Source organism: Camellia sinensis, chromosome 8 (assembly GCF_055761805.1).
Source record: "Camellia sinensis isolate YWXY chromosome 8, ASM5576180v1, whole genome shotgun sequence".
NCBI classification, from domain to species: Eukaryota; Viridiplantae; Streptophyta; class Magnoliopsida; order Ericales; family Theaceae; genus Camellia; species Camellia sinensis.
This window is the reverse complement of record NC_138968.1, coordinates 143691840-143763928: the sequence shown is the minus strand read 5'-3', so window position 1 is coordinate 143763928 and position 72089 is coordinate 143691840. Positions and strand designations below refer to the sequence as shown.

General features: G+C 41.8%; 3 protein-coding genes across 3 annotated transcripts; 2 read left to right on the top strand and 1 right to left on the bottom strand.

Annotated features, from left to right (window-relative positions):
* Positions 1 to 34747: 34747 nt before the first annotated feature.
* On the top strand, positions 34748 to 56403 carry LOC145798149 (uncharacterized). Its single transcript, XM_082885636.1, has 7 exons — positions 34748 to 35110; positions 35238 to 35399; positions 35493 to 36086; positions 36169 to 36267; positions 36476 to 36588; positions 55613 to 55752; positions 56267 to 56403. Exons 1-7 carry the CDS (start codon positions 34748 to 34750, stop codon positions 56401 to 56403), a joined length of 1608 nt encoding a protein of 535 aa, XP_082741762.1.
* A 4066-nt stretch (positions 56404 to 60469) lies between these two features.
* LOC114271415 (PLASMODESMATA CALLOSE-BINDING PROTEIN 5) lies at positions 60470 to 63789 on the top strand. Its single transcript, XM_028213047.2, has 3 exons — positions 60470 to 61498; positions 61650 to 61677; positions 63445 to 63789. The coding sequence occupies exons 1-3, from the start codon at positions 61081 to 61083 to the stop codon at positions 63599 to 63601; spliced, it is 603 nt and encodes a 200-aa protein (XP_028068848.2). The 5' UTR covers positions 60470 to 61080; the 3' UTR covers positions 63602 to 63789.
* A 2469-nt stretch (positions 63790 to 66258) lies between these two features.
* Positions 66259 to 67541, bottom strand: LOC114271457 (RING-H2 finger protein ATL40). The gene has a single exon (XM_028213077.2). The coding sequence runs from the start codon at positions 67299 to 67301 to the stop codon at positions 66501 to 66503; it is 801 nt and encodes a 266-aa protein (XP_028068878.2). The 5' UTR covers positions 67302 to 67541; the 3' UTR covers positions 66259 to 66500.
* Positions 67542 to 72089: the final 4548 nt, after the last annotated feature.

Here is a 72089-nt window from a genome sequence, read left to right as displayed (position 1 = left end):
ATGAGGTAATCCGAAACACAGTTATTTTTGCTTTGAAACTGTTCTGATTCATACATTTAGCAACTGAAAGCGACTAATGATCTTGTACAATTTCCATTTGTAGATCATGTGGCAGCCATGGGCCACGATGCTAGTCAGGGTTCGAGACCAGTTCACCGGAGCTTAGGCCATTTCTCGCTACTACATTCTACTCGAGGGCCCAGTCTGCCGGGCCTGGGCGAGCGCTTCGTGCACCAGATTATGGGCCTGTCTGACCTGATCATCCTTACGGCTCCGCCAGAGTCCATGCGATCTGCAGATGGCCTATCTGTTGAAGGGGTCATCCAGTTTATGGTAGGCCTGGACGTTGACTACTTCCGAGCGGAGGGGGACTATGCAGCCTTCATCCAGACACATCTGATGCCGCCTTTGATCGGCGTTCGTGGAGGTGAGAAGGCGAGAGCGCCTGCCGCGAGAGAGAGGCCTAGAGTGACCCGGGCGAGTAGGGCCCGTGGCAGAAGGGCTTCTCGGGCGAGGCATAGGACTGATTGGCCAGAGCTTCCTACCACGCTAACTTGTTGGCGACACAGCGGAGAGTCTTACTAGATTCCGATTAAGCCTGCAATGACTGGTTATGAGTTTGTCGGGGCTCAAGGCCCGACTCAAGTATGGACTACTCTCTACCACTTGTACTCCGCACTTCATTTCAGATATGTTCATTTACAGATACTGATCATTCAAACTGCATTTACAGGTATCCATCGTGTATACAGGAGGCGCTCTCGAGCTGATAGCTTCTCTGATAGGGATAGTATAGAGGAGAAAGGCGCTGCTCGGCCTCTACGGTATTCAGGTAACTTCTTCAGTTTTTCATTCCAGGCCTCAAATTTCCACTGACACACTGACATTGACATCTCAATTGAAAACTTCCCAAACTGCATTGATATGCTGCATCGATACACCACATCCGACACACTGCACTTATACACTGTATCTGACTTCTGCATACACTCATTCTGCATACTATGCTTGCATTTGATACGCATACTGTGGCTGACATGTGACAACTATCTTTTCAGATTCCATCCATACTGATGGCACCAGCGACAGCTGCAGCACCTGCACTAGCAGTACCTCCTCCAGCAGCAGGAAAGAGAGAAAGACAGGCTCTGGCACGCGACCGAGGCAGAGCTAGGGGCACCCAAGCCGAGAGCAGTCCTTCAGAGCCTATTTTAAATGATGATGATGCTGAGACGAGCGGCTCTGAGGAGGCAGGGAGTCAGCATTCAGAGTCATCTAAGAGTGGAGATGATGACGCCGGCTCGAGTTCTAAGAGTAAAGGCGATGCCGAGGCGAGCTCTGAGGCAGGGAGCGGAGATGACGCCGGCTCGGGTTTTGGTCCAGGTTCAGATAGTGGCGCCAAAGGAGACAGTGCCTAGAGTCCTCTCCTCCGAGGAAGAGGACGAAGAAGGCTTCTCAAGCCTGAGGCGACTAGCGCTGATTTTTGTATTTTTGCTTAGTTTCTTTTTGTTTATGGTTTTAGCATATTGTATAGCTTCAAACAGGTTTTATTTGCTTTAAAAAACTTGTACTCCACTTTTTGTAAAAATAAATATGATCGGAATGAAAACCAGTTTTTATGAAAAAGTGTTGTATTTTACGTCATGAGCACCACAAAGCATGGAATGGACATGGAATGGAAACGGCCAAGAGCACTTTTGATTGAAACAAAGTCTTAATCAGGTAATGAACCGACTAGCAACTTGATAAACAAAACAACACAACAAAGATACAAACTCAACAAACTTGTTAAAAACCAAAAGGACTCAAAACAAGACCTCAAGACACACAAAGAGCAGAACAAAACACATGCTTTCAGCATTGTTCTGCACAAAGGAGGACAACATGTTAGAGTGAGAGATTGCCAGCCACAAGTAGGGGTTGCCGGCACATACCGGCCATGAAAGGTGTCCTGTCGGCCACTAATGTCCCTTGCCAGCCACCAATGTGGCTTGCCGGCTACCTGCTGGCCATCAATGTGCAAGACCTCTAGATTGCTGACACCTGGCTTCCACTCACTACCTTATCTTCTACAAAAGGTTGAGTTTCATAATTTCTTCAATTCAGCTACAAATTCTTCACAAATGGAGCCATTTTTCATCGAAAAACTCTTAGATTGGATTGCGACTTTAGATGGCTTAGAAAAGGTGAATTTCTGGGGTTTCGGCATAAATGCACTTTTCCCACTGAGTCATTCTCCGCTTTGTTTTTCGTTCCTTCATGACGCGACTAGATGTTGGAACCCGATTACACACGTCTTTAGCTTTAGGGGACAAGAGATATGCCCGACAATCGAAGAATTTGAGGCACTAATGGAATCTCTGCGCAACAAGAAAATCATACTTCAGCCCCGTTTCTGCCACATCCAAGCTTTGGGACGGATGTGTGGGCTTACTCTACACGAGGCTCGATCCTTGGTCCACAACGGAGAGCTGGATATTCCCAATCTGATTAATCGATTTTCTGAGGTCGGTGACCGAGGCGACCTTCTTTGGCAGGGTTTTAGGCAACACGCCCTTTGCTTGTGCATGCTGGCTCACTTCCTTCTTGCCCCTAGTTTCAGCGGGTCTAGCATTCGACTAGTCGAAGAGGCCTAAGGTTTGAAAAAGGGCAAGAGTTGCATTGGCTTAGTGCTGGCCGAGACTTTGATAGGCTTAGACGCCTTCCATCGAAAAGAGACGACCAAGTTCCCAGGCAGTCCACTACTTCTTCAGGTAATGTTTCCTACCCTTTCTAATATGTGTTTCTCATATCACTCGGCACTCTTGCTTTGTTTTTCTCTCAAAGCCTTTTTCTTACTTTTCTCTCAACATACATCTTTCTTTTCTTTCATCCCTTCCCAAGTGTGGCTTATGGACAAGCTAAATGTAGTGGACTCTTGCCCTGCATACTCAGCTCGAGTGTACTTCTTCTGCCAACAACTAGTGGATTTCCTGAATGAGGGATGGTGGTGCTATTGGATGTGTAACAAGTCTGTTGCTGACATTGCTTGGCGTTGCCCCTTGCTTAATTTGACCGAAATGAACTACAACATGACTCGGCAACCTGGCATTCAGCTGATCGGCCTAACACACTATGTATTCTACTTTTTGTTCTAGTTCAAATGTTAGTTTGGATATGATCAGATTTGCCTAGAAGAGGGGGTAGAGTACCCGGTTTCGTTCCCTATTCAGGGTTCACATTTGGCCAGATACCTCACTGCTTGGAGTTCGAGAGAGCTTTTGGCTCCTGCCCCTAATTTTAGTTGCGCCCTTTCTGGTGAGTGCCTGACTTCGTTCGAGGATGAGACATGAACCGGGCCCACTTTGGCATCAAAAGCTTCCACGAGCACGAACGGGGGACGCAAGAGCACCTGACTCATCTATGCCCCTAGTTTATTGCTTTGATCTTTATTTTTCAAGTTTTCTGAATGTAATAAAAGCAACTTTTATTTGTATCGAGAGTTGGAGAACTTTGTATTGAAATCAATGAAATTAAAGTTGTGAGCACTGAAAATTTTCCTTTTGGTCCAAAAATGGTCTAAGTTGTAAAAACTAAAATTTGAGCAAAATCAACTTTTATCAAAACTTTTCAAAACCATTTTCAAAAAGCATCACCACTTGACACGCACGGAATCGATCATTGAGATGTACAACCCCGAATCCAAAGATCACAGATTGCCCCTTAACTGAATAACACTGCTCAGTACTGTAACCAGCTTTTCTCTCATAGTGAGGATCACAACCAAACTTTTAGATAAAGAACAGATGAAGATGACCTGATCAGACACATGGACAAGACAGTTGATTTGGAGGTGTTTACGGCTGGACATCAGGATGAAGTTGTCTACATATCCCGTAGACGGAAATCAGGCTTTATGTAGTTCAGTTCAGGTTCACTCGAGTATTAACACTCTCTTTTTGCGCTCTAACCTTTTCCATGACCGCCCTTTAGGGTTTTCAACCTTGCGAGCTCAGTTTTTCTTTATTTCCAATTTTTTATGCTCTAACTTTTGCCTAGGTCGCCCTTCCGAATTTTTGGCCTAGCGAGCCTTTCAGGGATAGTATTTCTTTAACTTGTCCATGTTGATCGGTTGGGAAAATTCTAGGTCATCCAGGTCCATGAGAATAACAGCTCCACCTGGCCAGATAGTTTTGATGATGTAAGGACTAGTCCAATTGGGTCTGAACATGCCTTTAGGGTCATGGATGGGAGCTCGGTTGTCTTTCAGCACCAAATCCCTTTCTTTGAGATTCTGGGACTTAACCTTCTTGTTAAAAGCTCTAGCAATCCTACGTTGATAACCCTGAACATGGCACAATGCTTTCAGCCTTCTCTCATCAAACAACATCAGTTCTTCGAACCTACTCTGCTTCCAGTCCACCTCTGTTATTTGACACTTAGCCATGACTCGCAGCGACGGGATTTCTATTTCGATTGGCAGAACAACTTCCATCCCATTGACAAGAGAATAAGGAGTTGCCCCTGAAGACATCTGGATTGAAGTTCTATAGCCCCAGAGTGCGATTGGCAATTTCTCTAGCCAGTCCTTGTAGGTCTCAACCATTTTTTTGCAAAATATGCTTGATGTTCTTGTTGGCGGCCTCAACAGCTCCGTTAGTTTGCGGCCGGTATATAGATGATTTATAGAAAGCCACGTTGTATTTGTCCAACAAGTCTATCACTTCTTTCTTGAAATGAGAGCCATTATCTGAAATGATCTCGTTTGGGACTCCATATCGGCAAATGATATTGTTTCGGATGAACTTAGCCACATGTGCTGCTTTCAACACTGCGTAAGACTGGGCTTCCACCCACTCTGTGAAGTAATCAATTGCCACCATAATGTATTCATGCTCATTTGACCTTTTCGGTGTGGTTGCGCCAATGGCGTCGATTCCCCAAACTGAGAAAGGCCATGGTGAAGTTATGTTGTACAGCTTTGACAATGGGATATTCATGCGATTAACATGAATTTGGCATTTGTGGTATCACCGAACAAAACCAATACAATCCTCCTCCATGGTAGACCAGTAGTAACCTTGCCTGAGAATCTTCCAGGCTAACATTACTTCATTCATATGCACTCTGCACTCTCTCCCATGGATGGCCTCCATTAGGCACTTTGATTCCTCTGCTTCGATACACAACTTGTGCATCCCCAGATGACCCCTCTTGTACAGTTTACCTCTACAGATGATAAATTGAACGGCCATCCGCCGTATTGCCCTCTTGTCTTTGGCATTTGCCCCTGGTGGATAAACCTCATTTTCCAAGAAGTTTCAGATATCATAGAACCAAGGGTTTCGATCTTGCACTACATCAATTGCGGCGATAGTCTCATAGGCCGGCATATACCTCTGCCCAATGATGATCGGACACATTCGGACTCCCAACGAGATGTCTATCATAGAAGATAGAGTTGACAAGACGTTAGCGAACCTATTGTTCTCTCTTAGTAGATGCATGAAAGTCAACTTCTCAAACCTAGGAATCAGAACATCCAAGGTCTGGTGATAGATCTTCATCTTTTCTTCTTTGACCTTCTAATCTCCTTTTGCTTGAGACACAACTAGGTTCGAGTCCCCAGTTACGTCCAACCTTTTTGCCCCTAGTTCTAGGGCGGCTTCCAAACTAGCGATACACACCTCATATTCTGCTTCGTTATTGGATACCTTGAATCGGAGTTTGAAGGCTAAGGATATATAGGAATTGTCGAGTGCTATCAGCAACACCCCTATCCCATAATCGTATTGATTAGACGCTCCGTCAAAGTACATTATCCAAGTCTCTTCCTCGACTTGCAGAATTGCTTCATCAGGGAACAGGTATTCTACCATTTCATCCCCTTCTACCGAATCATCTGCCAGGAGCTCTGCTACAGCTCTCCTTTTGACCGACTTGCGAGTGACATACTTTAGATCAAATTCAAAAAGGAGAAGCAACCAACGGGCTTCCCTACCTGTAAGCGCTGGTTTCTCAAAGAGATATTTGATGGGATCTAATCTCAAAACTAGAATTACGGAGTGCGCTAACAAGTAATGCCTCAACTTCCTGGTAGTCCATACCAAGGCTAAGAAAACTTTCTCCAGCGGAGCGTAGCGGGTCTCATAATCCAGCATTTTCTTGTTCAAATAGTAGAGGGCTTTCTCCACCCTATCCTCAGATTCCTAAGCAAGCATGCATCCTATTGTTGTGTCCGTTACTAACAGATACAAAATCAAGGGCTTCCCCGACTCTGGTAGCGACAACACAGGCAGATTTTGAAGGTACTTCTTGATTTGCTCAAAAGCGAATTGACATCGATTATCCCATCAGAATTTTTTTCCTTTCTTTAGGAGACCAAATAGTGGTTCACAAGTCAAGGTTAATTTAGAAATAAACTGTCTTTGTCATGACCCAAACCGCCCCCATGGATTAAGGTCATAACCGGCTAGTAATCAAGGGATTACCTACAGCCTCAAACAATTCTCAGACATATCTCAACAGAGTTAAGGGGCTAAAACGGAAGTAAGAATAAAAACTTTGTCCATAGAGCTGTGTTTACATGATATAGCAAAATCATTCCAAAAATATTTTGTAATAAATCACACATACCCATAGAGTTAATCTATATCCAGGAACTTTTAGTCATACAGTCATCCAAACAAAACATATATACAAAGGTGATTCAACGTTTTTGTCCACATAGCAAAGATATAACAAAAGACAAAAGGGCAAAAACAAGTCTCGTGCGTGAAACGTTAGGGCTGACTTCTCAAAACTTTGACTGTTTCTCACATACTTCACCGAGGCTGGGTTTGAACATCTCTTGGCTCACTTACATACACATGAATAAGAGTGAGCGAAAGCCTAATGAATAATATCAAATAACGAAGATACATGAATGGAGTTCGAAATAGATACTCATATATCAGATGGCCTTGGGCCCATTTATGGTTTTATCTAGTACATTAGACGGCTTCAAGCCTGAGCATATCAAACGGCCTCTGGCCCATCTCATTCATGTCCGACGGCCTTTGGCCCAGTCAATTATATCCGACGGCCTTTGGCCCAATCAATTATGTCTGATGGCCTTTCGCCCAATCATTTATGTCTGATGACCTTTGGTCCAATCAATTATGTCCGACAGCCTTTGGCCCAATCATTCATATCCGACAGCCTTTGGCCCAATCATTCATGGTATGACGAATGTTCGTCCACAATTCAAATTAACAAACTTATGAACTCAAATAGGAGTAAGCAATTGGACAATTAACATACTTCCAATATCTTTACTAAGATATTACTCACAGTGTTCTGCCGGTGGATTCGCCCTTGTGCTCGACCCTACATAAATCATAACACACATCGGGTCACAAACAATTCAATCCGTTCTTAATTTATTCACCCCTCTTAGGCCTCTTTCTTATCTTCTTAATCCATTTACAATGCTCAATGCATGCCTAAGAGTGCTTAGAAATGAAAGAGAACAGAAAATGAAACACCAAACAGGGCTCCCCGAGCAGACCCCTTTTGTCTGCAAAAGTATTGGTTGCCTCATTTTTACGCTCAAGCGTGACTTCGGACACTTGAGCTGAGAGTCAAACGTGTGACTGGACGTTCGAGCGTAACTCTCCCTGCTCGAGCAAACATCACGTCTGCAAAACTTCTGGGAACTAACATTTCACGCTCGAGCGGCCCTTCCCCCGCTCGAGTGGACATGCCAAATTCTGGAATTTCTCGAATTATTCTTGAAGTTCAAACTTAGCATTCAAAGGCCCAAAACTCATGTTTTTGGTTCAATAGCGTGGGAACACATTACATATCATGAGGACATAAGTAATATGAGGCCAATTGTTCAAAATCATGGTCCATTCACAAAATCATCTTGAGTTCCCTTCATAAGTTTCAAATCTCATGCATTCAACTTCATACAATTCATATCTCCATGGATCATTCATGCATGTCAATTATTGACTCTAATTCCACTTTAAATGGCACAAATGATGTTCAAAAACATGGAATCTACTAGGAATATGCATGCATGTATGATTTGGTGCTCAATTCATCATATTCAACATGCCTCATGCTTGATTATGCAAAATCTTGGCAATTTTATGCATGCATGTGCATATAGACTTCAATCTCATCATGATCAATTCAATTCATGTCCTTGATTACTATTTAATCTTGTATTCACAAAATCACAAACTCAAACTCATGAATTTACTCACCTAGGAGCTCTAATCTTCACAAAAGTAGTTCAGTCTTGAGTGTAGCTTCCAACTTCACAAATTTTGAGCTGAAATACACAATTCTTGCTTTTCCTCTCTCTAGAACTGGCCCTCTCTCTCTCTGTAGAGTGTGATTGTCAGATTTGAGCTCAAAAGAATGAAGTTAAGTGTAATAGGGCTCCTTATATAAGCTTTCCTAATCAAACTTGATTAGGGCTAAGTAATGGTACTTAATTCAATCAGTTTAAACTAATTAATTCGTTCCGAATCAGTTTTCAATTAAATTTCACCATGGGCTCTAAAAATTATGCCAATTACAATGGCGTAGTCAATTTCTGTTCCTGCTGCCTCTATAACTTTCAATTTAAATTCTAAAGTAGAAAATCAAACAGATTTTCCTAAGGTGAACAAATAGAATACAAAAACACATATAATCATGTAATTATCACACAAAACCATATCAAGTATATAATCACAACCATAATTAAGATTAATTAGCATAACACGGGACAGGGTTATCATAGTCTTCCCTCCTTTATGAAGTTTGGTCCTCCAAACTTATTTTACCTTCGTCTGGAAACAAATATGGATAGTGTAGTCACATTTCATCCTCTTTTTCCCATGTAGCGTCTGTCCCATAGTGTTCTTTCCATTCTACTTTCACCATCAAGATGGACTTGCTTCTCAACTGTTTCACTTGTCAGTCAATGATTCGTTCCGGCCATTCTGCGTATTCCATATTTTCATCAAGAGCTATCCGGTGATAATCAATCACATGAAACGGATCTCGAAAATAACCCTTCAACATTGATACGTGGAATACACTGTGTATTCGTTCGAATCCCGGTGGCAAAGCGACTCGATAAGCAACGGGACCAAGTCTTTTCAGAATTTGAAATGACCCAATGTAATGGGGCGACAATTTACCTTTCTTTCCAAATCTTACTTGGCCCTTCATCGGTGTCACACGAATAAACACATGATCACCAACCTCATATTCAAGAGGTCTTCTTCGAACATCTGCATAATTCTTTTGTCGACTCTGAGCAGTTTTGAGCCTTTGTTGAATAATTTTGATCTTCTCGGAAGTGTCTTGCACAATTTCAAGCCCAAGTAAAGCCCTATCCCCGACTTCCGTCCAACAAATTGGTGATCTACACTTTCTACCATATAAAGCCTCGTATAGTGCCATACCGATGCTGGAGTGGAAGATGTTATTGTTTGCAAATTCTGCTAGTGGCAAATAATCTTCCCAACTCCCTTGAAAATCCAAGGCACACATTCTTAACATATCTTCTAAGGTTTATATTGTCCATTCTGATTGCTCGTCTATCTGTGGATGGAATACGGTACTAAACCTCAATTCTGTCCCTACAGCTTTTTGCAAACTTTTCCACAATCTAGACACAAATTTTGGATCTCTATCCGAGACAATAGATACTGGGACTCCGTGTATAGTAGCCAGTCGATAAGCATCAAATGTAGTTTTAACAGGTAGAAAATGTGCAGACTTAGTCAGTCTATCAACTACAACCCAAATGGAGTCCATGCCTCGAGGAGTTCGAGGTAGACCAACAACAAAGTCCATAGTCACATGCCCCCATTTCCATTCAGGAATAGAGAGAGGTTGAAGTAGACCCCCCGATTTTTGGTGTTCAACTTTAACTTGCTGACATTGAAGGCACTTGGACACATACTCTGCAATTTCTTTCTTCATTTTGGGTCACCAATAGCTTTGCTTCAAATCCCGATACATTTTGTTATTACCCAGATGCATAGCAAACATTGATTTATAGGCTTCATCTAGAATTCTCTTCTTTAGTTCCGGAACATTTGGGACACAAATTTGGTTTCAAAATCTCAATACTTCACTTTCAATGCTGAACTCTGCTTTCAGACTTGCCTCAAATTCATCAATCACTTTCTTGAGGAATTCATCCTCCTTTTGCCTTTGCTTAATTTCAGTAATCATCGCTGGTTCAACTGAAATAACAGCGACCAACCCAGTTTGCTCGTGTAATAAGACTTCAATCCCGGTTCTCTCAAAATCTAGTATAATTTCCTTCTGTTCAGTAAGCAAGCAAGCTAAATTCCCTGTCGATTTCCTGCTCAAGGCATCGGCAACTGTATTGGCTTTCTCGGGGTGGTTCTGAATTTGAAGATCGTAATCCTTTATCAATTCAAGCCATCTTCTTTGTCGCATATTTAGCTCTTTCTATGTAAAGAAGTACTTTAGGCTTTTGTGATCCGTGTAAACTTCACACTTTGCCCCATACAAGTAGTGCCGCCAGATTTTCAAAGCAAACACCACTGCGGCCAATTTTAAATCATGCGTTGGGTAGTTCTTCTCATGTGGCCTCAACTGCCGAGAGGCGTAGGCAATCACCCTTCCATTCTGCATTAATGCACAACCCAAACCCTTATTAGACGCATCACTGAAAATTACAAAGTTTTTCGTACCTGTGGGTAATGTCAATATTGGTACAGTGGTCAGTCTCGTTTTTAGTTCATAAAAGGCAGATTGTCTTTTGTCGTTCCATTCAAACGGTTGTCCTTTGCGTGTCAGTTGGGTAAGAGGCACGACTATTTTTGAAAAGTCCTTCACAAACCTTCTGTAGTACCCAGCTAAGCCCATGAAGCTGTGGACCTCTGTTACATTTGTCGATGTAGGCCAATTCAAAATTGCCTCTATTTTCTGCGAGTCCACTGAAATTCCCTCCTTGTTGATAACATACACTAAGAAGATAACTTCATCTAACCAAAATTCACATTTCTTTAGTTTGACAAATAATTTCTTTTCCCTAAGTGTTTGCAAAAAAGTCCTCAGATGTTGTTCATGTTCAAGTCTATTCTTTGAGTATATCAAAATATCATCAATAAAAACTACAACAAATTCACCAAGGTAGGTTTAAAAAATTTGGTTTATTAGGTCTATAAATGCTGCAGGAGCATTAGTCACCCCAAATGACATAACGAGAGATTCATAATGGCCATACCTTGTTCAAAATGCAGTTTTCTCAATATTTTCTACTTTTACTTTCAATTGGTGATACCCGGACCTCAAATCAATTTTGAAAAACACTTGTGATCCCTACAACTAGTCAAACAAGTCATCCATACGAGGTAAGGGATATTTATTCTTTGTTGTCACCTTATTCAATTCTCGGTAGTCAATACACAAGCGTAAGGTTCCGTCTTTCTTTTTCACAAATAACACCGGTGTACCCCATGGTGAAGTACTGGGTCGTATAAACCCTTTGTCAAGAAGGTCTTGCAACTGTTCTTTCAGTTCTTTCATTTCAGCAGCAGCCATTCTGTAGGGAGTTTTAGAGATAGGCTAGGTGCTTGGCACAACCTCAATGGTGAACTCTATTTCCCTGTCAACTAATTCTCCTGGCAATTCATCTGGGAATACATCTAGAAACTCACTAACAATAGGGATACTATTCAATTCTACATTCACAATTTGTTCAAATAGCACACAACACAAATAACCCTGGCACCCTTTCTTAATCAATTTACATGCTTTCATTGCAGATATCAGGTAAGGTGGAGGCACTACCCCGTTACCCACAAACACAATTTCTTCTTGTTCCAGTGGTTTAAGTACGACTCGTTTCGTTATACAATCAATGGTGGCACAATATTTAGTTAACCAATCCATGCCCAAAATTACATCAAAATGTCTAAAGTCCAAGGGCAACAAATCCATATACAGAATAGCATTCCCAATACGCATGTCACAAAATCAATATACAGATGCACACAACAAAGATTCCCCGGATGGAGCAGATACACATAGCAAATATGGCAATGATTCTAGAGGTCTACTCAGTCTAGATGCAAATGCACAAGTTACGAAAGAGTGTGTTGATCCAGAGTCAATTAATACAAAAGCATCCTGATTACATATAGAGATAGTACCTGAGACAACGACTTCAGCATTCCGTGTATGACCTGGAACAAGCGTAAAAACTCGCCCTTGCCTCACGGTATCTCCAGTGGTAGTAGATCTCGTAGTATTTCCTGATTTTGGGATCGTTGTAGTCGAGCTAGCAGCTAATTTTTCACTATTCTGATTACAATCTCTGGTCATATGCCCTGTTTTTTCACACTTAAAACAAGCTCCTGACACACGATAACAAACCCCGCGATGCCTTTTACTATAAATATTGCACATTGGAGATGTATCTCAAGAAGAATTAGAAGTAGTTGAGAAGCCCGTATTCTGCTTCTTCGAAAATTTCTTCTTCGAAAAGAAGCCTTGCCTTTTACCACCTTTTCAGTCAGTTGTTGATTTGGCATGTCTAACTATGTTAGCTTCTAATATTATGGCCCGATCCAGCACCTCAATATAGGTCTCCAGCTTGAGAACATTCACCCTTTCTAAGATATCGGGGGTGTTTGTTTTAGCTTTTCAGAGCCAACTTATGGCTTTTAGCTTTGAAAAAATTATTTTGGACTGTTTGGTTAAACTTATTTCAAACAGCTTATTTTAACTCAAAAAAGCTAATTCTGAGAAGCTGTTCACCCCTTGCTTCTGATTATCAGCTTCTGCTGTGGACATGTTAATTTATGGTTATACTCTTAAATTTTTTTATTTTTTATTTTTTTAAAAATAGAAAAAGACTCAAATGGACTATAGATTATTATTATTTTTTTTATGAGAAATGTAGACAAACAAAAAATAAAAATTAATTAAAAAAGCTATTTCACAGCTTATTTAACAAACACTACTTAGCAACTTAAATCTATAATCCAACAACTACACCAAACAGATTAACAACTTCTGATTAAAGTCATAATCTATAATCTGTTAAGCTATAATCTATAAGCTGTTTTAACAGCTACACCAAACGGGGCCATCATCTCAAAGCCCTCCTTTAAAATGTCTTGCTTTCTTATAGTCGGCATCGACCACATGTGGTGAAAATCTGGCCAATTTAGTGAACTTGGCCTCATACTCAGCTACTGTCATGATGTTCTGTTTAAGTTCCATGAAGTCCGACACATTTCTGTCAAGAACACAGTATGGAAAATATTTTTCATAGAACATTTCCAGGAATCGGGCCCAATCAATATCCTTATTGTTTTCATGCATTAGCATCCACCACCTTCTTGCCTCATCTTCAAGAGTAAAAGTGGCTAGCATTACTTTATGTGTTTCTAGGCAAGGAAACACTTTAAATAACTTTTCTATTCCAAGGACCCATGCTTCTGCCTTTAACGAATCCAATCTCCCATGAAACTGTGGCGGTTTCATTTTCTTAAATTCCTTGGTGAGAGCTATTATTTGGTCATCATTCTGGAGATCTTGGACAGGTGGTACTGGAGAAAGATACAGAGGGTGTGGTTGCTGCCACTGTTGTTGTTGCCTCAGTGTTTCTGCCATTTCCTGAATCAATCTTTCCATCTTATCCATTTTGGTAGTAGAGAACTCCTCTATCTCATCACCTCTCGTTCTCACCATTTGATTAGACTTGCATTATTCTTTATACAAAAGGTTCACAAGTATGCATATACCAAAAAGCATACATATTCAAATAATTTGCAATGTAAGTAAATCACAAACATATAGCATATAATCATTCATCTTGAAGCATTTAAGCACATTCTTGATGCTTTCAGACTCATACTTATCACATGAATGCATCCTAGATCTTTTCTAGATACTTATTGCTCATTTGGACAAGTGTGTGAGTTATTAACTCATGCTCTGATACCACTCTGTCATGACTCGAACCCACCCCATGGATTAAGGTCATAACTGGCCAGTAATCCAGGGATTACCTACGGCCTCAAACAATTCTCAGACATATCTCAACAGAGTTAAGGGGCCAAAATGGAAGCAAGAATAAAAACTTTGTCCATAGAGCTATGCTTACATGCTATAGCAAAATCATTCCAAAAATATTTCGTAATAACTCACACATACCCATAGAGTTAATCTATATCCAGGAACTTTCAGTCATACAGTCATCCAAACAAAACATATATACAAAGGTGGTTCAACGTTTTCGCCCACATAGCAAAGATATAACAAAAGAACAAAAGGGCAAAAACAAGTCTCGTGCGTGAGACGTTAGGGCTGACTTCTCAAAACTTTGACTGTTTATTACATACTTCACCGAGGTTGGGTTTGAACATCTCTTGGCTCACCTACATACACATAAATGAGAGTGAACGAAAGCCCAGTGAATAATATCAAATAAAGAAGATACATGAATGAAGTTCGCAACAGATATACATATATCAGACGGCCTTGGGCCCATTTATGGTTTTATCTAGTGCATTAGACGGCTTCAAGCCCAAGCATATCAAACGGCCTCTGGCCCATCTCATTCATGTCCGACGGCCTTTCGCCTAGTCAATTATATCCGACGGCCTTTGGCCTAATCATTCATGTCCGACGGCCTTTGGCCCAATCATTCATGGTATGACAAATGTTCGTCCACAATTCAAATTAACAAACTTATGAACTCAAATAGGAGTAAGCAATTGGACAATTAACATACTTCCAATATCTTTATGAAGATATTAGTCACAGTATTCTGCCGGTGGATTCGCCCTTGTGCTCGACCCTACATAAATCACAACACACATCGGGTCACAAACAATTCAATCCGTTCTTAATTTATTCACCCCTCTTAGGCCTCTTTCTTATCTTTTTAATCCATTTACAATGCTCAATGCATGCCTAAGAGTGCTTAGAAATGAAAGAGAATGGAAAATGAAACACCAAACATCCTTTCAAAATTTCAGAAACAGGGCTCCCCACTTGAGCAGACCCCTTTTGTCTGCAAAAGTATTGGTTGCCTCATTTTTAATCTCGAGCGTGACTTTGGACGCTCGAGCTAAGAGTCAAACGTGTGACTGGACACTCGAGCATAACTCTCCCCGCTCGAGCGGACATCACGTCTGCAAAACTTCTGGGAACTAGCATTTCACGCTCGAGCAGCCCTTCCCCCGCTCGAGCGGACATGCCAAATTCTGAAATTTCCAGAATTGTTCTTGAAGTTCAAACTTAGCATTCAAAGGCCCAAAACTCATGTTTTTGGTTCAATAACATGGGAACACATTACATATCATGAGGACATAAGTAACATGAGGCCAATTGTTCAAAATGATGGTCCATTTACAAAATCATCTTGAGTTCCCTTCATAAGTTTCAAATCTCATTCATTCAACTTCATAAAATTCATATCTCCATGGATCATTCATGCATGTCAATTATTGAATCTAATTCCACTTTAAATGGCACAAATGATGTTCAAAAACATGGAATCCATTAGGAATATGCATGCATGTATGATTTGGTGCTCAATTCATCATATTCAACATGCCTCATGCTTGATTATGCAAAATCTTGGCAATTCATGGCAATTCTATGCATACATGTGCATATAGACTTCAATCTCATCATGATCAATTCAATTCATGCCCTTGATTACTATTTAATCTTGAATTCACAAAATCACAAACTCAAACTCATGAATTTACTCACCTAGGAGCTCCAATCTTCACAAATGTAGTTAAGCCCTGAGTGTAGCTTCCAAATTCATAAACTTTGAGCTAAAATACACAATTCTTTCTTTTCCTCTCTCTAGAACCGGCCATCTCTCTCTCTAGAGTGTGATTTTCAGATTTGAGCTCAAAAGAATGAAGTTAAGTGTAATAGGCCTCCTTATATAAGCTTTCCTAATCAAACTTGATTAGGGCTAAGTAATGGTACTTAATTCAATCAGTTTAAACTAATTAATTCGTTCCGAAACAGTTTTCAATTAAATTTCACCATAGGCTCTAAAAATTATGCCAATCACAATGACGTAGCCAATTTCAGTTCCTGATGCCTCTACAACTTTCAATTTAAATTCTAAAGTAGAAAATCAAACAGATTTTCCTACAGTGAACAAATAAAATACAAAAACACATATAATCATGTAATTATCACACAAAACCATATCAAGCATATAATCACAACTATAATTAAGATTAATTAGCACAACACGGGACATGGTTATCATAGTTTTATGAATTGCACTTTACCTAGAAAGCCTCGCACCTCATTTTCAGTTCTTGGTGGTGGCATTTCTAGGATGGCCTTGATTTTGGAAGGATCTACCTCGATGCCTCTTTGTGTGATCAAGAAACCCAGTATTTCCCCTGCTATTACGCTGAAAGTACACTTCTGTGGATTCAATCTTAGTTTGTATTCTTTGATCCATTAGAAGAATTTCTTCAAGGCGGTGTAGTGGCCCTCTTTTTCCTTAGACTTGACAATCATGTCGTCCATATATACCTCGACCTCTTTATGGATCATATCATGTAGAATTGTGGTTGCAGCCCTTTGATAGGTAGCCTCAGCATTCTTCAACCCAAATGGCATCACTCTGTAGCAGTAGGTTCCCCATGGCATAGTGAAGGCGATTTTCTCTCTATCCTCGGGTGCCATCAGAATCTGGTTATACCCAAAAAATTCGTTCATGAAGGAGAGCAATGCATGACCTACGGTGAAGTCCACTAATTCATTGATGTGCGGCAAGGGAAAGTCATCATTCGGACTAGCTTTGTTCAGATCTCTGGAGTCCATACACACCTGAATTTTTCATCTTTCTTCGACACTGGGACAATGTTGGCCAACCAAGTTGGATACTAAGATACTAGCAAAAACCCTACGTCTATCTGCTTGGTGACCTCCTCCTTAATCTTTAAAGCCCAATCCGGGCGTATTCACCGCAACTTCTATTTGATGGGTCGGACCTCGGGGTCGAGAGGGATCCGATGCTGTACAATCTCAGGATCGATTCCAGGCATGTCTACGTAGAACCATGCAAAAACATCTTTGAAATCTTTTAATAAAGCGACTAAGCGCTCGCGCTCCTCAGAAGACAATGTGGACTCGATCTGGACTAGACCCGGATCCTTCTCAGTACTCACATTAAAAGCAATGATTTCATTAGCAAGGGGTTTTGCAAACCTCTCATCCTCTTGATTAATCAAAATTTTCAAAACCAGAGGAATTTCTTCCTTATCGTTTTCATTAAAATTTTGAAAGTCCTGATCAATGCAATAAACAAGTGGCACAGAGAAATACTCAGAATCTGCAGTGACATTCTCATTCAAAAGGTCCAGCTCATCCACCTCCTCGATTACAACCGACTCAAAAGCAAACGAAAAGGACGACCTGGACAAGACCTTGGCATCCGGGTTATCACCCCCAGGAATACCAGACTGAGACTCAGAAGAACCGAAATCTGATTTTGACTCCACAGACTCTGTGGAATCAAATTCTAGTTCATGACCCGACTCAGAACTACTAGACAGGTAGCCCTCCTCCAGCTGCCAAACGAGAGATGGTGTGTCAGATGCATCCAAAATGCTACTAGAAGGGTTCACTCTCAGTTGGTCCCCGATCATGGAAATAGTCAGGTTATCCCCCAAGCTCTCTAAGTCGATTGGAGGATCTGAAAGGAGACATGTCAATGCTGCCCCTACTTCGAGTTCGTTGCTGTCTGGGTCACTTTCTATGCTCCGCTCAGCTTCAACAGTCGGTTTAGCCTTTTCCTTTGTATCACTGTCTTGTAGCTGCAAGTCAAAAAAAATTTCAAAGCCAGGAATCCGCTGCTTCTCAGAGTTAAACCAGGGTTCGGGGAAACAGCAAAATGGGAAGTCTTCACCCTCCCGAACAAAATGACCATTCAGGGGGATTGGTCTATGCACAAGCTCATAGCATTTCCCGGGCTGCTTAGCTCTGGCTCTACTTGCCATCTCTTTTCCTTTCCTAACTCAATCCTCTTTGGTGGGCGTATAACCAAGACCAAAGACATATGGATTATGTGGCACTTCGGTCAATGCTGTAACACCCTTCCGGCCACTTCTTCCCAACCCCATTCCTAGCATATGTTGGAGCTTGTTCATGAAATAGATTAATTGGGCACTGACATACAAGCCCTCATCTGATGCCAAGATGGTTTGCACTGCTCAGGCCTCAGCTAGGGTAAATCCTGAAAAGAAAACATCTTCCTTGCCATGAACAATTTCCAACATAAGTGTAGTTACCTCTGGTGGAGGATGTACGGATGAATTCCTGAACACAATAGCCACCCCCTTTCTATGAGGGTATTTCAGCATTTGGTGGAGCGTAGAGGAGATAACTTTTACTTAGTGTAGCCACGGCCGTCCTAGCAGTAGATTAAAATTAGCCGACACATTTAGGACATGGAACTCAATATCCTGTTGAGTTGGGCCTACTTGAACTCTGATCTGTACTGTGCCCATCACCTCCTTACTGGTGTTGTCATACGCCCGAATCACCTGGGCTGTAGGCATGCTGGTTTCAGGCCGATGGCATGAGCTGTGCGAGATTGACAGACGTTGATTGCTGACCCAGTATCGACCAATACCACTGGTACCCACTTTTCTCTACACTCCACTGATATGTACAGAGGTTTGTTGTGTGCTGAGCCTTCTGGCGATAATTCTTTGTCTAAGAAGGTTAGAGTTGGCATAGTGCCTCCGGGGAAGACCAACCCCACAAGCTGTTCAGGAGTCGTGTCAATAGACAATTCGACTTTATCCATCGCTGATCGCACAACCTGTCGGTGCACGCGAGAAGCCATGGGCAGACCCTAGATTGAAATATCAACCTGGATTTTCTTCAGCTGTTTCAGCACTGCTTCTTCTTCCAACAATTTTTCCCTCTGCTTCTCTACCTCTTTATCTTTCCCGGAGGCTTCAACTTGGTCCAAGTGCGGCAGCTTGAAGTACCGTCCACTTCTTGTCATGTGGTCAACCTCTTTGGAGTACCAGGTGTTGTCTGGCAGGTCTTCACCCCAATCTTCATCGGTGTGAGCCAAAAGTAGATCATCATCCTCCCACCATACACCTCCGGCTCCATTTTGATCATTTCCTCATTAGAAGTATCCCTCACAGGGCGTTGGGCTTTTCCAGCTTCCTGCTCATCTTGATCACTTTCTTGCACAAACCACCTCAATGCGACTTCCTGTTCAGTATCCGCAGTACTTACGATGCTTAGTTCTTGAGCTAAATTCTTGATACCAGTGCTCTCTGGCAGTTTCCCCTTGTCCTTGACCATTTCGGCCATTGCAGCTATTCTTGCTTCCTTTTCTTCAAGTTTTGGTTCAGTTTTCTCCTCCTGGTTAGGTTCATCACTAAGCCACCCGGAGTTGTCTGTCTACCTATTTAGATTAAACCAATCAATCTGCACGTCCCCCCTGATCCTGCTGATTATAGAACTGCAGATTGTCTAAGTCTTCTTCTAACCACGCTAGGTCATCCAGACCTTGACTTGGACCATCCTCTCTAACCACACTGACCTCCACTGCTATCGGCAATACCACTTCAGGCTTGACTTGATCAATTGACACAATGTAACAGCACAGGTCATATGCTCCCTCAAATAAGTCTGCAAAGCTCTCAGGCAATGGACTGACATGTTCCTCTAAGGCCAGCCTCTCTCCTTCTACTGCTATCACCACCACGGGTTCCGGTTAAAGAATAGAAGTGCCCATCATGCACAAGTTCGTGTTTTCAGGGATGAACACGGTCGGTTTGTGTAGGTAGAAAGGGGTAATGTATACGCTGGGGTCATATAGGATGGCCAGTGTATGTATTAGATTTAAGTATCGGGGTGAAGGAACTTAGTTATGGGCTGGAAGAGGATTGGTGGTTACATTTGGCTTTTGGGTTGGTGCTATCGCCTTGTTGTTAATGAGATCTTGAATCTCATGACGCAGCCTGTAGCATTGGTCGGTGTCGTGATCGTGCTACTTAGGGGTGTTCGCGGATCGGTTCTGTGCGGTTTACGGTTCGGTTTTGACCCGCCCGCATCTATGTGGTTTGGGAAAAAGTCAACCCGCAACCGCCCGCAGTGCGGTTTGCGGTTTGTGCGGATAGGGTTTGCAAATGTGCGGGCGGTTGCGGGCGGTTTGCGGTTTACACTTTTTTCTTTAAAAATTAATTTTTGAGTTTTTTTTCCCATCGAATTTAGGCATCAGATTCATTTTATATATTTGTGATAACAATTTTCTGATGAGTTTACAAGTAAAAATTGAATATCAATGCATTAAATAAAAGCACCCAAAACAAAGAGACCCTACACTAGCATTATTGCCATGAAAAAAATGTATATCAATGCATTAAAGGTTATACTCAATTAGAATTGCCAGTTCAGTAATCAATAATCAAACTAGAAGTTCCATTGACCACCAGAAGGAAAATTTTATTAGGAAAAAGGGGATGAATCACCAATGAAAATCATATAAGAAACCAAGTTTAGGACTTGATAAATCTACAACATTAAGAAAGTTGATAAATACTTAAAAATAAGGATCCTAGTGTCATAGAGAATATAATGGTGCTCCTGTAAAAGTTACAAAGTTGGTATATAAAAAATAATAATAATAATAATAATAATTAAAGTGCGAGCGGTTTTTGCGGGTAGCGGGTTTAAATCGCAACCCGCCCACAACCCACAAATTTGTCATATTTCAAACCGCATCCGCCCGCATTATGTTTGCGAAACCGCCCATTTATATGCGGGTTGGGCGGTTTGAGCGGTTCGGAAAAACCGTTGCCCACCCCTAGTGCTATTGGTGAAAAGCATAGTATTTGGCCGGGTTGTGTTTAGGTGGGAGAGGATCGAGTAATGGGTGTTGTTCTAACGGCTTAAGATGCCCTTTTTTTTTTATCAGCACCCCCATGGCTTTGGATAAAGGCATATAGAGCGGGGTAAAGACCCTTTGGTTTTGGGCTTGGTTATTTGAGGTTTGTGGAGTTGTACTGGCGAAAGGATTGGCTGTCTTGGCTGTAGTAGTGACAACATTCACATCAGATAGCCATGCAGTTGTGCTTCCACTCGTGGTTGCATTGGAACTGCGTGTGAAAGGCCTCTTAGGCTACTCATTCTCATCGATTATCAACCCCTGTTTCATTGCATATTCAATCTGAACTCCTATTTCATAGAGCTTAGTGAATGTGAATAATGGCAAGACGATCATCTTCTGCAATAACTTCCCTTGCAGATTGCGAACCATTATCTTGATTTGTTCCTTTTTCTAACGACCTAGTAGTTATCATTGAAGTCTTGGCCCTCAATCTCGTTACAAAGTCCGAGAAGCCTTCCTTTGGCTTTTAACGGGTTGCCTTAAGATCACGGGTTGTGACCTTGATCTGGGTATTGTAGAAGTATTGTGTGATGAAGGCCTCAGCCATTTCCTCCCAGCTTCGTTTCACAAAGTCCTCCAGTTTTGCATACCAGATAGCCGCTATCCCTGACAAGGTCCAGCCAAAAAATGATAGCTTTTGAAGTCTGGTGAGGCCCATTGGCCGTAGAATATCGGAAAATAATCGCAGATGGACCATGGGATCCCCAGGGTAACTGCAGAGTCAGTATATCCATCTTCGGTGTCAGGGATTGAGTTCACACCTTGTGCCCGCTTGAGAAGCTTCTCCAGCTTGTTGACCTTTGGTATAGTTAGGTTAGCCTCGAATTCAAACGGAGGCTCAATTTGGTACATTAGTGCCTTGGAGGCTTGCGGTGGGATGGGGTCTACTAGGTTGACCAGATTCTCTTGGACATTGGCGGTGATTCCGGGTGCTGGAATACCCGCAGGAGGTGTATGAGAAGCAAAAGTCGCTGCGGGTTGTGGTTGCTGTTGCTGCAGCCTATTTATCACTTTGGCTTGATGGGCTGTAACTTCAGCTTGGCGGGCAGCATCTTGTTGCATGGTTTCCACTGTTTGTTGGAGATGACGGATCAAGTCGTCCATACTGGCTACAGGGTATTGAGTCATCTGAACAGGCGAGTGAACTCTTATTGGCCTAGATGTAGAAGATGAAGCCTGACTGGATACAGGTGATTGTTGAATTAGTGAATTATACCTAACCCTCCTCTGTTTGGTAACTGGTGGGAGTGAAGCAAACACAAGCTGTCCCCTGACAAGATCCCCGGATTTGTAAAGTCTCCTTACACGGGTCCGGAGTGCTTGGGGGGTAACCGAACTATCCAAAGCAATTGTGATAAACTATCTTGCAAAAAATAAAAATAAAGAAATAAAGCAAAAAGGAAAGCAAAAATCAGAAATCGCACAGCACCTTAGCTCAAATGTGAACAACACACAGATGTAATCATAAGCTGTAGAACTGCACTTAATACTGAATTTCTGCCCCCCAAAACTGATACCCAAACTTCCAACTGATACGCACGTTCCTGTAGAGTTTCACTCTAAAAGCACATACCAATTAAGTGAGAGCCAAAACACCCCTATGATGGGGTAGGGTTACCCTATCCTAGTTTCGTCAAGAACTAGGGTTCACTATCCAAGCAAAGCGGTTTCAAACAATCCTGCATTCGGGTGAGCATCTTGTCCTAGTTTGGAACAGTCTCTATGACTTTCGATATGCAACTAGGCCAAATGGTCAAAAAAGATACCTTAGCAAGACTACCTAATATACCTCTCACACCTAACACCGATAAGTGAAAGGAGGATCAAACGGTACAGCGGTAATCTAGATCTAAGGGTTGTATTCCCATCGTGGTAGAGCCCGCGACCGGTCAACCTTTTGACAAGCTTTTCCAAGCAAGCCTCCGGCAAACCGTCTAGGAATAACAGATGGCAAACACAATAACTTAGGTGCACCAATGCAAATGCAAATGCAAAAAAACATATAAATGTAGATAAAATGTCATATCATGAGTTCGAGTCAAGTTCTCTAAATCCCTAGCAAAGTCACCAGAAACTGTAGCTCGGCTTTTTCGCACCCCCTTTCGGAAGCTCGAAAGAAGCCCTACAGTTCAAACTCCCGGGGTTCTGAATCTAATCTCACAAGTGCAATGTGAAATTGACAATCACCAAAGAGTCCAAATCTGACAAATCATTTAGAAAATTGATTTTGAATCAAAAATGCCAAAATTGGACTGCTTTGCCAGATACAGAGTTGCCACCTAAATATTTTATTTTGGAAAAATTTAGGAAACCCATGACTCGTGCCAAAGGCCACGTGTCTGTCATCACCAAAGTTGCATCAGCTCAGGAACTTAGGTACAAGAGGGGAAGGGCATGAATTGAGCACCCTCGTTCACCCAATCAAAGATCGGCCTCTACTAATCATGATATGATTTTTATTTACATTATATGCTTTTGTTTCGGTTATTAGGCTAGCATTACTATGTGATGCGCACAAACAAATATAGACTAGTTTGCCAGAATTGGAACAATTCAATTTCATGTTTGTTTTATGAAAAATGTTTAATTTTGCCATCTCAAGTGGGCTTAAAGTTTACGAATTTGCCACTAAACAAAGTGAGCTTAAACATTCATTCATTGAATTGTTCTAATTCAAACAACAAGCCTTCATCCACAGGCATTCAAGTAGTTTAGCAAGTAAGCACTTAGCCTCATGGCAAGCATGTTAGACATGGCAATCACTCACATTCATACAAGTATGCTAAAGTACTAAAAACTTACTTAGTACTCCAAGCCAAGATAAACCAAAAGAGTTAGAAAAAATACATGATTCCTAACTATACAAGATGTCTAATGCAGCGCATGCAATAATGCAACTAATAGGCTAGGCTATTGATATAACATATGAGGCAATTTAATTAGCATGCGGTCTAAGCATGTTTTCAATGAAGTATTTAAACAACAATGCAGTTAGAATGATGCGCCGAGTCTTAGTGCATACAATACAAATGAATGGATGCAAACATGTGATATGCTAATTGAAACATGATACTCCTAATTTAATCATCAAAAGCAGATAAATAAAAGGGAGAAAGACGTGGGGTTGGAAGACATACACATTATTACATTTTGCTCTCACGGAGGAGAGTCCAAATGAATAACTAAGCTAAGCTAACTAAGCTAATTAAGCTAAACTAATTAAGTTAATTATTACAAACCAAAATGAATAACTAATTAAATTAATTAACTAATTATTACAACAACAAATGAACTAATTAGCTAACTAACTAATTAAATAATTACAAAACAATTGCAACTAATAATTAAATTATGTAACTAAACTAAGCCGATTAGCTGTTCCACCTTAGGAAATGAAAGATGTGCATGCACATGCTCAGTTTCCACCCAAAAAAACCTCCACTTTGCTCTCGAAAGCCTCTGTTTGCAGAGTTGAACATTTCCAGAACCATTTTGCTCCACCTTACAAAAACTATGCTAAGATTTGCATCAGTGGCCAACCGGCCACTGGTGAAGATTACAAGCCATCTGCCGGCCATAGATGGTGGTCTACCGACCACCTGCTGGCCACTGATGCACTAGTTCATCTTGCTGCAACAGAGGACAAATAGAGCATATAGGGTATTTTCAAGGATTGTTTGCACAACTCTCCCCTCCTTTTCATGAACAAATCCAAGGAGTAATAAACTTAAGCCACAAACCACCAACTCAAGCAATTTCATTGCATGATGGCTTGTGACTCAAGAGGTGCAAGTTCAATAAATGCAAAAAGAGACACGAACCTCCTCCCTTTCATGAAAGATCAAGGGAAGAACTTGACCTTGGAGACTTGGATCATTTTATCACTAGAGAGTATGAAATGGTCCAAGCTTCATGTGTTCAATTAACGTCCAATTGAACACCCCAAGTTATTATCTTGCTCATCTTTTAGTCCCAAGTTTTAATTACTCATTTTACTTACCAACCATTCTTTAATCAAATTAAGTCCAAAAGATGAATTAGAGTCCTCTAATGTAAAAATGGCTCAAAACACAAGTTGCTTTGGGTATGAAAGAAGTATCATACCGTTGGTATTGAATTCTCTAAGGGATTAAACCATTAAGTATGAAACCTCAATTCCATACTTAGGCAAACAAGTGACTTGAAACCACTTTCAAAGTAAAATTAAAAGTCAAGAAAGGAAGGAGGTTGCAGAGATGATTAGTGCTGAAATTAAGTGTGAAACCAAAACATGTAATCCACTCAAATAAGTGGTGTCTAAAGGCCTAAAACACCGAGCTTGTGAGGACTATTACACTACAACTATGCAATATAAGACTCAAATGCAATAACCAACCCAAAATAGAGTTAAAACAGTCCAAAATAGAGCTTAAAGCATGCTGGAATAAAGCTACAACAAGTTAAAAAAATAAGCTAAAGCATGGCACCAACTAGGCTAACAAACAAGACACAAGGAGGGGAGGTTAACCCCTTCAAATTTGGACTTCAAAACCTGATTTTTACCACTAAAAATACTCTGAAAATTAGCGTGTAAAGGCCCAAAAAAAGATGGTTTGAAAATGGGAAACAAATGTGAAATGACCTTTCAAACAAGAAATGAAGAGGGGTGAACCACCCCCTAACCTTAAATGGCCAAAAACACCAATTTCAACCCACAAAAACAGAGTTTTTTACAGTTCAAAAACATCCCAAAACAATGAGAAAAGATAGGAAAACAAGTATGCAAAGCAAGCTAATAAAACAAGTATTATACCTTTTGAAGAGAAGAGTAACTCTAGGCCACAATTCAAGCCAAAACCAACTTCAAGAGCTCCAAGAAGGCCTCAAGGAACCTCAGCTCAAAGGTGAAAGGATTTGGTTAAGGAAGTATAGGCAAGAGTGTAGTATAAGTAGGCAATAGTGTAGAGAATTTGTAGAGAGAAAGGAAAATTTTTGAGTCTAAAATTTTCTAACCTCTAAACATGAGAGAGGGGGTGTAACAAGCCCGCGGGGGACCTCGCTACAGTTCGGACTCTCAATGTTTGTCACGGTTCCTAATCTGAACCAAAGAGTCCAAATCTGGCAAATCGTTCTGAGAAAACTGATTTTTGAAAAAAAGTAGTGCCAAACATGGACTGCTTTGCCAGATACAGAGTCGCCACCAAAATATTTTATTTTGGGAAATTTAGGAAACCCTGACTCGGTGCCAAAAGGCCACGTGTCCGTCATCACCAAAGTTGCCTCGGCTCGGGAACTTGGGTACGATTGGGGAAGGTCACTTCGTGAGCACCCCCGCTCGCCCGGTCATAGACCGGCCTCTACTAACCATGATATCAATTTTTGAAAACATTGTGAGTTCTTATTCCGGTTATTAGCCTAGGTTACTATGTGATGTACACAGCATATAAGTATAGACTGGATCGCCCGAATTGGAACAAAACATTTCATGCTTGTTTATTTGAAAGATGATTTGCTACTCGCAAGTAGGCTTAAAATACAGATTTTACCACCCGCAGGTGGGTTTAGAAAAGATGGTTTTGCCACTATCTAGTGGGCTTAAAACAAACAGTCGATGATTTATTCCAATCTAAACAACTCAACCTTCACCCACAGGCATTCAGGCAGGTATATCACATAAGCACATAGCCTCATGGTAAGCATGCTATTCATGGCAGTCACTCACACGCATGCGAGGATGCTAAAGCATAGAACTTACCGAGTACTCCAAGCCAAAATAGGAACTACATTAGAAATCATGCGTGATCCTAAGTATACAAAAATGCTTAATGCAACACATGCAAAATGCAACTATAGTAGGCTCAGCTATTCTAAACATGGCATATGGAATGCTACAACTATCATGTATTTAATTTGGAATTAAAAGTACAATGCAGTTAGTATGATGCGCCGAGCCCGGTGCATGCAATACAGATGAATGAATGCAAACATGCTGTCATACTGTATGCTAATTTAAACATGCCCTAATCTAACCATCAAAAGCGGATAAATAAAAGGGAGAAAGACGTGGGATTGGAAGACATACATCACACTCACCCACACTTATTACAGTTGTGCCCTCACTCAGAGGGTCCGAATAAATAATACAGTCTAAATATTACAGTCCCGAATAAAAGAATATTACAGATTTCTAATTAATTAATGAATTGACTAAGAAAGCAAATAAAACTGGCGTGCAAGCCAGGGACTGTCTTGCTTCTGATGGATGATGCATGTCCGGATCGTCTTGCGCGGAAATCCACCGGAATGCCCCAATTAGCCTCTGTTTAGCAGTTATCCTCGAAATGCGTGCCGAATCCCGAAAAATTGCTGATTCCTGATTTTGCTGCAACAGAGAGCAGGAAAGGGGCACAGCAATGTATTTGCACAGATATATGCATGTCTCGATCCTCGTGCCACCAATCACGCATACCGAGGCATGATGGCCGAAGAGTCGAAATGCACCACTCAATATAGGATGAATGCACATGAAACTACAGCTAAAACCTAACTCCATCATGGATAATCCGGAGTGTCGGTGATTGAGGAATTGAGACACATTCCGTTACTCGGAGTACGAAATGTACCTCGTTTCCCGTGCCCGGGTTAACTCCTATTCCGGACATGATGCAATATGCATGATATGTATGAAATGCAACTAATATACAATCCTAACATACACAATGTTATGAAAATGAGATGTCTCGAAATGCGTGCACACGGGCACGCAAACCGAGAAAATGACAGAATGCACTGAAAATGAGGTGCCTCGAAATATGTGCACGCGGGCACGCAAATCGAGGTGATGATAGGTGTCTCGAAATACGTGCACGCGGGCACGCAAATCGAGGCGATGATAGGTGTCTCGAAATACGTGCACACGGGCACACAAACCGAGGCGATGATATGTGTCTCGAAATATGTGCACGCGGGCACGCAAACCGAGGCGATGATATGAAAAAAGACAAATGGGATTATACCAACATGAGTGAGCCTCAGCCGCACTCACATGAGATGCCGATGGCAGAAAATGAAGTGCCTCGAAATGCGTGCACACGGGCACGCAAACCGAGGCGGTGCATACGCAATGCAAATGACATGGAAAATGCAAAATGGACTTATACTAACATGAGAGAGCCTCAGCCACACTCACATAAGATGCCGATGGCAGAAAATGAGGTGCCTCGAAATGCGTGCACACGGGCACGCAAACCGAGGCGGTGCATACGCAATGCAAATGACATGGAAACATGATATGGGCTTATACCAACATGAGTGAGCCTCAGCCACACTCACATAAGATGCCGATGGTAGAAAATGAGGTGCCTCGAAATGCGTGCACACGGGCACGCAAACCGAGGCGGTGCATACGCAATGCAAATGACATGGAAACATGATATGGGCTTATACCAACATGAGAGAGCCTCAGCCACACTCACGTAGGATGCCGGTTGATGAAAATGAGGTGCCTCGAAATGCGTGCACACGGGCACGCAAACCGAGGCAATGCTAAAATGACATGGAAATGACAAATGGGCTTATACCAACATGAGTGAACCTCAGCCACACTCACATCGGATGCCGTCGGATGAAAATGGAGTGCCTCGAAATGCGTGCACACGGGCACGCAAACCGAGGCGATGACGAAATGCAATGCAACATGGCAAAAATGATATGCAAGCATACTAACAGGATTTCAGCAACAAAATATGGGGAAAAACAGTCCCGAAATGTAGCGAAATGATACCAAATGCATGAAATTGTCCCGAAATACAACATTAGGCACCCGAAATGGCCTATAGCCATGCTAAACATGCACCACATGGATATGCAATGCAAAGACAGAAGCTAGACAGCCCCAAAATAAGCACTTTTCTAGTTATAAACGTGGCCAAACAGCAAATATAGGTATGGCAAAAATAGCATGCAAGAATAGGGGCCAAAAGAGGGGTAATGAAGCAAGTGGTATAAGCAAAACTCAAACTGAAAAATTTCCTTCTATAACACTGAAGATGAACCAAAAATATGAACATTTACAGTATATGGCAGACCTCAAATCAGTATACAAACATGCTAAAAATGTGATGCAAAACAAGGCTCAAAAGGCGCTATAACATGAAGTATATAAAATAATCACTAAACAGAAAAAAAGTGTAAATGAAACATGAAGTATAGGCCATAATAAGACCACTTTCAGTTCGGATCAAGGTCCAAAAACAGAAGCAAAGAGGGCTACTAATTTATGCAAAAAATGGGGCCAAATAGGGGATATAACTACAAGTGACATATGGAAACACCAAACAATGTTGAGCCCTTCTCCAATGTTGAAGAGGGGCTCAAAATATGCCTCATATCAGTTTACAACATGCTCGAAAATAAATTTCTCATGGGTCAAAAGTAGCATGCAAAACTATGACATACAAGATGGTCAATGAAGCAAGTGTATTATGGAGGGCTCAAACAGGGTTGAGCCCTTAATGAGAAGTGAACATGAGCTCAAAATATGGCCCTTTTCTGTTAGGGCCGAAGCTTGAAACCAAAAATAAATGAGGCTTAGAAATAGATCAAGGAAAAGGGTCAAAAGGATCAAAGTGTAACTTACCCTTGAAGATCCAAGCTTTTGTTGCTTCTTGGGTTGATTTGGAGCTTCTTTAGCCTTCAAGAATCCCTCCTTGCTGCTGGAAATGAGATGGTGGTGGTAGAGCTTGGTGGTGTAGAAGGAATGAAGGTTAAGAAGTTAGGGTTTTTTGGAGAATTGAGAAGGATGACAATGGAGTTTAGGGTTTGTGCTTGGAGAGGAATTTTTCTAACCCCCAAGAAGAAGACCCTCAGCTGGTTATAAGGTCAAGAAAGGGGTGTAAAAGGGGGGTGAATTGGAGAGCAAAACTCTCCCAAAATATCCCCCGGATACAGAAAATATCTGGGGGATATTGCCCCACAGCTGGAAAGGCTACAGTGAGGAGAACACGGCCGGCCTCTCACTTTGGCTGGAGGTGGCCGGCCGGCCACACCCCCTAGCCGGCCGGCTAGGGGTCAAAAGGGTCAACAAGCTTTTCTGGCCGGCCAGATATTGGGGAGGTAGCCCTATGTGTGTACAACACAACCATGTAATTAAAGTTCCAAGAAAGTGGGCCCAAGGGGTTCAACAATGGCTCGGAAAGAGGGGGTCAAAAGGGTCAAGTTGACTTACTGGCCGGCCATGAACATTTAGTGGCCTCTCAGGTGTGTACATCACAGATATGTGGTTCAAAGTTCAAGAAAAAAGGTCCAAGGGGTTCAACATTAGCCCGGAAGAAAAGGGGTCAAAAGGGTCAGGTGACCTTAATGGCCGGCCACCAACTTTTAGTGGCCTCCCAGATGTGTAGATCACAGATATGTGGTTGAAAGTTGGCAACACTACCCCTAAGGTATTCAACATTAGCCCGGAAGTTGCAAAAACGGGCGCCGGGAGGCTCCGGAGGAGAGATAACTGGTTGCTGCAACAATTGCCGGTCTCCCACCCTTCAGTGACCTTCCTTGTGATAAAACAGAGGTACCTGCCAAAAATGAACGAAAACCGTGGCAAAACGAACGTTCCGGGGCCAAAACACGCAGTTCGGGGTCCCGAAAATGGGCTGTTAAGCACCGAAAATGGTATTCGACCTCGAAGTGGGCTTCTCAGCCCCCAGTGTCTCTCAAAAGGGAGAAAATAAGATGTATGCCAAAAATCAGAGCAATAGGAGATGGTTAAGCGGTCCCGAACCGAGGCACACGGCATGACGGCTCCGAAAACCGGGAACCGGACTCCGAAATGGGCAAAATGGCCTACGGCCACCAAATGTAGCCTACGGACATTGAGAAATGGTCTATGAGACCTCTCCCTCCCTTCAGGAAAAGAAACAGAGAAAAACGAGTCTGGTTCGCAAACCGAGACAAGGCACAGAAAAGGGTTCGGAAGTCCGGAGGCAGGGCTTACGGCCGCGACTCTGAAACTTCTGAACGAGCACATTATGCAACATCACCAAGTGCTCAACTGGTGACGTCTGAGTCTCAAGGTCAGTCAAAAATGGGGTGTCTACAGTTGCCCCTCTTTGACAGAACTCGGAAGTCACAAGTGACGGGAGTGAATGTCAAAGCCCAGAGACGACCCATTTTTGACAAGGCCGAAGACTTAGACAAACATACAAGATAAACAGAGATGTGGCCGCAGGCAAGCCCGCAGGCAGGGGGCAAAATGCAAATGATATGCAAGAAGCCGAAGGTAGCCCAATGATTATGCAAATGCAGCAAGCTGTAATGAAGCAAGTATTCGCAAATAGATGCAACAGTTTTAAGCAAGAATGCAAAGCAACAACTACATTTCATGCAGTTAAGAATGCGGAGGATTATTCAATCTCCGCCATGTTTCACACGGAGAAGATACGATACCTACGCGATTCGTCTGGTCGCGCCAGCCTCAATTGAACCGTACATACAATATCGTGCCTGCAAAAGAGAGAAATTGCAACAAGTACAATATGCTAACAACAAATATTTAACGCGATTCCGAAAGTTTCGACACACGCGGCGTCGGTGAGTGTATGCATCGCAATGCAAGAGTGGAACATGCGCGACAACGCATGCTCAAACACAGAGGTATACAAATAACAAGAAATGTACATGACAATGTGAGTATGCCCATGAGAATGCAAGATATGTGTATGAAAGTACAAAACGAGTATGAATCAAGGTATTCATTCGTCGTGAAACAACGAGTACGGAAACGCGTGTTTCGGCGAAGGTAACTTGACCACGGCCTCCGATCTGCTTCTTTGAAAGGTTACAACTCATTCAAAAAGGATACACTTTGATTTTGATGAATGATGATGAGACATATGTCGGAACTTGAGACCGAAGTCCCGACGGAGCAATTTCGCGACCGGAAGTGTACTTTTCTTGAACTTTTTCAGGTCCCGGGAACTCCGATCTTCCTCAAAATTTGCAGAGAGCTAGGTGAGCATGTGGGGAGCATGGCCGGCCACTTATTTTCCCAAGGGGGGGTGTCCAACCGGTTTCCACAAAAGCTAATGGCTGGCCGGCCATTTCTGCAAAAAGCAGATGGCTGGCCAGCTAGAAATAGGGGCCGGCCGGCCATGCCCTTTTCCCGGGGGCATTTTGGTCTTTTTGCCTCCTTTTTGATGCTCTTTCAAACCAAGGCTTGAGGCCTATAAATGGCAGCCGAACCTCACTTCATTTCTCGCCTCTTTCAACACTTTTCTCTCCAGTTTTGAGTTTTACGCGCGTTTTCCAACGCCTCGCGCAAATTGTTTTCGTAAAAACACTTAGTTTTAAACACTTTGGAGCGATTAAATTCCGGCTTCGGAGCTTCTTTTTGCATTTTCACCACTTGAGGTAAGTTCATCTTAATATTTAGAATATTTTCTCGGGAGTTGACTTTTGTTGACTTTTTATTTCCCGAGAGTTGACTTTTGTTGACTTTTTCCAATTTTGCTCATTTTGCTCATTTTTGCTCCCCTTTTGCAGATTCCTGAAAATGGCGGGTACTTCTTCTCATGGTGGAGGTTTTTCAGGTGCCGGTGATGACTTCGATCCCATGACCTTACCCCCGAGGACTCGCCCTTTCATTCCCGGGAGGTACCGTCCGGCAGCGCACGTCCTCCCTCGTGCCGTTTTCCGTCATTTTACCAGTTTTGACGAGAGAGCACCCACGGATCTGCTTCTCAGAGAGCCGGAGCAGCATCTCTCTCATGAGGCTCGAGAGGTATTTACCTCATCTTCTGTATTTTACATTTCGCACCCTTGCCATGCTAGCTTGTGACATAGTACTTTCCTTACATCTTGAACATGTAGTTCCCACACCTGAATTTCTGAACACTCGGCTCATTGATTAATTGCGAACACACAGCTCACATTAGAATACACGGTTCAAACACTGATTTGTTGAACACATAGCCCGAATTCGAAAGTGAATACACAGCCCACACTTTAAATTTTCTGAACACGCAGCCCAGATAGATAGTGAACACGCAGCCTACAATTTAACTGAAAGTTGAACACGCAGCCCAAAATTCAAATCATCTGAACACGCAGCCCAGGTAGATAGTGAACACGCAGCCCACAATTAAACTGAAAGTTGAACACGCAGCCCAAAATTCAAATCATCTGAACACGCAGCCCAGGTAGATAGTGAACACGCAGCCCACAATTATACTGAAAGTTGAACACGCAGCCCAAATTTCAAATCATCTGAACACGCAGCCCAGGTAGATAGTGAACACGCAGCCCACAATTAAACTGAAAGTTGAACAGGCAGCCCAAAATTCAAATTTTCTGAACACGCAGCCCAGGTAGATAGTGAACACGCAGCCCACAATTATACTGAAAGTTGAACACGCAGCCCAAATTTCAAATTTTCTGAACACGCAGCCCAGATAGATAGTGAACACGCAGCCCACAATTTAACTGAAAGTTGAACACGCAGCCCAAATTTCAAATCATCTGAACACGCAGCCCAGGTAGATAGTGAACACGCAGCCCACAATTATACTGAAAGTTGAACATGCAGCCCAAATTTCAAATTCTCTGAACACGCAGCCCAGGTAGATAGTGAACACGCAGCCCACAATTATACTGAAAGTTGAACACGCAGCCCAAATTTCAAATCATCTGAACACGCAGCCCAGGTAGATAGTGAACACGCAGCCCACAATTATACTGAAAGTTGAACACGCAGCCCAAATTTCAAATCATCTGAACACGCAACCCAGGTAGATAGTGAACACGCAGCCCACAATTAAACTGAAAGTTGAACACGCAGCCCAAAATTCAAATTTTCTGAACACGCAGCCCAGGTAGATAGTGAACACGCAGCCCACAATTATACTGAAAGTTGAACACGCAGCCCAAATTTCAAATCATCTGAACACGCAGCCCAGGTAGATAGTGAACACGCAGCCCACAATTAAACTGAAAGTTGAACACGCAGCCCAAAATTCAAATTTTCTGAACACGCAGCCCAGGTAGATAGTGAACACGCAGCCCACAATTATACTGAAAGTTGAACACGCAGCCCAAAATTCAAATTCTCTGAACACGCAGCCCAGATAGATAGTGAACACGCAGCCCACAATTAAACTGAAATTTGAACACGCAGCCCAAAATTCAAATTCTCTGAACACGCAGCCCAGATAGATAGTGAACACGCAGCCCACAATTAAACTGAAAGTTGAACACGCAGCCCAAAATTCAAATTCTCTGAACACGCAGCCCAGATAGATAGTGAACACGCAGCCCACAATTAAACTGAAAGTTGAACACGCAGCCCAAAATTCAAATTCTCTGAACACGCAGCCCAGGTAGATTTCGCATGTAGCTTATTTCACTTCATCGGTACACAGCCCATTTCATCTCTTTGGCACACAGCCCATTCATTTCATTGGCACACAGCCCATTCATTTCATTGGCACACAGCCCATTCATTTCATTGGCACACAGCCCATTTCATCTCATTATTGACACATGTATTCATTCTGAATGCAGGGTGGTTCCCGCAGTGTGCGAGGGTATGGCTCTACCATGGCACGGGATTGGTATGCTGAGCTGCCGGAGGGCATCCGGGATTTGATAGATGCGGTAGGGTTCGGGTCCTTTTGCGTCGGGTTGTCACGCTGTCCTGCCAGGAGGACCTTGATGGCAGCTTTGGTAGAGAGATGGTGGGACACCACCAATTCCTTTCATTTCTCTGCTACCGGGGACATGACCATGACCCCTTTTGACTTTGCTGTATTGACCGGCCTTGATGTCGGAGGTTGGCCCATCCCTTATGACGAGGATATGGGCGAGTGGGAGGCCGCCTGGATGTATTTGTTGGGGGCTCGCCCACCTGTTGATAGGGTTTTAGGGAGAGTCAGATACACTTGGTTCTCCTCCCATTTCCGGCGGGCGGAGATGGTGCCCGAGACTCCTGAGGAGACAGAGCAGTATGCTCGTGGCTTCCTGATGTTCCTCTTCGGGACTACCCTGTTCGCCGACAGAGGGAACACCATTGGGCTATATCTGCTGAGCGCTCTAGTCGACCTATCACAGGTCAGTAGATATGATTGGGGTGGCGCTGGCCTGGCTACCCTCTACTTTTATATGAGCGCGACCTCCCGCGGGCGGGGCGATTTGCTTGGCGGCTATTGGAGAGCTTGGGAGGTACTTTCTGTCCCCTCGATTTACATTTCTGCTCTTCATTACTTGTACATTGCACACACAGCGCACTTTTACATTCTGCATTTTGCTCTCAGCATTTCGTGCTTACATTCTGCACTGCTTTTCTCAGCTATGGGCTTATGTATACTTCCCATCGTTAGCCCCAGAGCTGGAGGTGGTGGGGATTCCCGTGACCCCATATTCATTGATATTTGAGGGCCCGCACCGGGCGAGGCCTCGAGAGACCCTGGTTCGCCTGCGACAGTACTTCGACACTGTGCGACACTCAGAGGTACTTCAGAATTTTCTGTTCCTTTCATTTTCATCTTTGACTTGCTCTGTATATCCTCGTTTTCTGATTGGTTTATGCATTTATCATCCGCAGATTACTTGGCAGCCTTGGGCACCCCTGGGTGATGATCTCCTACTTCAGTATACCGGAGCGTCAGGCATCTCCCGGTATAGGGTCCTGCTCGAAGGGCCAGTTGGCAGAGTCTGGTTCCTGGGGGAGCGCTTTCTGCGCCAGGTACGGGGGTATCTTTCTCAGGATGTTCCCGCGGTACCTCCAGCTAGTATGCGGACTGCTGACAGGCTCTCTTACTCAGAGGTAGTCGGCGCCATGCTGGGCAGCGATGCTTTGCTATATGTTGCGGAGGGGGACTACGCCACCTATCGTCACATATATTTGATGCCTCCATTGACCGAAGCTCGTATTCCGATGATGAGACCTACCGGTATGTCATCCTCGGATCAGGCTCAGGCTCGAGCTACAGACATCCCTCCTTCTAGCAGGGCTGGCACATCTAGAGGTGGGAGTAGACCGTTTCCTCCGACCCCGTCGATTCATCCTCATCTGGGATGGCCAGATATGCCTACTGAGTTGATGGCGTGGCAGTATGGGACTAGCTCTCCGATTCCGATTCCACTAGAGCCCCCGATGCCCAGCGATCGATACGCCATTGATCCGGACTCACCGCCGGTATGCTCCACTTTTGTCATTCATCATTTCAGATGTTTAGACACTCATTTGTTCACTGATGATTACGAACTCATTTTTGCAGCCATCGCGAGGGTACATAGAGGAGGTGGTTGGGCTGGTAGCCACACTCGAGGGCATGGTCTTGCGCAGGGAGGCACAGTTGTCTGTCGCGGGCATTCAGGTACTCTTCAGTTTTCTGGCATTTATCATACTTCTGATGACATGCTGATTTCTACTGCATCGATAGACTGCTTGTGTAGAGCACATCTGACACACACCCCACTTGTACACTGTATTTACATGCACCCACTTTATGTAGCTTTTGCTTGTATCTGCGTCTGATATACATACTTGGACTGATGCATTTGAATTGAACTCTTTGTTTTCAGATGCCTTCATGGTCCGGTCAGCCGCAGACTAGGCCACCTGGGCCTCATTGGGGAGCTGGGCCATCTGGGCCTTATCAGGGAGCTGGGCCATCCGGGCCTTATCAGGGGGAGGGGTCATCTCGGCCTTCCCGAGGAGCCGGGCCATCTAGGCCTTATCGAGGAGCTCGAGGAGGGCCTGTCCGCAGACGCAGGGCTCATGCTGTGGAGGTGGAGCCTGATGAGAAGGAGGAGGAGGCTACCGACCGTCAGTTCGAGACATCTGTTGAGGAGGGAGGCTCCGGTTTTAGCTCGGGGAACAGAGGCGAGGCTGAGGAGGATCCTGAGGATGACAGCTCCGACTCTGATGGTGGTGTGGAGGTTGTCCCACAAAAGAGGACCAGGCGTGCTTCTCGTTCCCGTTCCCGAGGATTTTGATGCTGCTATTTCCTGCTTTATTTTTCTTTTTTGCTAGTAGTTTGTAGCACTTTGCACATTGTTAGGCAGTTTCATTTTTTTTGTAAAACTTGTACCTTTGTTTGTTGTAAAGCATGATGAAATGAAATAGCTTTTGAAAAGGTGTTTGTATTTTGAACTTTTAGCATCGTATCGCATCATTTACTTTGCACAAAAATGAAATTGAATGGTAATGCGCATTGTGTAATCACCAAGTCAGGTAGTGAACCGACGCAACAAACTAAACAAACTCAACTTACTAAGATATAACAGGACCTTAGAAAGTTTTACAACTCGATAAGCAAAATGCAACACTGTAAATAAAACAAGACTGTAACAAAGATTGCTTAAACAGAGAGCAATGACCCAAAAACACGAAACACGTCCGCTCGACGAACAACTCGATAAGCAAAAACAACAACTCGATAAACAAGACTCAACAACAACAAAGTGTATTTTTAACGATCTGGGCATCGGAACGCGTCTGAAATGAAGGCCTTCGACTCCCCCGTTGCATGGAAATGCTTGGAGTTCTCCTTCGAAGAGTAAAACAGGGCCGAGGAGACACACTGCAGCATTGCCAGCCATCCCTGGGAGCTGGCCGGCCATTTTTGCAAAAAGTGAATGGCTGGCCAGCCATTTCTGCAGAAAGTAAATAGCCGGCCAGCCAGAAAAAGTAGCTGGCCGGCCATTCAGTCCTGCAGCCGCCAGGCTTTTGACACGTGTTCCCGTGAATAGTGTTTTTCCTTCTATAAAAGCCTCAACTTCGGGAACATTCATTTCATCTTAGTTTTAGCCAAAGATGGAGGCGTTTCTCGCAGAAAATGTCACGTCTTGGATTTCTTCTTTAGATGGCTCGGAAAAGCTAAATTTCCGGGGTTTCGGCTTGAATGCACTATTCACGTTGAGCCGTACTCCGCTACAACTTCCTTTTCTCCATGCTGCGGCAAGGTTCTGGAATCCAGTGACGCATGTTTTTAGCTTTGGCGGTCAAGAGATGTGTCCCACTTTCGAAGATTTTCAGGTTTTAATGGAGTCCGAGTGCTCTGAAGTGATCTTGCCTCAGCTCCGTTTTGGTCACGCCCAGGCTTTAGGGCGGATGTGTGGGCTTACAGCGCGCGACGCTCGATCTCTGATTTGCAGTGGGGAACTGGACATCCTCGGCTTGATCCACCGTTTTTTCGACGCTGGTGACCGCAGCAACCATTATTGGCAGGGTTTCCGGCAACACGCCCTCTGCTTATGCCTGTTGTCTCACTTTCTGCTTTCCTCGGGCTTCGGCGGGGCTAGCATTCGCCTGATTGAAGTCGCCCAAGGTTTGAGAGAAGGAAAGAGCTGTATTGCCATGACCTTGGCCGAGACATTAATGGGTTTAGATGCTTTCCATCGCCGGGAAACAACCAGATTTGCTGGGAGTCCACTATTACTGCAGGTAATGTTTCCCACCTAACCTTACATATATATTTGCTCACGTCACTCGGCTCTCAGGCTCGGTTTTTCTCACAAAACCCTTGTCTTACTTTTCTCTCATCGTACATCTCTCTATTCTTTAATCTCTCATTTTCCATCCCTCCCCTAGGTATGGTTAATGGATAAGTTGCAGGTTGTGGACTCTTGCCCGGCTTATTCAGCTCGAGGCTACTTCTTTCGGCAGAGCCTTGTCAATGCTCTTGACGAAAGGTGGTGGTTCGATTGGATGTGCAATTTGTCCGCAGACGGCATTGCTTGGCGTTGTCCTTGGCTCAACCTCCCGGCAATGAGCTATAGTATGTCTCGGCAGATTGGGATCCAACTGATTGGTCTAACCCACTGCGTATTCTATTTTCCGTTCCGGTTCCTGCGTCAGTTTGGCCATGATCAGACCTGTCCACCGGAGGGGATTGAGTACCCAGCCGCTTTCCCGATCCGGGGTGCACAGCTTGCCCGATATGCCACGGCATGGAGGACTAGAGAGCTTCTGGCCCCTGCTTCGACTTTCAGTTGCACTTTGTCCGATGAGTGCTTGGATTGGCTTAATGAGGAGGCACAGGTTGGGCCTAGCTTGGCAACAGATGCTCCGTCCAGCTCCAGGAGGGGACGCGGAGATACTTGATTCAATTATGCCCCAAATTTATTGCTTATTTAGCATTTTCAAGTTTTCTTTATAAATGTACTAAAATAAGCAACCTCGATTGTAATGCAAGAGCAGGAGAACTCTATTTTGAAATCAATGAAATTGAAAGTTATGGTACTGAAAATTTTCCGCTTTTGGTCCAAAAATGGTCTAAGTCGTAAAAAGATTGATTTGAACAAAGTCAACTTTTATTAAAACTTTTCAAAACTATTTTCGATGTGGATCAGAACTGGACATGCCGAAAATTTGTCACTGAGATGCACAACCCCAGATCCCTGCAACTGGAAAGTTGCCCCTAGTTTGAAGAACAAAGCGGTACTTCAAAGCAACGGAAAGTTGCCCCTAGTCTGAGTAACTTTGCACCGTCGCGGCAACGGAAAGTTGCCCCTAGTTTGAACAGCACTGTACCGGAGATCGTGATAAATGCTGATGGATAAAGATGACTGAGATGATTAATATGGACAGAGTTGATCGGGGAAAATTTTACGGCTGAACTTCGAGGCGAAGTTGCCTACGTATCCCGAAGATGGGAATCAAGCCTTACGTAGTTCAGGCTAAGGTTCACTCGAGTATTTTCACTCTCCTTTTGCGCTCTAACTTTTGCCAAGGTGCCCTTTGCGGGTTTTCAACCTTGCGAGCTTAGTTTTTATATTTTCTAATTTTTTTGTGCTCTGAATTCTGCCTAGGTCGCCCTTTCGGGTTTTCGGCCTAGCGAGCCTCTCAAGGATAGTATTTCTTCAACTTGTCCATATTGATCGGTTGTGAGAACTCCAAGCCATCTAGATCCATCAGAACCACAGCTCCACCTGACCAGATAGCTTTGATGATGTAAGGACCAGTCCAATTGGGTTTGAACTTGCCCCTTGGGTCGTGGATGGGAGCTCGGTTGTCTTTGAGCACCAAATCTCCTTCTTTCAGATTCCTAGACTTAACCTTCTTGTTGAAAGCCCGGGCAATTCTGCGTTGATAGCCTTGGATGTGGTACAGTGCTTTCAGTCTTCTTTCGTCAAAGAGCATGAGTTCTTCGAATCTGCTTTGCTGCCAATCTGTTTCGGCTATCTGGCATTCAGCCAATACTCGCAATGATGGGACCTCAATCTCAATGGGTAGAACAGCCTCCATTCCATAGACCAATGAATATGGAGTTGCTCCAGTAGAAGTTCTGATTGAAGTCCTGTAGCCCCACAAAGCAAATGGCAGCTTGTCTGGCCAATCTCGATAGGTTTCCACCATCTTCTGTAGTATATGCTTGATATTCTTGTTGGCGGCCTCAACCGCTCCGTTGGTCTGTGGCCTGTATGTAGATGACTTATGAAAAGCCACATTGTATTTCTCCAACAAGTCTATCACTTCTTTCTTGAAGTGGGAACCATTATCTGAAATTATTTCGTTTGGCACCCCGTAGCGACAGATGATGTTGTTCCTGATGAACTTTGCGACATGCGACGCCTTCAACACTGCGTATGATTGGGCCTCGACCCACTTTGTAAAATAATCTATCGCTACTAGGATAAACTCATGCCCGTTTGATCCCTTCGGGGTAACAGCTCCGATCACATCAATTCCCCAGACTGAAAAAGGCCATGGCGAAGTCATGTTGTACAGCTTTGACGGCGGGATGTTCATGCGATTTGCATGGATTTGACATTTGTGGCATCGCCGAACAAAACCAATGCAATCCTCTTCCATGGTTGACTAGTAGTAGCCCTGTCTGAGGATCTTTCTGGCCAGCATTACTCCATTCATGTGTGCACCGCACTCCCCCCCATGGATGGCTTCCATCAGGCGTTTTGACTCTTCAGCTTCTACACAGAGCTTATGCATTCCCAGATGACCCCTTTTGTACAGTTTTCCTCCGCAGATATTGAACTGAGCAGCCATTCTTCTGACAGCCCTCTTATCTTTGGCATTTGCCCCTAGTGGATATGTCTCCTTTTCCAAGAAGTTCCAGATGTCGTAATACCAGGGGTTGCCATCTTGAACCTCATCTATGGCGGAAATCGACTCGTATGCTGGTGTAAACTTTTGATCAATAATGACTGGACGCATCCGGACTCCGGACGGGATGTCTATCATAGAAGATAGAGTTGCTAATGAATCTGCAAACCTGTTGTTCTCTCTTACGAGGTGGGTGAAATTTAGCTTCTCAAACCGAGGAATTAACAGATCCAAGGTTTGGTGGTAGGTTATCATCCTTTCCTCCTTAACCTTCCAATCTCCTTTTGCTTGAGACACAACAAGGTTCGAGTCCCCACTGACGTCCAACCGTTTTGCCCCTAGTTCCAGGGCTGCTTCCAGGCCAGCAATACATGCCTCATACTCTGCTTCATTGTTGGAAACCTTGAACCGGAGCTTGAATGCTAAAGGGATACGGGAATCATCAGGCGCTATCAGCAACACCCCTATCCCATACCCATACTGGTTTGACGCTCCGTCAAAATACATTGTCCAAGTTTCATTTTCGACGTGCAGAATGGCTTCATCTGGGAATAGATACTCAACCGCTTCATCCCCCTCAACCGGGTGGTCGGCAAGGAACTCCGCTACCGCTCTGCCTTTTACTGACTTGCGCGTTACATACTTCAAATCAAATTCGGAGAGCAACAGCAACCAACGAGCTAGCCTACCCGTAAGTGCTGGTTTCTCGAAGAGATATTTGATGGGATCCAAACGCGAAACCAACATTACAGAGTGGGCTAACAGGTAGTGCCGCAGCTTCCTGGTTGCCCATACTAAGGCCAAACAGGCCTTCTCCAGCGGTGTATAGCGGGTCTCGTAATCCAACATCTTTTTGCTCAGATAGTATATGGCCCTTTCCACTTTGTCTTCTGACTCCTGCGCGAGCATGCAGCCCATGGTAGTCTCAGTTACCGAAAGGTACAGTATCAACGGTCTCCCTGGTTCTGGCGGTGACAACACAGGTGGGTTCTGTAGATATTCTTTGATCTGCTCAAAAGCTGCTTGACATCGGCCATCCCATTGGAATTTCTTTCCTTTCTTCAGGAGACCAAAAAGTGGTTCACAAGTCAAGGTTAATTTAGAAATAAACCGTCTTATGAATTGCACTTTACCCAGAAAGCCTCGCACCTCCTTTTCAGTCCTTGGTGGTGGCATTTCTAAGATGGCCTTGATTTTGGAAGGGTCGACCTCGATGCCCCTTTGTGTGATCAGAAACCCTAACATCTTCCCTGCTGTAACACCAAACGTGCATTTCTGGGGATTCAGTCGCAGCCGAAACTCTTTGATCCTTTGAAAGAATTTTTGTAAGGCGGTGTAGTGGCCCTCTCTATCTTTGGACTTGACAATCATGTCGTCCACATACACCTCGACCTCCTTATGGATCATATCATGCAATATTGTAGTTGTTGCCCGTTGATACGTAGCTCCAGCATTCTTCAGCCCGAATGGCATTACTCTGTAACAATATGTACCCCACGGGGTAGTGAACGCAGTCTTCTCCCGATCTTCGGGTGCCATCACTATCTGATTATAGCCTGAGAAACCATCCATAAACGAAAGTAAGGCGTGTCCTGCCGTGAAATCCACCAATTCATCGATGTGCGGCAAGGGGAAGTCGTCTTTCGGACTGGCCCTGTTCAAATCTCTGAAGTCTACACAGACCCGAATCCTGCCGTCCTTCTTTGGCACCGGAACTATGTTGGCCAACCAAGTTGGATATTCAGATACTAGCAGGAATCCTGCGTCAATTTGCTTGGTGACCTCTTCCTTAATCTTGAGGGCCCAGTCCGGGCGAATCCTTCTGAGCTTCTGTTTGACAGGGCGGGCCTCTGGATCAAGAGGGATCCGGTGCTGTACAATCTCAGGATCGATTCCAGGCATGTCTTCATAGGACCACGCGAAAACATCTTTGAAATCTTTTAATAAAGCGACTAAGCGCTCGCGCTCCTCGGAAGACAACGTGGACCCGATCTGGACCAGCCGCGGGTCCTTCTCAGTACCAACATTCACAGTAGTGATTTCATCCATTAAAGGTTTAACAAATTTTTCCTGCTCTTGATTGATTAATCGTTGCAAAACTGGGGGAATTTCTTCCTCGCTGTTTTCATCAAAATTTTGAAAATCCTGATTTAAGCAATAAATCAAAGGCACAGAAAAATACTCAGAAAACACATCCGTATCATTCTCATTAAATACTTCCAAGCCGTCAGATTCCTCTGTTACAACAGACTCAAAAGAAAATGAAAAAGACGACCTAGACAGGACTGTGGTATCTGGGTTATCACCCCCAAGAATACCGGACTCAGACTCAGTCGAGCTGGAATCTGATTCCGACGCAAAAGATTCGGTAGAATCAGATTCCGGCTCACTACCTGACCCGGAACTGCTAGATAAAAAGCCTTCTTCATACTGCCAGATGAGAGAAGGTGCAATAGATGCATCCAAGATCGGCGCTGGAAAGCCCGCAGCTATTTCATCTCCAATCACAGAAACCGAAGAGTTATCCCCCAAGCACTCTTGGCCGATCGGAGGATCTGATAGTAGACTCGCCAGTGCTACCCCCATTTCCAGCTCTGTACTCTCAGGATCCACTGTTTCACATTGCTCAACCTCAGTTGGTGGGTCTGTCTGCGCTTCGGCAACGTCATCCCCAGATAATTGTATGTCGAAGAAGATTTCAAAACCAGGTACGCGCTTCCCCTCCGCGTTTTGCCATGGCTCCGGGAAGCCGCAGAATGGAAAATCTTCCCCCTCCCGGACGAAACGTCCGTTTAGGGTACCCCAGATGGGCCTGTGTATTAAGTCAAATGGCTTCCCAGCCCTCTTTGCCTTGGCTCTTCCGGCCATTTCTTTTCCTTTCCTCAACCAGTCCTCTTTGGTGGGCAGATAACCCAGTCCAAAGGTGTGAGGGTTGTGTGGCACTTCGGCCAACACTGAGACGCCTTTCCGGCCACTTCTCCCTAATCCCATCCCAGGGGTATGTTTTAGCTTGTTCATGAGGTAGATGGATTGTGCGCTGACATACATGCCCTCATTCGCAGCCATGACATTCTGCACCACTTGAGCCTCGGCCAAAGTGAACCCCGACAAAAACACATCCTCCGTGCCGTGCTCGATCTCCAAGACAGGTGTAGACACTTCCGGCGGCGGATGGATTGATGAATTCCCAAAAACGATCGCTACCCCTTTCCCGTGAGGGTATTTCAGCATTTGATGTAGGGTGGAAGAGACTGCTTTGACCTGGTGCAACCACGGTCGCCCCAATAGTAAGTTAAAGGTTGCGGGAACGTCCAGGATATGAAATTCGATGCTGTGTTGTCCTGGACCAACCTTAGTTTGAATTTTAACAGTCCCCATCACTTCTCTGCTGGTATTGTCATATGCCCTGATCACTTGGGTGGTTGGGATGAAGTCCGCGGGTTTTAACCCGATTGCATATGCCGTTCTGGTTGGGCAGACATTAATCGCAGACCCGGTATCAACAAGTACCACCGGTATCCACTTATCTCTACATTCCACAGATATGTTGAGAGGCTTGTTATGATTTGTGCCTTCAGGCGGTAGCTCCTTGTCCGAAAAAGTTAATGCCGGGGAACCTCCTCCTGGAAAAACCAGCCCAACCAGCTGTTCAGGCGTGGTGTCTATGGAAAGTTTCGACTTGTCCATGGTAGATAGGACAGCTTCTTTGTGCACTCGTGATGCCATTAGCAGTCCCCAGATGGAGATGTCTGCTTGTATCTTTTTTAACTGTTTCAGCACAGCTTCATCCTCAATCTGCTTCTCCTTCTGTCTCTCCGCTTCTCTGTCTTTCCCGGATGCCTCGGGTTGGTCCAGGTGTGGGGGCTTGAAGTACCGCCCACTTCTTGTCATGTGGTCCACTTCATCAAGATACCAAGTATCATCTGGCTGGCCATTTCCCCAGTCTTCATCGGTGTGGGCAAGACACAAATCGTCATCTTCCCACCACATTCCGCTGGCAGCCAACAGACATCTGTCCGGCTCCAGTCTACTCGCACTCTCAGTGCCCTCTGTCCAAATACTCGTAGCATTGTCTGTCTTTGTGCACACAGCACTTTCGGTTCCCTCAGGGCCCTTCGCCTTTCTGGCTCTCTCAGCTTCCTCAAACTTTCCTTGTTCCAACTGCGTCAGTACAGTTGTTTGTTCAACAGTTCCCATATCCGTAATGCCCATGTCCTGAGCGGAATTCTTAACACCGGCGCTTTCCGGCGATACAACTTGATTTTCGGCCGTTCCGGCCACAAGTGATGTTTCTGCCCCTGCCGGGCTCTGTTCTGGTTGGGCTTCCCCCACTGCATCCGGTTGATCTTCAAGCCATCCAGTGGCCTCCTCTGATCCTTCATAATCATTCCAGTTAATGGATGCATCCTCCAGCTCCTGATCATCGAGAAATTGCAAGTTAGCAAAGTCCTCCTCTACGGTTGTCGGCTCATCTGCCCATAACCCAGATCCATCCCCTCGGATCATGCACAGTTCTCCTGTCTCGGGAAATTCTACACTTAGCCCACTTCGGCTCGTTGATAGGATGTACCTGCTCGGATCATAAGCTCCCTCAGCAAAATTCTGTCCAGTCCCAGATTCAACAGACTCATGCTCTCCTAAAATCTGCCCTGCCTTGTCTTCGACGGTCACCACCACCGGCTCCGGTTGGGTTTTGGAGACGTCCACCATGCACAAAAGGTCAGTGCAAGCGGGGAGGAGCACCTCCGGCTTGGGTAGGTGGGTGGGCGTAATATAGATGCTAGGATCGTAAGACACGACCCCAGTCTGGATGAAATTAATTCTGTTGGGAGGGGGAGGTTGGTTATGTGGTGGAAGAGGGTTAGTTGTGACATTAGGTTTATCAGGAGGCGCAATTACCTGTTTGTCAATAAGATCTTGGACCTCATGACGTAATCTGTAACAACGGTCGGTATCATGACCGTGTTGTTGGTGGTATGCGCAGTACTTTGACGGGTCATAGGAGGGGGGGAGTGGATTTGGTAATGGCTTTGGTTCCAGGGGTTTCAAATGATTTTTCCTGATCAATATTCCCAGAACCTTGGACAGGGGCATGTATAGTTGGGTGAAGGTTCTTTGGCCCCGAGGTTGGAATCGGTTATTTTGTGAGTTGCTTCCGGACGCGCCGGAGAATGGTGTGGCAGTCATGGGCCTTGGAGGGGGAGGGGGAGTGGTGGTGACCATGCCAACTTCCGAGGCTCTTGTATTAGCAGCGCCGCTCGGGCCTGCATTGTTGTTACGGTTAAAGGTCCTCCTCGGTTGTTCTCTGTCCTGGTCAAACAGGCCTTGCCTCATAGCATCTTCTATTTGCACCCCCATATCATGTAAATCTGCGAAAGTAGGTAAGGGGACCACAATCATTCTTTGCATTAACTTGGGGTGGAGATTGCGCACAATCATCCGGATTTGATCTCTGTCAGTGGGCCTTAAAGTCATCGTCGACGCCTTTGCCCTCCATCGGATCACAAAGTCCGAGAAAGATTCCTTAGGCTCTTGCCTTGTTGTTTCAATATCACGGGTTGTGATCTCGATCTGAGTGTTATACGAATATTGTGTCACAAAGGCCTCAGCCATCTCGTCCCAATTCTTCTTCACCTCGTCCGATAATCTTGCGTACCAATGGGAGGCCACACCTGACAGGGTTCGGCCGAATAGTGAGAGCTTCTGTTGTCGTGTTAGGCCCATTGGCCGCAAGACATCCGCAAACAGTCGGATATGGACCATGGGGTCACCAGTCCCGTCAAAACGGTCTATTTGTGGCATTTTGAACCTATCGGGGAGTGTTACGGCCTCCTCGGTATATCCATCTCCGATATCCGGCATAGCCTTAGCCCCTTGGGATTTTTTGAAAAGCTTCTCCAGTTTGCTCAATTTCAGAGCTGTTTGATCAACCTCGACCTCGGATGGAGAGTCCGGGTGATTGGATGTGTGGACCTTGGACAGTTGTGGTGGGATCGGGGGCGGGACAGGCCCCGTTGGAAGACTCGTGTCCTCTTGCAGAATTTGGACAGCCGGTACGGTATTCTGGGTGTTAGGAGGGACGTCCTGAATAACAGGAGCCTTCTCAGGTAATGGGGCTCCTGCCGGGGGAGGGATTTGGTGTGAAGCAGATGCTGTGCTCTGTTGTTGCAGTCGGGTGATAAGCTCAGCCTGTTGGGTCATAATCTCAGCTTGTTGCTTAGCAAGCTCATCCCGGCGGACAGCATCTTGCTGCATGGCCCGCATAGTTTCCTGCATTTGGCGCATCATTTCCTCAACTCCTGTCGGTGTTGTCATACTGCTTCGATTTGTCTGAACTAGTGGCAGATTTGTCTCAATGGGGACCTCAATCCAACTATCCACTGATGGGGGATACCACTGTTCTGGTGCTCTCTGTTCAGATGCACTGCGCTTTCTTTGTTTCCTTCTTGTAACAGGGGGTAGAGAATGGAACACTGGCTGTCCGTCGATTAGATCCTCAGATCAGTGGAGTCGACGACCTCGTGTCCAAGGTGCTTGGGGAATGCCTGTTGGGTTGGAAGCAATCGTGCTAAAACTGACCTAGCAAAAGATAAATAAAGCAAAAAGGAAATAAATAAACAGATAAACGGACAGCACAACAGCTTAAAATAAAATGCAAGATACACAGTCGGGCACACAGTCAAAAAGCTGAATAACATACTGTCCTCAAACACTGGTTATTATCCCTGTATCACTGTCCCCTAACACAGAATCTGATATCCGCAGATAACTAATCCTCAAATACTGGCTGATGCCCGCAGGCCTAATACCGTCAATACTGAACTGATGCCCGCAAGCTTGATACTCAAACTTGTATACTGATCTGATGCCCGCAGGCCTGATACTGTCAATACTGAACTGATGCCCGCAGGCTTGATACTCAAACTCATATGCTGATACATGCATTCCTGTAGAGACGCACTCTAAAGCACATAACAGATAAGTGAGAGCCAAAACACCCCTATGTTGGGGTAGGGTTTCCCTGTCCTATTTTGTCAGGAGCTAGGGTTTCACTATGCACACAGCGGTTTCAAACAACCTATAAACGGGTAAGCAACCTGTCCTAATTTAGAATGGTCACTATGGATCCGAATATGCACTAGGTCGAATGGTCAAAAAGGGTGCCCCGGTAAAACCGGGGTTTGTGTTCCCATACTGGCAGAGCCCACAACCGGTCAGCCTTATGGTCATGCCTTGACAAGACAAGCCTCTGGCAAACCGTTCAGGAATAGCAGATGGCAAACACGGTGTCCTAGGCGCACCAATGCAAATGCAATGCAAAGAAACACACAAGTGTAGTCAAAAACAGATATCATGAGTTCGAGTCAAGTTCTCTAAATCCCCAGCAGAGTCGCCAGAAACTGTAACAAGCCCGCGGGGGACCTCGCTACAGTTCGGACTCTCAATGTTTGTCACGGTTCCTAATCTGAACCAAAGAGTCCAAATCTGGCAAATCGTTCTGAGAAAACTGATTTTTGAAAAAAAGTAGTGCCAAACATGGACTGCTTTGCCAGATACAGAGTCGCCACCTAAATATTTTATTTTGGGAAATTTAGGAAACCCTGACTCGGTGCCAAAAGGCCACGTGTCCGTCATCACCAAAGTTGCCTCGGCTCGGGAACTTGGGTACGATTGGGGAAGGTCACTTCGTGAGCACCCCCGCTCGCCCGGTCATAGACCGGCCTCTACTAACCATGATATCAATTTTTGAAAATATTGTGAGTTCTTATTCCGGTTATTAGCCTAGGTTACTATGTGATGTACACAGCATATAAGTATAGACTGGATCGCCCGAATTGGAACAAAACATTTCATGCTTGTTTATTTGAAAGATGATTTGCTACTCGCAAGTAGGCTTAAAATACAGATTTTACCACCCGCAGGTGGGTTTAGAAAAGATGGTTTTGCCACTATCTAGTGGGCTTAAAACAAACAGTCGATGATTTATTCCAATCTAAACAACTCAACCTTCACCCACAGGCATTCAGGCAGGTATATCACATAAGCACATAGCCTCATGGTAAGCATGCTATTCATGGCAGTCACTCACACGCATGCGAGGATGCTAAAGCATAGAACTTACCGAGTACTCCAAGCCAAAATAGGAACTACATTAGAAATCATGCGTGATCCTAAGTATACAAAAATGCTTAATGCAACACATGCAAAATGCAACTATAGTAGGCTCAGCTATTCTAAACATGGCATATGGAATGCTACAACTATCATGTATTCAATTTGGAATTAAAAGTACAATGCAGTTAGTATGATGCGCCGAGCCCGGTGCATGCAATACAGATGAATGAATGCAAACACGCTGTCATACTGTATGCTAATTTAAACATGCCCTAATCTAACCATCAAAAGCGGATAAATAAAAGGGAGAAAGACGTGGGATTGGAAGACATACATCACACTCACCCACACTTATTACAGTTGTGCCCTCACTCAGAGGGTCCGAATAAATAATACAGTCTAAATATTACAGTCCCGAATAAAAGAATATTACAGATTTCTAATTAATTAATGAATTGACTAAGAAAGCAAATAAAACTGGCGTGCAAGCCAGGGACTGTCTTGCTTCTGATGGATGATGCATGTCCGGATCGTCTTGCGCGGAAATCCACCGGAATGCCCCAATTAGCCTCTGTTTAGCAGTTATCCTCGAAATGCGTGCCGAATCCCGAAAAATTGCTGATTCCTGATTTTGCTGCAACAGAGAGCAGGAAAGGGGCACAGCAATGTATTTGCACAGATATATGCATGTCTCGATCCTCGTGCCACCAATCACGCATACCGAGGCATGATGGCCGAAGAGTCGAAATGCACCACTCAATATAGGATGAATGCACATGAAACTACAGCTAAAACCTAACTCCATCATGGATAATCCGGAGTGTCGGTGATTGAGGAATTGAGACACATTCCGTTACTCGGAGTACGAAATGTACCTCGTTTCCCGTGCCCGGGTTAACTCCTATTCCGGACATGATGCAATATGCATGATATGTATGAAATGCAACTAATATACAATCCTAACATACACAATGTTATGAAAATGAGATGTCTCGAAATGCGTGCACACGGGCATGCAAACCGAGAAAATGACAGAATGCACTGAAAATGAGGTGCCTCGAAATATGTGCACGCGGGCACGCAAATCGAGGTGATGATAGGTGTCTTGAAATACGTGCACGCGGGCACACAAATCGAGGCGATGATAGGTGTCTCGAAATACGTGCACACGGGCACACAAACCGAGGCGATGATATGTGTCTCGAAATACGTGCACGCGGGCACGCAAACCGAGGCGATGATATGAAAAAAGACAAATGGGATTATACCAACATGAGTGAGCCTCAGCCGCACTCACATGAGATGCCGATGGCAGAAAATGAAGTGTCTCGAAATGCGTGCACACGGGCACGCAAACCGAGGCGGTGCATACGCAATGCAAATGACATGGAAAATGCAAAATGGACTTATACTAACGTGAGAGAGCCTCAGCCACACTCACATAAGATGCCGATAGCAGAAAATGAGGTGCCTCGAAATGCGTGCACACGGGCACGCAAACCGAGGCGGTGCATACGCAATGCAAATGACATGGAAACATGATATGGGCTTATACCAACATGAGTGAGCCTCAGCCACACTCACATAAGATGCCGATGGCAGAAAATGAGGTGCCTCGAAATGCGTGCACACGGGCACGCAAACCGAGGCGGTGCATACGCAATGCAAATGACATGGAAACATGATATGGGCTTATACCAACATGAGAGAGCCTCAGCCACACTCACGTAGGATGCCGGTTGATGAAAATGAGGTGCCTCGAAATGCGTGCACACGGGCACGCAAACCGAGGCAATGCTAAAATGACATGGAAATGACAAATGGGCTTATACCAACATGAGTGAACCTCAGCCACACTCACATCGGATGCCGTCGGATGAAAATGGAGTGCCTCGAAATGCGTGCACACGGGCACGCAAACCGAGGCGATGACGAAATGCAATGCAACATGGAAAAAATGATATGCAAGCATACTAACAGGATTTCAGCAACAAAATATGGGGAAAAACAGTCCCGAAATGTAGCGAAATGATACCAAATGCATGAAATTGTCCCGAAATACAACATTAGGCACCCGAAATGGCCTATAGCCATGCTAAACATGCACCACATGGATATGCAATGCAAAGACAGAAGCTAGACAGCCCCAAAATAAGCACTTTTCCAGTTATAAACATGGCCAAACAGCAAATATAGGTATGGAAAAAATAGCATGCAAGAATAGGGGCCAAAAGAGGGGTAATGAAGCAAGTGGTATAAGCAAAACTCAAACTGAAAAATTTCCTTCTATAACACTGAAGATGAACCAAAAATATGAACATTTACAGTATATGGCAGACTTCAAATCAGTATACAAACATGCTAAAAATGTGATGCAAAACAAGGCTCAAAAGGCGCTATAACATGAAGTATATAAAATAATCACTAAACAGAAAAAAAGTGTAAATTAAACATGAAGTATAGGCCATAATAAGACCACTTTCAGTTCGGATCAAGGTCCAAAAACAGAAGCAAAGAGGGCTACTAATTTATGCAAAAAATGGGGCCAAATAGGGGATATAACTACAAGTGACATATGGAAACACCAAACAATGTTGAGCCCTTCTCCAATGTTGAATAGGGGCTCAAAATATGCCTCATATCAGTTTACAACATGCTCGAAAATAAATTGCTCATGGGTCAAAAGTAGCATGCAAAACTATGACATACAAGATGGTCAATGAAGCAAGTGTATTATGGAGGGCTCAAACAGGGTTGAGCCCTTAATGAGAAGTAAAGATGAGCTCAAAATATGGCCCTTTTCTGTTAGGGCCGAAGCTTGAAACCAAAAATAAATGAGGCTTAGAAATAGATCAATGAAAAGGGTCAAAAGGATCAAAGTGTAACTTACCCTTGAAGATCCAAGCTTTTGTTGCTTCTTGGGTTGATTTGGAGCTTCTTTAGCCTTCAAGAATCCCTCCTTGCTGCTGGAAATGAGATGGTGGTGGTAGAGCTTGGTGGTGTAGAAGGAATGAAGGTTAAGAAGTTAGGGTTTTTTGGAGAATTGAGAAGGATGACAATGGAGTTTAGGGTTTGTGCTTGGAGAGGAATTTTTCTAACCCCCAAGAAGAAGACCCTCAGCTGGTTATAAGGTCAAGAAAGGGGTGTAAAAGGGGGGTGAATTGGAGAGCAAAACTCTCTCCCAAAATATCCCCCGGATACAGAAAATATCTGGGGGATATTGCCCCACAGCTGGAAAGGCTACAGTGAGGAGAACACGGCCGGCCTCTCACTTTGGCTGGAGGTGGCCGGCCGGCCACACCCCCTAGCCGGCCGGCTAGGGGTCAAAAGGGTCAACAAGCTTTTCTGGCCGGCCAGATATTGGGGAGGTAGCCCTATGTGTGTACAACACAACCATGTAATTAAAGTTCCAAGAAAGTGGGCCCAAGGGGTTCAACAATGGCTCGGAAAGAGGGGGTCAAAAGGGTCAAGTTGACTTACTGGCCGGCCATGAACATTTAGTGGCCTCTCAGGTGTGTACATCACAGATATGTGGTTCAAAGTTCAAGAAAAAAGGTCCAAGGGGTTCAACATTAGCCCGGAAGAAAAGGGGTCAAAAGGGTCAGGTGACCTTAATGGCCGGCCACCAACTTTTAGTGGCCTCCCAGATGTGTAGATCACAGATATGTGGTTGAAAGTTGGCAACACTACCCCTAAGGTATTCAACATTAGCCCGGAAGTTGCAAAAACGGGCGCCGGGAGGCTCCGGAGGAGAGATAACTGGTTGCTGCAACAATTGCCGGTCTCCCACCCTTCAGTGACCTTCCTTGTGATAAAACAGAGGTACCTGCCAAAAATGAACGAAAACCGTGGCAAAACGAACGTTCCGGGGCCAAAACACGCAGTTCGGGGTCCCGGAAATGGGCTGTTAAGCACCGAAAATGGTATTCGACCTCGAAGTGGGCTTCTCAGCCCCCAGTGTCTCTCAAAAGGGAGAAAATAAGATGTATGCCAAAAATCAGAGCAATAGGAGATGGTTAAGCGGTCCCGAACCGAGGCACACGGCATGACGGCTCCGAAAACCGGGAACCGGACTCCGAAATGGGCAAAATGGCCTACGGCCACCAAATGTAGCCTACGGACATTGAGAAATGGTCTACGAGACCTCTCCCTCCCTTCAGGAAAAGAAACAGAGAAAAACGAGTCTGGTTCGCAAACCGAGACAAGGCACAGAAAAGGGTTCGGAAGTCCGGAGGCAGGGCTTACGGCCGCGACTCTGAAACTTCTGAACGAGCACATTATGCAACATCACCAAGTGCTCAACTGGTGACGTCTGAGTCTCAAGGTCGGTCAAAAATGGGGTGTCTACAGGGGGTCCCTATATATAGAAAACATGAAATTTCTACAAGGAGATCCAGCCCTCCACATGTGGACAGATGCATGTATCTGTGCAAACAGCTGGCATAAAATATCTGCAGAAAACACTGGTGGTCGGTCGACCATCATTGGTGGCCGGCAAGCCACATCAATGGCCGGCACACCAAAAGTGATAGCCGGCAGCCTCTAGTGATGGCCGGCAGGCCACCAGAGGTTGCAGGCTGGAAAGACCAAGGCATCGTCCAAAAATGAAGCAAAAATGATGCAGGGTTTGAAAGGCTCAAAATTGTAGCATCTCGCTGAGGACTTCGAGCACTCGACGAGCAAACAGACTCATCTTCAGATGTACTTGCAAGGACATCCAAGTCGTAAGGGCCGTCAAAAATAAGGTGTCTACAGTGTCCGAATTGGTACCTCCTTGGGATTGCCATGCCATTTTTCATGACATTTGTGCTGCGAAGTCTCGATGGAATATCACTTTTAGTTGGTCTCCAAGAAGTTCAAACAATGCTGTCCATTGGTTAACATCTTGCAATTTGAAGGGCATGCTTCCTCTAGACTAAATTATCTATCGTCACTTGGAGCTAAGGACTATATTATCTTTAGATTCCGTGTAAGCCATTTGGCATTTACTTGTTCAAAAAACACAAAAAACAAAAAAGCATCAAACATATACATACATACAAAATGTATACATTACACATATACAAATATATTAACATCACATTTATTATTATTTATAAATACATTAAATATAGATATATACATATGTTCAACATTACATATGGATACTCAAGACAAAAGGCTCAAAGAGAGAATATGAAAATAAGAGATATTCAAATATTCATTTAAATATAAATATACCAATTCTGAATAAAAAAGAGACAAATATATGAATAAGTATAAAATTAATCCCTTCTAAAATTCATGTTGCATTAGATTGCTCAATTGTGTAGGATTTTGCATTCTTTTAAAATACTTCTCATCTTGAATTGCTATATATTGTTCAGGATTTTCAAAATTCTATATTTTTTATTGTTTAATTTTACTTTATGTTGATTTGGAAATCCTGAGAGGGATGCAAATATATGGAATATGTTAATGATTTTCTATATTAGTGGGATATTTGAATTGTGAATTTGAAATTCAAATTTAAAGAATAATTAGAATTTTGTTTTTTTAGTTGGATTAACCAATAAAAAGTTTTTAAATTATTTAAAATTCTAAAAATTCATATTGGGAATTTAGAGTTTTCATAGAGCTTTTCATTAGAAATCTAATTTTTGTTAACATATATATAGATAGATATATTGTGTTTTAGTAGAAAGTTTTCAAAAAGTATAAAAATCTATAGTAAATTGTGTCTTTCTTCTAAAATAACTATTGTGTGTGTCAATTTCCGACCACACTGCTAACTTAGTACTCAACTGGAGAACACCGGCAGAATAGATGGCCTCTAGCTAACCTGCAACAGAAAAAGAAGTCTCCGGCGGTGGTTCAACCACCCGGGGGTACTCTGACGATCAAGTCAGAATATCTCTCAAAGATGAATCAAGTGCTAAACTCACAAGCTTGAGTATCAAAAGCATACCTTAGACCCATGGGGGTGCCTCTCTTTTATAGCCAACATAAACCTAGTCCCAATAGAAGCCTAACTTCTATGGACTCAGGATTATTGCTAATCTTGGACTCCCAGTAAGATTAGGATAAACTCTCTAAGAGTCTTATCTTAATACAAACTGAAGTCTTCTCTCATTCTAGGACTCTTGTCCCTCATCCAGGTTGAGTTCCCTTTTCATTCTAGGACTCTTGTCCTTTATCCACTTATCTCGGACTCCGATATCTTCGGAGATAACCTCGGCCTTGCTGAGATCACCTCGGCGTCACGACCAAGACACGTGGCACCTCGGCTAACACGTCAGCGTCAACTTGCCACGTGTTGGTACTCAGAAAATATATCCCCACAACTGCCCCCTAGGTTCTATTACCTCGGCATTTTTAGGTGATGGAACCTACACTGTTCGTTCATCTATGCCCCTCTGTCCGAGATCAAACTCGCCGACCTCAAAGTTCCCTGGACTTTACTGTCCTCTAGTGTCAAGAATCAAGTTTCATGCTTTCCAAGCTGCTTGAAACCGCACCTCCTAGCTGAGGTTCTAGTTCCATTAATTCGTAAACTCCAGAAACTTTGCAACTGTGCATGAGCTACCATGCATATGCTCCTCAACCATTTTGTTCATGCGTTCATCCCTTACTGGCTTGTACGCGCTTATCAGGTTTGCGTCGTTTCTGCGTACGTTGCCTGACAGGTACGTCACCCAAGGTACAATTCATTTGTCGCCCTTTTGAGTTTTCAACAAAGCTTTCTCTCTTTCCCTTTGTCTTCTTATTTTGCATTCTTTCATGTGCTTTCTGTGCTAAAACTTTTCTCTTTCCAAAAAATATCCCCAATCCTTCATCGATATGTTCACACTCTTTGGTGGGTTTCCTGATTTTCAGTCACCTATTTGACTCCGGCGATCTTCATATCGGCGTTCATTTGGTAGGTTCATAAATTCTCACTTTTTTATTAAGCTCAATCTTTTCATAACTCTTTTGAATCCGTTTTCTTGCCCCCTGTTGTCTTCTATTTTCGTCTGTTTTCAAGTTTTGAATTGCTTGAACGCCTGGCACTGTTCTTGCCATATCCGCTTTCTGTTGCTAGCATCGTGTCTGGGTCATTACTTTCTTGTTCTTCACATACTTACTTAGTGCCTGTGCACTTGGCTTTATTCTTGAACTTTGTCGTCTTCTTGACTCTGATTTTTCTCTTCTTGTTTTTCTTGTTGTTTTTCCAGATTCTTGCCTTCGTTTCTGTTTTCTACATAGTCTTAGAACCACGTCCCTTCTTAAAATTGTTGCCGAGATAATGGTAGAGAAGCTCTCCCCGCTGACTGCCAATGTTGAACCACCGCCAACCGTTGAAGTAGATTAGTCCGACGTTCTTACCCTAGTCCCTAGTTCTTAAGGTCATCATCCTTGTACTTTTGTTTTCTTTGCATATGTAACCTTTTTTGCTTCTGAAAAATGTTTGTTGTTGGTCGATGTTAACATTCCTTGCTCCTTGATTATCATTCCTTCTTCCACTGTATTTGATAACCATGTCGGGTAATTGACTTCTCAAATGGCTCTGGGCTCCAGAAGTCTGCCTACTTCTTCCTCTACTGCTTCAACGTGCATCAATCGTCGGTCCTCTTGCTCGTTGGATTACAGGTTTGGCCGACCTGTCGAGGTGGCAAGTGACCTCGGGGTCAATGACAGGCATTTCGTAAAGTGTCCAAGCAAATACCTCAATGTTTGCTCTTAAAAAAGCTTCCAATTCATTTTCTTCTTCTTCGGCTAAGCCTGAGCCGAGAAGAAAGAAGCGTTTCTTCATCCCCCTCTTGGACGAGGATTTTCCTCAATGTCTTTTCACTCTTCTTGGCTGGATCCTTACCGCCATCATCTAGGACCTCTATGTCCTCGTTTTCAATCTCTGCCTTCTCTGGTTCTCGAATGCTACAATTGGATTTCATTGCTGCCATGGAGCAATTTTCCGCCTGCAGTTGATCCCTCTGACTTCTTCAATCCCATGTTCTGTTGGGAACCGCAGTAGTTGGTGCAATGTTGAGGGAACTGCCCCCATTGCATGCAACTATGATCTTCCCAAGATTTGTAAGGAGATGTAGTGTCGATGATGGTGAATTCTGTTGTGATCTTTCTGGTGCCAGCCTGCACCTCCAAGCTTACTGCTTTCAGTGGCCATGTCGGTGTTCTATTGAACCCAACCATTGGGCCATTAGGTTGCTCCATATCGTCTAGATGAAGGCCGAGCTCCTTGTAACATCGGACATACATGATGTCACAAGAGCTTCCTTGGTCAATCAGGATACGTTTCACTTGGCACTCCCCAACCTGGAGGGATACTACACCATCTCGAGGTCGGCTTCGGTAAAAGACACTACTGGTCCCAAGTACTCATCTGCCTGATGTCTCTTGTCCCCGATTTGCTAGACATGTTCCAGGTGCTTTCACCTTCTGAGTCTCCCCCCTAATTTCATTCTCGTTGACCCTCGAGTGAATTACATTAATTACCCGAGGTCTTCCTGCCTGAGGTTGTTATGCTGGAGGAGGCGGACCTGCTGGCGCCCGAGGCAGTTTTGCCTGTTCTTCCCTTGTTTTGGTCTCATCGACGAGGTCCTTTCAGATTGCCTTGCCTCATCAGATCTTCTAAGTGTGCTTTTAGTGTTCTGCAGACCTGAGTCATATGCTTGCCTTCAACATACACCTTTAACTGTGCAATCTCCTCGGGGTGTAACACCTCGGTTGTACCCATTAATCAGTTTATCTCGGTTTTGACCTAATACTTGAAAAATATTTATCATAATATTTCCACAAGTGTTATTTACAACTTGATACTGTACTTTTAGCAAGACTTCTGTCTTCAAACTTCTTCCAAGTCTTGGCAATATGGTAACCTCGGCAAGTGTGTAGATACTTCTTTCAACATAACCTTGGTTTAACTTGTAAATTTTTGCTCAAAAAATTTCAACAAGTATTTAACCATAGTCTTCAATTTGTAAACTCTTCTCAAATTTCAACAAGTGTTTGAGCATCTTCTCGGTTTAACCTAATTTGTAAACTTTTCTCAAGTTTCAACATCATCTCGGCTTAACTTCGGTTAAGCATTATCTCAGTTTAACTTCGGTTAAACATCATCTTCGGCTTAACTTCGGTTAAGCATCATCAGGGCTTAACTTTGGTTAAGTATCATCTTCGGCTTAACTTCGGTTAAGCATCATCTCGGTTTAACTTGTAAATTTTTACAAATTTCAACAAGTGAAGGTAAACAATGATCTCGGCTTAACTTCAACTTGTAAATTGCTACAAATTTCAACAAGTGAAGATAAACAATTATCTCGACTTAACTTCAACTTGTAAATTGCTACAAATTTCAACAAGTGAAGATAAACAATGATCTCGGCTTAACTTCAACTTGTAAATTGCTACAAATTTCAACAAGTGAAGATAAACAATGATCTCGGCTTAACTTCAACTTGTAAATTGCTACAAATTTCAACAAGCTTAAGCATTACTTCGGTTTAACTTCAACTTGTAAATTGCTACAAATTTCAACAAGCATTAAATATTACTTCGGTTTAACTTCAACTTGTAAATTGCTACAAATTTCAACAAGTGAAGATAAACAATTATCTCGGCTTAACTTCAACTTGTAAATTGTTACAAATTTCAACAAGCGTTAAGTATCATATCAGTTTAACCAACTTGTAAATTGCTACAAATTTCAACAAGTGGTAAACGCATTCTTCTTCTCTCTGCCCCTTGCATGGCTTTCACATGCTCTTTTGTGGACCTTATAAAAGGTCTTCAACCTAGCTAACTGCAGTCTGACCTTGTATGTTTTCTTTTTATCTTCTGGGATCTGAAATTTGCTCATTGTGCTCTTCTCTTCTCGGACTCAGGTGCCGAGATCTTATCTTTTGGAATCTTAGATCTGCTCACTCAGGTTGAGCTCTTCTTTTCTCGGACCTACTCATCTAGGCCGAGATCATGTCTTCAAGGATCCGGGATCTGGAATCCGAGATCTACTCACTCAGGATGAGTTCTTCTATACTTGAATGTTATCTCATTGGGAGCACTCATGCCCCCTGTCTTTGCATCCCTTCTAGAAGGGTCTTTGTTCCTCCGCAGGTATCTATCTTTCCATACCTGGAGGTCATCTTTGTTGTAGTATCCGCTTCGATTTATTGTCTTTGGTGCGTCACCTTCTTGGCCGGCGTCTTTCACTCCGTGACTCTGGTCACGAGTTTCTGTGTTGCTATTGTCTCCTTCAACGTCGAGGTTGATAGATCTCCCATTCCCAGCAGGAGCGTTGTCTCCAGTCTGATCCTTCTGTCCGTCATTGGCCATCTATTCTTATTTCTTTCCCACAGACGGCGCCAAATTGTGGGTGATTTTCTGACCACACTGCCAACTTAGTACTCAACTGGAGAACACCGGGAGAATAGATGGCCTCTAGCTAACCTGCAACAGAAAGAGAAGTCTCCGGCGGTGGTTCAACCACCCGGGGATACTCCGACGATCAAGTCAGTATATCTCTCAAAGATAAATCAAGTGCTAAACTCACAAGCTTGAGTATCAAAAGCATATCTTAGACCCATGGAGGTGCCTCTCTTTTATAGCCAACATAAACCTAGTTCCAATAAAAGCCTAACTTCTATGGACTCAGGATTATTGTTAAACTTGGACTCTCAGGAAGATTAGAATAAACTCTCTAAGAGTCTTATCTTAATACAAACTGAAAGGATTCTCGTCCCTCATCCAGGTTGAGTTCCCTTTTCATTCTAGGATTCTTATCCCTTATCCACTTATCTCGGACTCCGATATCTTCGGAGATAACCTCGGCCTTGCTGAGATCACCTCGGCGTCACGACCAAGACGTGTGGCACCTCGGCTGACACGTCGGCGTCAACTTGCCACGTGTTGGTACTCAGAAAATATATCCCACAACTATCTACACTATTATATAAAGTAAAATCTAAATTTGATCTTTTAAAATTTTTACCACGTGTATATTGAACAATAATATTAAAAAAAATCTTTTTTTCCTACACCTATATATACGTTCCTCACGCAGTTTCAAATTTTAAAAATTAAATTTTCAAATTTACTTTTAACTTTAAATAATAGTATGTTAAATTGTGTGCACCCACCTAGTAAGAGTATAAAGTTAGCCTTCGTTTGGGAAGTGGATTAGCTTTTTGACTTTTTAGTTTTTTTTGGCTATTTTAATCTGGGCTAAAAAGCTTGGTTTGGGAAGGACTTTTTGACTTTTTGACTTTTTTTGTGAGAGAATAGTGTAATGATTATGGGTTGGATGTGATGTTTTGTTTTTTGTGACTAAAATAGTCTATTTTATCTTTTGTGACTAAAATAGCCAAAAAAAATTCACTTTAATTCTTCCCAAACGGACCCTTAAAGTGTTTTTGTTTTTAGTTTTTTTTTGTTTTTTGTTTTTGGGTGATCTTGTCTGTAACACTCCATTTAGATCTCAAGATGAAAAAAGGAAAAAGAAAGAATGAATATGCAATTTCATCTTAGAAAAGAAAAAGAAACGAGTGTGATACGGATTAGGCGTAGTTTGGAATGCGATCCGTTTAGTTAAAGAATTAAAACATTATTAAAAAATTAAAAAATTATTAATTTATATTTAAATGTTAAAGATTTTTCTTTCTTTTTATTTTTTATATATTTTTTTTTAAAAAAAATTAAAAAATCATTTCATACATATTAAATTTTTTTAATTCATATTTTAATTAAATATCTAAAAAAATTATTAAATTAACATATTCCAAACAAGGCCTTAGAATCAGAAACAGACAATTCCGCCATTGTTACACCTTTTCAGTTCCGTAACACAAAATTCCAATGAAAATACACTAACAATCACAAACGACAAAACACAAAAATAACAGTGCTGCACCATTTCCCAGTACTGCAGACTCTCTCTCTCGCGCGCGCTCTCTCTCTTCTCGATACACAAACGGTCACAATTTCACATTAGCTTCCACATAAAAACCCTCCTCCACCATCACAATCTCTCTCTCTAGCAATGATGGATGTGCTCTCCTCTTTCTCTCTCCTCCTCTCTGTTATCTTCATCATCATCACCACCACAACAGCCCACTTCTCAACCGCATCTCCTGATCCTCATACCATCCACCAGCTACGGCCTATCGTCAGACAACAATCCACCATCGCCGCCGCCAACGGCGTAGCAGTGAGGGTGGAGCTCTGGTGCGTCGGCAAGAACAACGCCCAAGACTCCGCCCTCCAGAAAGCCCTGGACTGGGCCTGCGGCCCAGGCGGCGCAGATTGCGGGCCCATCCAGCAAGGCGGGCCCTGCTACGACCCCGCCGACGTACAGAGAACGGCGTCGTATGCTTTCAATGATTACTTCCTCAAGAATGGCTTGACCCAAGACAGCTGTAACTTCGACGGCACCGCCGCTCTCACCTCTCTCAACCCCAGTAAGAGTTTTTGGCTCACAATTTAGGGTTTTGTCAAGGGTTCTAAAACCCTAAACCTAAACCTCCTCTGTTTAAATCAATTTTGGGAATTTTGTGAATTTTTTTTATTTTTTTTATTTTTATCTAATTTTGTTTTAGTTTTTGATTTCAGGTCATGGTAGCTGTAAATTCCCATCCAGGTAAATTGATTGGTTGTATATCTAATTACATTTATATAATGTGTCACGTGTTGTGCTAGCATTTGTCTATACAATGAATATGTATATAATATGTATTTCATTCAATTGTTTCAATTTGATTTTTGAGTAATTTAAGAGAAGCACATGTAAATTGAGTATACACATCATAGTAGTTACTTATTTAGGCTGGTCATTTTTTAAAATTTATTTTGTATCCCATCATGCAAATTCTTGAAATTGTAAGATTTTCGAGTCATTTCTTAGTTACCATATGCAAGGCCCAATGTGATAAGTTTTGAAGCTTTTGATTGTTTTATTAGATGTTAAACAATTTGGTTGGAAATTAGCCAAGGTTCCTAGGACTAATCATGGGTGTGAAAATCTCTCTCATATGTATAAAAGGCTTTGTGAAGAAATAGGAATTAAAAGGTATTTAACGATGCTTGGTACGCCGCAACAAAATGTTGTTAAGGAAAGGAGAAATCAAACACAGTTAGATATGGTTAGGAAAATGATGGTGCAGGCAAATATTTTAATATCTTGTTGGGGGATGTACTTTTGAGTGTGGCCTACATTCTTAATCAAGTGTTGACAAAATTAATGGCTTCCAATTCTTATGAATTATGGATTGACGAAAAAGCTGATTTGGGATATTTGGGGCCTTGGGGCTCAACGGAGTTTTTTCATGACACTTCTTGCTTACAAGTGTGAGAAGTTATGCTTTAGAAGTAAGATATATTTATATCTTTATTAGATAACCAGAGCACGTCAAAGGCTATGTATTGATAAGTGAGAAACTTGATGGAAGTGTGACCGAGACAGCAACGAGATGTGGATTTCTTCGAGCATGAATTCCAAGCAAAGGTGGAGGGTTAGAGCTTTATAAGATAGTGGGACATGAGGCTCCAAGTAGCTTAGTAGAGAATGAGGGAGAAATTTCCCAAGCTCTTCTAGGGACAGTGGGAGTAACTTGTTGCCTATTGTAGCTGACCATTAGAGGAGGAACCACAAACATAGTCACATAGAGAAGACATGTCAAGGAAAGTAGCCAAAGAACTAGTCAACCATATCTAGGACAACACCAATTGGTTCTAGATTATCAGTTTTGCATCAACTTGTAGATGAGGAAGAGGAATGGGAAGATGCAAGTTTAAATGAGGCAGAAGACAAGGATGTGGAGAGATATAAATCCAATGATGATGATGGTGATGATGTTCTGGGTGATGATGACACTTATTGTTTAGTTGTTTTGAACTTTATGTGGACTATCAAAATTTGAAGTTTTTGTGAGATGTGGATGATGCAAGTTTAAACCCACATAAATGATGCAAGTTTTTGAAGTTTTAGTCTGCAGATCGGTTTCTGTCAATTTGGTCTACATAACACTTCTTGTTTTAATTCAAAACACTTCTTGTTTTGGGTTTAGACCAGATAGTCCGCAGATATCAAAATTTGAAATTTGAAGTTTTGGGTTTAGACCACAAAATTAAAACACTTCTTGTGGATTATCAAAATTTGAAGTTTTGGGTTTAGACCAGATAGTCTGCAGATATCTGGACCACAAAATTTGTGTAGTGGTCACACTATTGCGACACGATGTGTTCTTCTAGAAAAAAATACGTTAGTTTAATTTACGTTTAATTCATTTCATATCATGCAGACTATTCAATATCCATATAAGAATTCAGATATTTTTCAATGTTTTTTGCTTTCCTTTGAACATATTGATTTAAATATTTATATAATTTGTACCGATTGGCAATGCAGCTTTGCAGTAAACAATGGAAGCTTTACAGGGTCATCAACGGCAGTGGGATTTGGCCCTGCTGGTGCAGATATAAGTGGTGGCAATTATTTTGCTGGTACATGGTATTTGTCCTTGGTCACCATTCATTTGTTCTATGCAATTACACTGATTTTTTGAGGACTGTTAAAATCATCCGCTGTTCAATTGTATGTAACCTAGAACCAACCAATGCAAAAGCAAATGTTTTTGTTTGAGAAGTTAAAAAGTAGGTATTCGGAACTGGTTTTGCAAATTTTTTTATGAAGATTATATTGCAATTAATGAAATTTCTTCTGGTAGTCCACTATGGAATCCATTGAACAAAATCAATAGTAGTCCAGTTCTGGTAGTGTCATCCAATTGGCACTTTGATTTCTCATTTGTTTCCCTATTTTATAACCCATTTGAATCTGTCAAGGGTCTTGACCGATCCATTTAAGCATGGTTCCTCTCTCAGTTTGCATTGTTTGGAACTCTCCCATTGACATGTTACAAGTTAAAATCCCCTCAATGTGGAACATGTTGTGGCTGACTATGCCATATCTGTTGATTTAGAAGTGAATGATGTGCTTCAATGATGTAAGTTTCGCTGTGACAAACAAATAAATTGTGTTGGGACTCTGGAAGATTGGGCAGCCTGCATATATTTGATTAGGTTATCCATGAAAAATTGTTTCCTTCGCTTTTTCATTGTTTCCTTTTCATTTTGGCATGAACTGATCAACTAAGCTGGAAGCTTTGTTATCAATATCCTGCAGGGCAGTCTACTTTTCTATTTCTTCATTTTCTAGTTTTTATTTTTAATTGGAAGGGGGTTTAAAAGAAAGAGAAAAAAAAAATCGAAAACAAATATATAAATTCTCCTTCGTTACTCAAAAAAAAAATTGTTATTCATTTCAACTAATTCGGAAGAGCTTTCTTCTTCTTCATCTTCTTTTTTCCTAGTTTTATTTTTCGGGTAGAACTGTAGACGCTTTCGTGAAGAACTGTAAACACTTTCGTGTCTAAACTTTGAAACATAGTGGTGGTATTTAAAACATGATCATCATAACATTATGAATAATACTATATGGATCAATTAGTGTATTAATAATAGTTATTGTATTATTATTAACCCTACTTATTATACAAATTACAAATATCAAAAACCTCTTAAACTATGTCACATTATCAATTGGTACACTAGTTTGTACACTAATTAGTGCATGTAGTACTACCGTAACATTATTTATTGAAAATAAACATTTTTTTCTTAATGTACTGAAACAAGCAATTTATAGTAATTGTTGGCTTATTTATTGCACTAAATAAAATTCAGGAAATTATAAGATACACACCCTAAGGGGATGTTTCATATACGCTCTTAGTTATGTCGTTTTTTTTTTAATTATGACTAATTTTCATTTTTAGTTAGAACGATTCAATTTTTTAATTATGTCTAATGTTGTGTTTAGTTATGATGTATTTTTTTTAATTATAAAATGTATATTGTACACCCTCTTTATGAGATATATACATAGTGTTTCCCATAAAATTCATCATATAGTTAAGTTTTCAATCCTAAAATTCAACATATTATTGTCTGTATGCAGTGTTTCAATTTCTGAATAATAATTGGGTCAAATGGTTGAAAAATAATTGGGTCAAATGGTTGAAAAATGAAGGGAAAATTGTAAATAAGTGAGTGAGACAGTAAAAAAGTAATTACATTTTGGGACATGAAAAAAAAGTAGGGTTTATTAATTTATTTAGATTACATTATCTTTTTCTTTTTTTTTTTCTCTTTTTTTGACTTTTTTTTTAAAAAAAAAAAAGTTAAAAAACAGAAAATTTAGCTTTTTCCTACTTTTCAAAACAAGTCATTAAAGATAATGTTTTGTGGTGCAATTTTGACTAACAGAAAGGGCCTGTAGCTAGCCCAAAAAAGACTTGCACCATGTGTTTAAAAAATTTGCACTACTATAAAAATACAAAGGATAATGCTTGTCTCTGGTCGGGTTTCGAACTGGACCAAACTCTTGGGCTTTTGTGGGTTGATCACGAAATTCACATCGATAATCTGAATTGTTTAATGTATAGACTCATCGATTACTTTATCATTGCAAAAAATCTCGTTGATCGAATATCGATTGCTACTTGATCATATCACATTTCTATTAATAATTTTTTTTTTTAAATCATACTGAACGTTGACAGTAATATAATTTGATCAAGTAATTATCGATATCCGTTCAATATAATTTTTTACAAGAATGAAGTATTTGACAAACTTTACACATTGAACAATTCAAATTATCGATTCCACGGTGGGCTTACAAAACCTAACAATACAATCCAATCCAATTACGAATTGACGCCCAAATAAAAATATTCTACTACAGTCCCACTAATTTATAATTTCTCAAAAAAATAAAGGGTACAATTAGGGGTTGTTGGGATGACCTAAATAAGTGTACTTTTTGTCTTTTTACAAAAAGATATGTAAAAAAATAAAAAAATGATGTGATAAAAAAAATAAAAAAATAAAAAAATGAATTATTTGAAACTTCCCAAACTTTAGCCTGAGTAGCTTGTGCACATGGGACTCACCCTACCTCCTTATGCCCTTATCATGTATGAACAATTTAGGTAACCAAACACCAAAAGTCGTTTGTATGATTTGACTACCTAAACAAAACAATTTATGACATACCAGAATCTGATACTGTGAACATCATACACTATTCTCTTGTACCTAAACCATCTGAAAATTTAATCTCCCCGGCCGGTGACCAGAATCGAGAAATTCATCTATGTTTCTCATATGTAATGTGTACTTGTTTGTATTAAGAAAAACAAAATCATATATTTGTAAAGGACATAGAGAGAGAGAGAGAGAGAGAGAGAGAGAGAGAGAGAGAGAGAGAGAGAGAGAGAGAGAGAGAGAGAGAGAGAAGGAATTATAGTAATAAAAGGAGTTGTAACCTTAAAGAAATGAAATCGGTGCGATTTCAATTCTATTTATGAAATGGAGAGAATCAAGATTTCTGAGAAATCGCTACTGTCTCTCAAGATCTTCTACGCCGTCCTCTTGTCCACAAGATTGAATTTGTCGGGAAGATCTTTCCCTACTAAGCATCCTTCGAAAAGAGCTCAACCGCGAGTTTGATCCACTAGCCTTAGCAGAAGATTGTTGTAACCCACCATTTGATGTCTCTTCCACGCTCGTCAACGTAGAATTGACACGTTCTACAGGTGGAGCCAAAGCACCAGCAATAACCGGCTCACAGCCGGTTGCAGGAAGAAGCATTGGCTCCACCTGAGTACGACAAATAGGACATGTTGACTGTGAACTAAGCCACTTATCAATGCACTCTGCATGGAAAGTATGCTTACAATTAGGCAAAAGCCTAGCCATTTCATCATCCTCTAAGATGCTCAAACAAACCGCGCACTCCGGTGGCCCGGTCTCGTCATTACCAATGGAATAATCGTCGCTTTTTTTGAAGACAAATATGGGTAGAGAGGCGATGACAGCCCGATCAAGCCCGGTCTTTGGAGGGTCGCTACGAACCTCGGAAATCACCATTGCTAGCTGGCGAATGGCGGCTCTACGGCGTGCTTGGCGACGGAGGATGTATCTTGCGTATAAGTGGAGTATGGTGACGAACACAACCACAACCGATAAAGAGATGATTGCACTGAGCATAATCTTATTGTTTAGATCATATTTTTTTGGGGTATTCGTATGATGAGGCAATTGAGGGATTGAATCTGATTCTCGTTCTGATTCTGGAAAGAATGGAGGACATGGGAAAGCAGGGTTGGAAAATGAATTCTCGCACTGCCCTACAACCATGGCGGCGGCGGAGGAGGGTAGTGGTTGTTTTGGTTTGGTTTGTTTTTGTTTTGTTTTTTCTCTGAAGTGGGGATGGAACAACTCTTTCTCTACATATATAGTTCTAAGTTTTTTTTTCTTTTGGTTGTGTGTGTATGTGACTTGGTGTTGTTTGCGTGAGCTGTTGGGTTTTCATGGAAAATGGGAGAGAGACTAACTACTAATGACAAATGGCTCCATGTTTTCAAAGGGGTTGACTGTTGAATGCTGACTTCTTTCTCTCACAATATTTTGTATTTAATTTTCTTTAATTCTTTTGTTAGGTTAATTATTTCTCCATAGAGTTGGATTGTCTCCGGTTGATAAATTGAACCTACTACGAGAATCATGAAACTTTTTTGATTAATTTGATTTCATACCTAAATGATTTAAAAATAAAATAAAATAAAATAAAATAAATGGTTCAAATTATGGAGGTGATTTTGAACTTTAACTCTACTCAATGATACTACTAGGGACTGAATTTAAATGCCAAATATTAGATATGATATGATGTATCACTAATTTATTGTATAAAATATGAGAGATAGTATAAATTAAATTAATATTTGCAACACATTATACATTATTTAAAAAAGATACACAAACTTGGTTACCATAGTATTATGTTTGAATCTTAAATTTTTGAATATAAATTTATAGAACGAAATGAAATGAAAAGAAAAGAAAAAAGTGACAATTTGGCTATTATTTTTTTCAATTTTTTTATTCTTCCATAAAATTCATACTCAAATCTAAAATCTAAATATAATTAAAATTTGAATCTGTTTTTTGCCTCTCCAGGGCAAGGAATTCTCGACTCCCTTCCAAAGACCGAAATTGTATTATCAGATACATGTATGAAGATTATATTACCATTATATGGTGTTATTTTATTTTATTTATTTAAATTTAGCCAAAACCTCCTAAACCTAACATGTTAGTGTGTAAAAGACAATCCATAATGTTTTACTTCCTAAATCTCCCGAGCAAAAAGCGAGTTCTTCTTAAAGGACAAACAAACATGTTTCCATATTTCTTTATATATATATATATATATATATATATATATATATTTTTATTTGAGAGTCGAAACTTCTTCATTGATCTCTTTGAAAAATGCAGAATAGATTAATGAAAAGAGAGAAGAAGGAGAAGAAGACAGATTAAGGAGAGGGATCCCTCATTGCTCTGAATTTATTATCATTTTCAGATTTTTCATAGACATTAACAGTTGATGGAGAGAAAGAGATGGAAACTTTATCGTATCAATTAATTATGTAAATTGATATTCTACGATGTGCCATTTTTTATTAACACAGAGAATTTTTGAAGTTTTGATTGATTATTCTATGAGTATGTATGGGTTTTAATTTCTAGAAGCAGTGTGAGTTCATATGCAGGGAGAGTTGTACTATATTTTTGTTGCTGATGTTCTGTTCAGAACAGATAGTAAATTATTACTGTCAACCAGAGTAACATGTTACTGTGAAACAGAATAATATATTACTATTTACGTCAATTTCGACTGTAATTATTTATTTATTTATTTTTATAAAGAATTTCATAATTAACCTAGATATTTTTTGATAGATCTTGATGAGAGAATTTTAAAAATATTAATTTTATTAAAAACGAACATTTAGATCAAAGTTGTATCATTTTAAAGTTTAAAATATTAAGAGGGTGTTTGGGATGATTTAAATAAGCATTATTTTTAACTTTTTACGAAAAGATGTGCAAAAAAATAAATAGGTAATGTGACTCAAAAAAAATAAAAAGATAAAAAAAATACAGTTTTGTAGAGAATATCAAATAGGGTTGGGCTTCTTTCTAGTCCGTGATTGGACTGGAGGATACTGTTGGGCCCGTGGGGTCCTACCACGGGTTCCTGTTTCGATAATCCGAACCGTGCAATGTGTAAAACTCGCCGAGTATTATGTGTCTGTAAAAAATCACTTTGATCGGATATCAATAACTATCTCATCGGATTAGATTTCTATCAACCGTTTATTTTTTTACCGTCCATTTTTTTATACAAAACTGATTTGATCACGTAGCTATGAATAACCGATTAACGTGAGTTTTTACAAGTATATAGTACTCGACGAATTCTACATATTGACCGTTCAGATTATTTAAATGAGACCCGTGGTGGGCCTCCAAGAGCCCAACAGTACCTTCCAGTTCGATCACAGACCGAAGAAAAGCCAACCCCTATCAAATATTACCTAAACTAGTTACTAAAAATATTTTAATAATAATAATATGGGTTAAACTTTTTAAAAATTATTTTTATATTTATTCTTAATATTTTAAAATTTTATTATAAAAAGATTTTGATCAAATTCCCTTATTTTTTTTCCTCACCAGTTTGTAGTAAGTTTTCAAACTAAACATCATGAATTGACACACCAACTAGCTATGATAAACCTGTTTCTTGACTCAAACCGTGTCTAATTAATAGTCTGTCTGTCATAGTTCAGGCGTGAAAAGAACTTTGGGTAACAAATAATACTTACATGAGTAAAAAACCAAATTCATACGTATTATAAATTTAAAGAAAGGTTTATAAAATTATAAAAATAAAAATGAAAAAAGTTAAGGAAATTAAAATTTAATATATTTTTTTAAAACTTTTCTTTAACGTGTTTCGTACTCACTGCAAGTTATTTCTCAAATTTTAAATCAAAAAGTACGACCTCATACCATTTTTTGGAAGGAGATTTGACTATATATATATTTGTGTGTGTGGAAAAAGACTGCATAATGCATTCCCACTTATAGATTTGAAATAAATATGTATAATGCATTCCCACGAAGATTTGAAATAAATATGTAGATATATATATATATATATATATATATATATATATGTATGTACTGTAAGGTTATGTTTTAGGGGAATGGAAAAAAAAAAGAGTAATGTTTGAACTATAAAAAATTGCAACAAAAGAAAAAGAAAAAGAAAAAGAAAAAAATAGTGAAGTATCAATAAATCTTAAATAAGCGTGATTCTTTTTGTACTTAAAAAATCATTCAGTGCATTTAGAGGTTGTTTGGGGTGTCTTAAATAAGTGTACTTTTTGTCTTTTTAAACTAAAAAGTTGAGGAAAAAAATATGAATATTTGGGTTAATTTTTTGACTTTTTATGAAAAAATATGTATTAAAAAATTGTATAAAAAAAGTGTGTAGAGTAAATTGCGTAAGACGCCGGTGCTCTGCAGTGGAGTGGACTGTGGAGTTGATGAGAAATTATTGTCTCCTTCTCAGGCTTTGATTGGATGGTGTTATTTGGCGTGTGGGGGCCCACCACGGGTCCCGTTTTTCTAATCAGAACCGTTCAATGTGTAGAAATCGTCGAGTACTATATGTTTGTAAAAAATCACGGTGATTGAATATCGATAGCTATCTGATCATGTTAGTTTTTTTTGTTAACTATTAGTTATAACATCATTCATTTTTATACAACACTGATTTGATCATATAGTTAACAATATCCGATAGACATGATTTTTTACAGACATATAGTACTAGACAATTTCTACATATTGAATGGTTTAAATTATCAAAACGGGACCCATGGTGGGCCCCCACGGGCCAAACTTTATCATCCAATTTAGGTTGGGGCACACACGGAAATTTTTTGTATATTATTTTTTTAATATTTTTTTTGTGAATAGTGATAACTTTTTAATTTTTTTAGTAACTTTTTGACTTTTTAGAAGGTTGCCAAACCAGCCCTTAATTTCTTAGTACTTCCTATTAAATTATTTAAAATTATAATTTATTCTCAATACATTTTACATTTTTTCATAAATTATCGTTTAAGATAAATTCATAATTTGTAGGACACCCAACTCTATTGATTTGTAGCTCAAAAAGTTGAATTCGGAGGGGTTGTACCTTTTGGAGTTCAAGAAAAGCATCCAAGATGAATTGCACATTGGATGAATTGCACATTGGGAAATTGGAATTCCAATGACCAAACACCGAATTGCACATCAGATTAGAATAATCCAACGATGGTGTTTGTTGATTTGAATTTGATGAATCTTTCTAGGATTTTAAGCCCTAGCATTTGCAGTTTGGTCAATCTTAACAATTTTACAATAGATTCACAAGAAATATTTCAAGGAGACTGGAAATTGATCGAGGTTAGAAAGTCTTTATTTGAATAATAATCAGAATATGAAAACTTGCTTTATATCAGAACAATCTCCTTGGTAAAATTCTTAGTGAGAATGGGAACACCAATATCTTGAAGATGCTATACTTGAACATGAATGAGTTGATGATAAGAAAAATATTAGGAATCATGAAAAAAAATAAGGTGAATTACACTAATAGTCCCTATAGTTTAGGACTTGTATCACTTTGGTCCATGACTTTTCAATTGTGACACATTTGACCTTGAATTTTGAATCTTGTTCTAAATAAGGATAATTGAAGTTATCACTAGATTTTTCAAGGGTAAAATCATCAATTTGATAAAATATAAACTAATTGACAAAAATAAATGTCAAATAAATATTTTTGAATTTGTAAAAATTATTTCTACCAACTAAAAATAAAATTATGTAAAATTGGTAAATCTTTTAGACATTTATTTTTTTTACGAAATTAATTTTTATTATGTGTTTGGATAATGATCTTGTAAAATTAATTTTTTTTAAATTAATCATGTAATTTTTATTAATTTTTATCAATTTTACATAATTTTATTTTTAGTAGGTAGAAATAATTTTTTTAAAATTAAAAAAAAATTG

Coding starts and splice junctions, on each gene's coding strand:
- LOC145798149 (XM_082885636.1), top strand. CDS start 34,748: ATGGGCGAGTGGGAGGCCGCCTGGATGTATTTGTTGGGGGCTCGCCCA. Junction 35,400..35,492: donor ACACTGTGCGACACTCAGAG/GTACTTCAGAAT, acceptor TATCATCCGCAG/ATTACTTGGCAGCCTTGGGC. Junction 36,589..55,612: donor GGGCCTTATCAGGGGGAGGG/GTCATCTCGGCC, acceptor CGTAAACTCCAG/AAACTTTGCAACTGTGCATG.
- LOC114271415 (XM_028213047.2), top strand. CDS start 61,081: ATGATGGATGTGCTCTCCTCTTTCTCTCTCCTCCTCTCTGTTATCTTC. Junction 61,499..61,649: donor TCTCACCTCTCTCAACCCCA/GTAAGAGTTTTT, acceptor TTTTGATTTCAG/GTCATGGTAGCTGTAAATTC. Junction 61,678..63,444: donor AGCTGTAAATTCCCATCCAG/GTAAATTGATTG, acceptor TTGGCAATGCAG/CTTTGCAGTAAACAATGGAA.
- LOC114271457 (XM_028213077.2), bottom strand. CDS start 67,301: ATGGTTGTAGGGCAGTGCGAGAATTCATTTTCCAACCCTGCTTTCCCA.